The following is a 71,884-nucleotide window of genomic DNA, read 5'->3' as shown; positions in this document are numbered from 1 at the left end:
CCAGAATTCAAGTACCAGTGGATCCACAACGGCTTCCTCCTGAACTTCTCAGAGAAAAAATTACCCTCCTGAATCTGATCTGGGACCAGATGGGCAGATACAGATATCAGGAAGTCCAGCTCCAGGTGCCCTGGCACAGGACTGTTTTTAGTAAAGGTTTCACCATCTCAGGATCCTTGCTGATATTTCTCATCATGGTGACAGCAGTGGGTGGTGTCCTCTTCTGTGCATTCCTCATTCATACCCTGATCAGACATTACTCTACCAGGGCAAATTGGGCTACATGATCATCCACCTCAGACATAGAAGACAAGACCAGATGGGCAAGGAGGGTTCCAACTCCTCCACTTCCTTATCTGACACCATGGGACCATCAGATATGCCCCATCTCAACATTGCCAGGGGCAAAGAAATAGAACAACCTATACATGCCCAATAACCGGGAATTGCTTAAATGGGATGCAGCACATGTTGAGTGAATCTGTCATTGTTAGAAACCACGCTGGGGAAAGCCACTTACTGATGCAGAGGATGTTCACAACTTGTTGCCAGGTTAGAAATGCATAATGCAAACCTGCATCTGATAGGATCATATTGTGAAAAGTATAGATTAGTTAATTGATATAGTTGTAATATTACAGTGTGTATGTATGTATGTGTTTTCCAGTTTTATGTGTACACACACACACACATATATACACACATATATATGCACCTGTGCAAAAATTGTGGAAAATGTTACCTATCAACAGTGCTATCTCAATTTCCTTCTTTTCACTTTACTGTATATTCTGAAGTGGTTTTTTTTTTCTTCACAAAGTATATAAATTGTTCTTATTATTAGAAAAAAACCCCAATAATGGTAAAACAGCATGAAGTTAAAAAAAAGTTATTTTGGAAGGCGGGCGGGGAAGGAAGAAAAAAAAAAGTTATTTTGACAGAGATTAGGATGGTGGTCACGAGGAGCTGGCGGTGGCGGCACTGAGAAGATGCTGTTTAAGGGTACCAACTTACAACTAGTGGATAAATAAGTTCTGGAAATCTGATGCACAACATAGGGATTATAGTCAACAATACTGTATTACAACTTCAGAATTGCTAAGAGACTAAATCTTAACTATTCTCACTACAAAAAAAGAAATTATAAATATGTGCCATGATAAAGGTGTTAACTAGCACTACTGTAGTAACCCTATGGCAATATATAAATGAATCAAACCAACACATTGTACAACTTAAACTGTACAATGTTATATGTCAATTATATCTCCATAAAAAAGGAAAAATATATCTTGAACAACTTTTTAAAAAAGTTATTTTAGACTTATTTAGACATAGAAGCAATGATAATATGAATGGCTATGGCTGAATTCACTCATGTAAGTTGATAGCCACATCATAAACTGCTGCCTGGGTGATGGTTGATTGTAAGATGCACATGAAATTCAGAGATGCTGAAATGTGAAAAATGAAAAAGTACATCTTAAAGTTAATGAAAGGTATTCTGTTACCCTTCAACCAATCCTCTAGAATGTAGAAACTTCATTTTCTTCATTTAGTCACCTATCTTTGATACATGAAGTTTTGTAAAATAATTTTCCTTTATTCAAGACTTCAGGTGTTTAAATCTTCCTAGCTTTAAGAGAAAATACCTTGGCTGAGGCAAGTGTTTGTTGTTGATTATCATCTCAGACAATAGTAGAGGCTCTGTGATTGAGCTACTAATTTGGTCTTTTTCATTTTATTAGATGGAAAGCAGACTGGAAGTTATATCCCTCCTACAGAGATGTATGCTGTTTGATACTTAGCCGCAATTTCATAACACTTTAAATTTCATCTCAGTGTTGTATAAAGAACAACATTTTGGAGTCAAACAGACTTAGGTTTATATTCTGCTACTTACTAGTCATGTGACTAGGTACGTTACTTCACCTTCCTAGGCCTCAGTTGCCTTATCCGTAATCTCATCATAGATTAAATAAATAATGTATATAAAGTGCAAAATGTTTGCCTATAATAGCTGTCCAGTAAACCACTGTTTTGATGGAAATGATGTTCTACTGGAGAGCTGAGAATATGTTCTCTGGAAAGCTGGATGTCAAGCTTGGCAGCAGTGTTGCCAGAGCCTTGCCTGGAGTCAATCTGGCCTGGAAGCACTGTTTTCTTATAGGTCATTCCTGGAGAAATGGTGAGGTGACTTTACTTTTAGGCAAAGACAATTAGTACTAATAGATGCCTTATTGTTCAATGGCAACATTATATCAATCTGGGAGCAAAAGGAAATGTTGGGAATGCAAAAAGAATGGTTTTGATCATTTGAGAAGGATTTTGAAACAGGAATTCTTTACTAAAGGTTAGGAATGGATAAAATTATTCATTCACCCGTAAAATATGTATTGAGTACCTTCTCAATGCTAGGTGTTCTGCTAGGTCCTGGGAACACAGTGCCTATGTGTTCTAGTAAAGAATGCAGAAAAGGGCCTGTCCTTGTGAAGCTTATACTGAGGGGAGGAGTTAGGGATATGCAATCAAAAGTAAACAATTTTTAAGACAAGATAATTCCATAATGCTACTTAAGGTTTGGTGGTAAGGGAAGGCTTCTCTGAGATGGTGCCATTTTAGCTGAAACCTGAATGACAAGGAGTGATTTTTCTTATCCTTTGTGTTCATTGAGCTTCTTATATATGTGGATTTACAGTTTTTATCAAGTTTGGAAACTTTTGGCCATTATTTCTTTCCCTCTCCTTTGGAGACTAATTATACACATATTAGGCCTCCTGAAGTCCCATATCTCACTATTGCTCTCATCTTTTCTTTCTTTCTTTGCTTTTTTTAGAGTCTCTCTCTCTCTCTTTTTTTTTTTTTAATTTCTTTTTGGATAGTTTCCATTGCTTTGTCTTCAAGTTCACTAATCTTTTCTTCTGCAACATTTAACCTGCCTTTAATTCCATCCAGTGTATCTATCGTCTCAGATGTTGTAGTTTTTATTTCTAGAATTTCATTTTAAGACTTTTTAATATCTTCCATGTCTCTACTTAATACATTCTACTTTTTCTCTGGGTTTCTGGAAACTGGAGCAATCATGGGGTTCACCTTGTTTGTTCCCCATCTCTCATGCATCACTGTCCTTTATTGCCTGATGGCTAATGTCTTGAGAACTGTTCTTTCATATGCTTTGTCCAGATTTTTAGTTGTTTCAGATAGTAGGGTAGGGACTTCCCCGGTGGTCCAGTAGGTGGAACTTCATACTCCCATTGCAAGGGGCCCGGGTTTGATCCCCGGTTGGGGAACTAGATCCCACATGCATGCCACAACTAAGAAGTCCACATGCCACAACTAAGAGTCTGCATGCCGCAACTAAGAAGTCCGCATGCCTCAACTAAAGGATACCGCATGCCACAACTAAAATTAAAAAAAAAACTGATAGTAGAGTAAATCCAGTCCTTACTCCATCTTGGCTGAAAGTAGAAGTGTTCTGCCTCTACTATTTACCTCATAATTATTCTCAGGTTTTAAAATGTACAAAAAGGCCACGTATTGGTTTTAACCAGTTGCTATCAATAGAAAACACTTTAGAGTCTGATTATACATGTTTTCCTGATGTGTGATAAAGCACATGCCATCTCTTTGGTCTCTGAACTAATCTTTGTTCAGAATCTATTAACAACATAACCATCAAAAAGCTCTAATATTTTTCTTCTTTTTTTTTTAATGAAAAAATTCCATCTGTTTTAACCAGTAAGAGAAATCTGCTTCAGAGCCTTTTGGTATTTATTATGCTATTATGGTATCACATTCCTGGGCTGAGCTGCTTGCCAGATGTAGTTATCGAACATTTTTGTGGCATTATACTTGGCCCAAGGACTTTAGACGTCTTATTTTAGTTTTATGTGGGTTGAGGTGGATTTATGTTTTTTTAAAATTGTGGTTAAAGTCTACATAACAAAATTTACCATTTTAACCATTTTTAAGTGTATAATTCAGTGTCATAAAGTACATTCACAATCATGTATAACAATCACCACTATCTATTTCTGAAACTCTTTCATCATCCCAAAGAGACTCTGTACGCATCAAACAATAACTCCCCATTCTCTCCTCCCCCCACCTCCTGGTGATCTTTATTCTACTTTCTGTCTTTATGAATTTGCCTAGTCTAGGTACCTCATATAAGTGGAATCATACATTTGTCCTTTAGTATCCGGCTTATTTCACTTAGAATAATACTTAAGGTTCATATTGCAGCATGAATGAGAATTTTATTTCTTCTTAAGGCTGAATAATATTCCCTTGTATGTATATAACACATTTTGTTTATTCATCTGTTGATGGACACTTGGGTTGTTTCTACCTTTTGGCTATTGTGCATAATGCTGCTGGGAACATTAGTATACAAGTATCTACTTTCAGTTCTTTTGGGTATGTGCCTAGGAGTGGAATTGCTGGATCATATGGTAATTTTATGTTTAATTTTTGAGAAATCACCAAACTGTTTTACATAATGGCTGCACCATTTTACATTCCCACCAGCAATGCACAAAGGTGCCAATTTCTCCACATCCTTACCAACACTTGTTTTTCTTCTTTTCTTTCTCTCTTCCTTCCTCCTTCATTTTTTTAAAAAAATAGTACCCATTCTAATGGGTGTGAAGTGGTATCTCATTGTGGTTTTGATTTTTATTTCCCTAATGACTAGTGATATTGAACACTTTTTCATGTGCTTACTGGCTATTGTATATTTATTCACATCCTTTGCCCATTTTTGAATTGGGTTGTTTGGTTTTTGCGGGAGAGCTGTAAGCCCAAATCTATCTGTTCTTCAAAGATCTTCTGGGAGTTTAGATATTCATTTGGTATTTTATATCTAACATATCTAGAAAATGCTCCACAGAAAGTTTTTCCGTTTTTCTATGACAGTGGTGTGACATATGTGGCAGATCTTTCTTTGTAATAGATGAAGCAGACAGTGATTCCAAGTTGCTTCCCACGTATCTGGGCTGTTTTCAGTGTTCTCCTTTTGTTTCTATATGGCAAACGTCCAGAAAAGAATGGTTGACTAGACTAATTGGAAGTGATTTGTGTGTGAGACTCCCAAGGCTCCAGTTATAGACCTGTTAGACTTCACTTTTCTTTGGGTTGGAAAATTTTATCTCAGTGAAATACAAAACATAAACAAAACAAACAAAAACACCTTCACTCTTCGGTTGCTAATTAGACTTGCAGATGAGAAATTCACTTTCGAAATTTCACGCGTCATTATTGAGAGCATCTGCTTCTGCTCCAGCAAAGGCAGCTCTGACACAAGTTTGCCAGGCGCCTCTTTTAACTCAAAAGCTACAACCCGAGAGCTATATAAATTTGGTGCTAAATATATTGATAAATGTAACTAACTTCTGACCTTCATCAGGAAGCTCAGGGTTAAAAGTTTTAAGTGTGATTTTGAGGCTGTAGAAATAGAAAGCACACTTAAAAATGTCAAACATGTTTGTAACAAAAGAATCAGTTGAACACATCTGAGTACATTTGTTTATGTCTTTTATGGTAGTGCCAGCATTTGAGTGCAAATAAAAGGAACAATAGCAGAAACAATAGAAAAGAACTACCATTTATGGAGTACTCACTATGTCCCAGGCACCATGCCAAATGCTTTCCATGTATGATTGTGTTTAATAATTACAAATCAGGAAAATGAAGCTCAAAGATTCAAGAAAGTTGCTCAGGTCACATACTTGGGAAGTGGCAGAGACTGTATACAAAGCCAGGTCAGTGTGACTCCAACTTCATAACAGAAATACAACATCTTGTTGGATGGAGGAGAAACAGGGAAATACATTTCAAATAGCTTAATATTATTGCGACTGGCTGAAGGCAGCATAGACATCATCTAGAAAATAGTAGGAGATTTAAGTAGACAGAACTTGTTTTTTTTTAACTGTGTTGGGTATGTTACATAGAAATGTAGAAAGCCAGGCTTCCCTGGTGGCGCAGTGGTTAAGAATCTGCCTGCCATTGCAGGGGACACGGGTCCAAGCCCTGATCCAGGTAGATCCCACATGAAGCAACTAAGCCCATGCGCCACAACTACTGAGTCTGTGCTCTAGAGCCCGCAAGCCACAAATACTGAGCCCGTGTGCCTAGAGCCTGTGCTCCACAAGAAGAGAAGCCACCACAATGAGGAGGCCGCGCACCACAATGAAGAGTAGCCCCTGCTCGCCTCAACTAGAGAAAGCCCGCACACAGCAACGAAGACCCAACACAGCCAAAAAAAAAATTAAAACAAAAAATGCAGAAAGCTAAGTGCTCGTCTTAACCTTCCTGATTGATGCTGGTATCTTCTTTAAGTGTGTTGCAGTTTTTCTTTTCGTATTTAAATTTTGGATTAAAATATTTTGTTTACGTTTTGATTGGCTTTTATATTGACTATTATGCTCTCCTCATTGGCCTTACCACCTCTTTCTGAACAAAATGCTAATTCAAAAGTTTCCTTTCCTAAAAAAAAAAAAAAAAAAGTTTCCTTTCCTAAGAGTTCTTACCATGCCCCCATCTTTCAATTCTAAGCCTCGACTGTTTCCCTAACCCTGTCTAATGGATTCCGTTTCTTCATCTGAGGTTTGAAAGTCTCCAGTTAATCTACCTTTGCCTATATTGTAGTTCTTGGTTCTTGACAACCATACTTTTGAGACTCTTGTCTTATACTTTCTCACTTGTGGCCTTTTTTGGGTTTTTTTGGCTTTTTTCTTCCCTGTCTTTTTGAATTTATGGGAATTCATGGCCCTTCTCTGTAGGTTGAAACCTAAAGACTGTCTCCAGAATCTCTCTTACTAGACCAATTTTCAACTTTCTAGAATGGAAAAACCAGTTGTTTCGAATTGATCAGAAATCTACTCTTGGATCAGTCAGTCATGACCAGTTGAGTAGGGACCAGAATCCCATAGTACAGACATGGCTGCTGGGAGTCTACTGACTTCGTTAGGGGCTTTCCTGGAAAAGGCAGAATGTTTACTAGCCAGGTACTTATCCAAGAAGTACCTTCTTCACTCTGTAGACCAGGGCACTGGAAAAAGTTATGATATCCTTGTAAACAAGATGGAGAAACATGAGCTGAATCCTGGGGAATTGGGTGCAATTGTAAGTAACTGAACAATCACATCCAAAGAAGGTGTACTGATGTTAGCCTGAAGGCAGGTCATTAGTGATGAGCTGAAAGACTCTGCTCACCCTGCCCGGATTTTAACATTTCTTTCAGTGATTCAGATGAGCTATCCCTAGAATGCAAGTGCCCACAGGAACAGAAACTATGGCCCTGGCTTCCTTGGTGATATCAGGGCACATTAAGAAAGTGATAGCCATTTGCCATTTTCTGGCCACCCTCAACTCCCCTTCCTGAGCATACTACCCCTCAGTCGTGATGGGAATCCCATTAGAGCTCCCCGGGAAATGAGTGATGCAAAGATGGGAAAATGGCTGGAGTTCACTCATCCCTCCCCTCCCACTCCCAGCCTTTCCTCTATACTTTTCTCCTGGGACTCCATTTACTGAACCTTGGACTTTCGGATTTTATCTGTTCTTTCACATTTTCTCTCTTTTTATCCTATGCTCTAGGAGATTTCCTCTATTTTATGTTATGATTTGTGAACATTTTATTTCTGCTATCATATTTTAAATCCCTAATCGCTTCTCTGATTATTCTTTTTTCAAATCAACATCTTCTTCATAAAAATCTTTCTTAAATCTCTTTGAGTCAAGTTTTCTTCTATTCCCTGATTATTTTTGTTTTCACCAGAATTTGTTTTTCATGTTTATATATCTTGGTCTTTCCCTTTCAAGCTGCTGGATCTACTAATATCTTGGTGATCTTTGCTTATCTGGTCATATTTAAGAAAGAAGGTCCATGCAATTGGAGTGACATCTCTCCAGTGATAATTCTGACTAGGTGCTCTGGACATGAGTTGGGGGAGGTGAGTGGGAACTCATTTTTAGGCTGAGCCCACCTGATGGCCAGAATGAGAACTTTACTGTGAGACATGAAGTTGATGACTAAAAACCTTAGATTCTCCAATATGGAGAATTGTTTAATTTCTTTAAAGAAGAGCTATCAGGAACTTGTTTGTTTACTTTTGCCTGAGGATAAGTGCCAGCTGCCTGTACTTACTGGGTATGAGGGAGGGACTGGAGGGTGGAAGTGGGTGGTGGAGAAAAGCAGGTGGGTACAGTTGATCCACCTTTAGAGTTTGCCCAGTTCTCCAGGCTAACTGGCAGCCCTCCCCAGCAGCCCTCATAGCTTGTCCTGGGCTGGCTGTCTAAGGCATCCTTTACCTGTTAACCCTCTTCCATCAACTTTCTGGCTTCCAGATATATGCTATCTCATCCCCAAGTAATACCTCCTTACTCTGTTCTCCTTCAGGTATGGGTTTATTCCTTTTGTACTTCTGTTCCTTTAGTACAAAGAGTCAAGGCAGAGAGAGCATGTCTGGTTCACTAATAAAAAGCAACAATACACATTTACTGTTTATTACCCCACAAATAATATTTCTAGCAAAAGAACTATTAATTAATGTAATGGTTACATTAACATAAAATAAAAAATTAAAATATAAAAAAATAAAAAATTATTATTTTTTATTGCTTTATTTTAAAAATAAAAAATTATTTTTTATTGCTTAAAAAGTGTACAAGTAATATATAAAAACATGCTCCTTATAAAAATGCAAATAAAAAATCATGTAGACTATAACGGGAAATTGGCTGTTCCCTTCTTTTTTTCCCCAACGCAATTCTGCTCTTTTCCCAGGAAGTAACTGCTGTTAATAACTAGGTATATATCCTTGACTATTGCTAATGTATTTATATATCTGTATCTGTTTGGTTATCAGGCTGTTTGTCTTTTTTATTTAGATCGATCAAGTTTTATATATTGTTTTGTGAATTTTAACTTGACCATATGTCTTGGATAGCTTTTCATGGCAGTAGATGTAGAGCTATCATTCTTTCCCCTACCAGTTGACATCTAAGTAGTTTGTAGTTTTTCTTTTTCAGAGAGGCAAAATCTATTACTTTCCTGTTTCATTGTCCCTTAGCATGCTTTCCACTCAAATTGAGAAATCCTTGTCATATCTGTAAAGAACCCCAGTGGATTAAACTGAAAAAACCTGACTGAATGAAATATAGCAAGTTGAACAGATCATAATATATGATAATATTTAGAGGTACAGTACTAAAACTTCTTTTTTTTTTTTTTTTCTAAAACTTCTTTATTAAAATTCATATTATCCTACCCCAGTTAATGAATGGAACAGAATCAGATCACATTTATTTTGATCAGAGTTAAGGAGGCAAACCAGCTTGCGTGTCATCTCTCAAACATACTAATAACAAATGCCCAGGTTTAAAACGTTCTTGTTTTTTTCCTACTGTTCTTTTCCTACTCTTTCCTGCCATTTTTCTTAGTTTATTCACCATGCTCTAAGCTCTTGATTTATTGTTCATTCTTTTTGTTACAGGTCTTGAAACTGGAATCAGTTTAACCTCAAGAGAATCATCAGAGTGTTAATTTCCAAATGAATCCTCTTTCTAACAGTGGTAAGAATATCTATGACAAAAATACACATTTTGGGGACCCAGATCCACACCCGCCCTGGAGAAAGGTCACATTCTCCACTTTTGAAGAGCAGAAATCCTTCTGCATGGCCAGTTCTGGCAGGTCCTTATGTTGTTCCACACCAAAAGGTTTTGAGAGTTCTGTGCTTGCTTAGCACTGACTTTCTTGGCTCTGTGGCAGAATGACCGCCCCCCCCCCCCCCACCCTCACCCAGGTTTTCACATTTCTTCATCTATAGAAACCTGGTGTTCCCTGGCCTCCCCTCTGTAAGGTTGGATCAGAACTCCAGCTTACACTCTGCTTTTAACAAATTCACCAAGCACTAAACTATGTTTAGGCACTGTTGTATTAGTCATTTCACATTCATTATCTCATTTAATCCTCAAAACAATCCCACATATTAGCTTTAGAGAGGTTAAGGTACTTGCTTAAAGTCACACAGTAAGTGGTAGAGCTGGACTTCAAATCTGGGCCTGCCCAGCACCAAAGCTTGAGCTCTGACCTCTGTGCTACACATTCAGCACTCAGCCGATGAACCCTCATGAGCACGTGAGAAGAGAAACTTGAAGGCCCTACCTACTAGGTGAGTGGCTGGGAGGCTAGATGATGGCCCCCCAAAAGGTATTCACCTCCTCATCCCTGGAACCTGCGCATGTTACTTTATATGGTGAAAAAGGACTTTGCAAATGTGATTAAGTTAAGAACCTTGAGATGGGAAGATTATCCTGTACTATCCAGGTGGGATCTAAATACAGTCACATATATCATCATGAAAGGGAGGCAGGGGATCTGACACACACACAGAAGAGTTGGTAAGGCAGTGTGATCCCACGCTCACTGCAGGAGGAGACTGCAGTGATCGGCTGCAAACCAAGAAATGCCAGCTGCTACCAGAAGCTGGAAAAAACAAGGAATGATTTTCCCCTGGAGCCCCCGGAGAAAGCACAGCCCTGCTGACACCTGGTTTGGCCCAGTGATACTGGTTTCAGACTTCTGGCCGTCAGAACTGTGAGAGAATATGTTTCTGTTGTTTTAAGCCACTAAGTTTGTGGTAATTTGTTATGGCAATCACAGGTGACTTTGTGATTTCTCTAGGCCAGTTTCCTTATCTGTAAAATGAGGATATTAGTGGTAATACCTAGAATTAAAAAAAAAAAAAAGTAAAGTGCTAGCATTTACCTAGCACAAGGTAGATGCTCCAGAGAGCTATTGTCACTCGCAGGGTCTGAGAGGAATATGTACGGGGTGCTTCGGGAGCACATGGGAAGGAAGGGCATTTAACCCAGCCTCCAGTTCATAAATGCACACGACCATCCAGTAAGGTTAACAAAGAAGTTGAAATTAATTAAAAATGACAGTATATGGCATTTATTGACCAAATGACAGAGAGTTCACAAAACAATCTCCACCCTTAATTTCTAAGAGTGACTGCAGCCGCCAGAGAAACTTTTCAGGTGGTAACTCATTACCTCGTGGATGCCCCAGCGACTTTATTTTTCTGGAGGTGATTCTGAATGGTCATTCCAGGACACATTAATTAATGAACCATAAAAATAAACACTGCAGCTGGAAACTGGAAGTGTAAATTCAGTTGCCTGTTAGGAATGTAATCTGTGACCATCACACTTTGTCCATAGAAATAAGCAGAGGGAGTGCTGGACTTGTCTAGGGGCCTGGTTCCCAGGCATGTAAGGATTATTTCTCCCTGAGGGCTGGACTGAAGCCGGGCCAGAGAGTTTGCCTTTGAGCTGCTCCCATTTGTTCATCCAGCTCCTGGAGAGTCGTCATTGCCTTCATTATGGATTGCTCTGGGCTAGTGATGGAAGAGTTAGCAGGGTGGCCTGGAGTGGCTCTTAGCAGGCTGGTGCCAGCTGACACATGCCACTTAGGTTTCCAAAGAGCCAAGCTGTCCCCACTCACGCATGGCTGATGCACTTGTGGCTAAATGCGGTGCCACCAGGGCCCCGGGCCAGATTCAGGGCAGGAAATAGAATGCCACCTCCATCACCAGGGAAACAATGGCCTGCGTGCATGATTTAAACCAGGGCCAACAAGAAAGCTCAAAGGCAGGGTCAGAAGAGGAAGGGAGACCAGAGGGTGGCTTGCATGGATTTTGTCTTGGGTTATAACTGTTGACAAGCCACTTAGCTGCCCCCATGTTTAAGTTTATCTGCATATAAGATGGAGGTAACAATATTTACGCATCTCACTGGGGACTTATGAAAACAACATTTCTGACAGACCACTCAGGATCCATGGATGGAAGGTGGTATGTAAGTGCAGATGGTAAACTTACTGTGTGTGTGTGTTTTCAGCAGGTGCATTAGGGGCATGTAGACCCTCCGGAAAACACATTTAGAGTCTGACCACAAGCAAACAATAATAAAAACTAACAATTTTAAGTGCATGGATTTGTCTTTGGTTTTGTGCAGGTTTGGGGGAATTGCATGTGTAATTCAGACTTCAAGGCTGTTTTCATACATTGCTGTGATTAGTAATACTTCTGGCTCAAATCATTTGAGAATGCTGTGGTTGTTGATTGTTTCCAGATGTTTGCCAGCTTAGCTCTAAAAAATTCCCAAGTTAATTCTCCTGTATAGTTTATGAGTTGCACGTGGAGTCTGGAACTTTTGTTCCCAAGTTGGAAGGAGGCAAAAATCTATTTAAAAAACAAAGTGCAAAGAGGAATCGTTGCTCTATCCCCTGGAGGTCTGCTATTTCTGAGGAGTCCTGAGTCTGTTACCTATACATTTGTTCTGTTCATTTAAGGTTAAGCAATTGACCTCTGACCTCCCTATAAGGTTATTAAATGCTGCTTTCTGCTAGCTGGGTTCCTGAGGTAGTCTGTCACTCTGTTCTTGGTTAATTAAACCTTTCTCTGGTGCATATTGTCTGTCTAGAATAATTCCTGTGGGTCCAGGTGAATGGTGACTATTATAGAAAAACAAACTTGTTTAATAACACAAATAATACACTTAAAAATTAGAATAATTATATAAATGAAATATAGAAGAGAAAGATCATCTGCAATTCTCTCATGCAGAATTAACCATACTGGCATATATATATATATATATATTTTTTTTAAACAAATATGGGAGTCTAATGTATGTACTTGCTGTTTTGCGACCTGCTGTTGGGCTGAAGCCTTCACCTATTGGATCTGGGTGGAACACCGCAGATCCTTAGAGTGTCTGGCCTACACTGGGGAGGGGTCCTGCTTCGGTTGCGGGCATGGGGGTGGTGGAAGGAGGGCCTCAGAGCTTTAGTCAGCACTTGCGAAAGGAGTTTCAAAGACTTGTTCTCTCAGATGTCACTCCACTTCCTCAGCGCTCCCGTGTTTTGGCAACAGCATACATCCCAGAACTGGTAAACACTTGCTGATCTTAGCGTCTGTGCAGATGATGACCCTGTGCCCTCCTGATCTGTTTGCATTCTGCCATCACATCCATCGGTTCCCCCTTCCTCCCTTTTCTTCATACTAACAGAGCTTGATTAAGGCATGGTTTATATGCAGAGCACTGCACAAATCTTACAGCCTTTTGAATTGAACACTGCAGACCTGGATGCACATAGGCATGAACCAATGTAACCACCACCCGGGCTATAAAACACCTCCAACATCCCAGAAGTGGCTTTGTGTCGCCTCTGAGTCAATCCGTCCTACCCCTAGGTAATCATTCCGTCCATTCTTAGACACTAATTTTATCATGTTGTTTCCCACCTAAAAACATTCCACAGGATTGTTGTCCCTTTATCTTGCTCCTTTGGGTCTAAATGTCTCTGCTTGACTTTCCAGGTCCACTTTCTTTTTTTTTTTTTTTTTTTTAACCTTGGGTTTATTTATTTATTTATGGCCGTGTTGGGTCTTCATTTCTGTGTGAGGGCTTTCTCTAGTTGCGGCAAGCGGGGGCCACTCTTCATCGCGGTGCGCGGGCCTCTCACTATCGCGGCCTCTCTTGTTGCGGAGCACAGGCTCCAGACGCGCAGGCTCAGTAATTGTGGCTCACGGGCCCAGTTGCTCCGCGGCATGTGGGATCTTCCCAGACCAGGGCTCGAACCTGTGTCCCCTGCATTGGCACGCGGATTCTCAACCACTGCGCCACCAGGGAAGCCCCAGGTCCACTTTCTTAAGGGTCCTGCCTGCTGAATCATTTGGGCCTCCATTGACACTTCCTGGCCTGAGGCCAGTCTCTGCACTGTCAGTTCCATCTGCCAGGCTCCACCTGGAGCTTTGTTCACTCTGTGCCCTCACCTTTCCCTGGCCTCCCCGAATCTCACCCATCCTTCAAGGCTCAGCCCAAGTCCTGTTTCTGGCAAGAAGTCCTTTCACTTTGCCAAAACTTCTTCCAATTTCTTTACCTCCCTCTTACACCCTGTAAGATCTTACACCCTGTAACATCAAGTGACTGAGTTTCTGCAAAGACTTGGGGCCATGGAAGGTAGGCCACTCTGCCATTCCTACTTATGATTCCCCATGACCATCCACATGTGGCAGCACACAGTTTTCCAAACCCTCCGTTCTTTTCTCACCCATTCTCTCACATCATGGGGCTGCCCCAGGTCTGCAGCTCCCCAACCCCAGGCCCTGCTCCCTGTCTATCTCTCCCCGTCTTTTCTTCCCCTTCTTGGTACTTTGCTACCCAGCTCACTAAATTGTCTCCTCCAGACGTCAGATTCCACCCCTTCTTCAGATCTGACACCAAAAATCCTGAGACCAGGCTCTCCTCGGAGGGTAGGGATAAAATGCGGGGAGAGAATTTGAGCAGATGATGATGGAATTCTTTTTCTCAGATACAAGAAGGCTGGAAACACTGGTGCATCATATAATTTTGCCCCATCCCACCCACATCCTTTGCACCCAGCAGTTAGTGGCTGTGCCACCTTCTCTGTTGTTCCAGTGTGTTAACTTTGCTCCCGCCCAGACTTCCCGAGTTTGCCATGGCACAAGCAGAGTTCTGAGCTCGCAAGAGTCAGCACAATCAAGGGGTTTAAGTAAGATATTGCAGCTAAAGGGCTTAGCACAGGTCTGCCGTGGTCAGGCTCAGAGCTACTATCAAAAGCCTGCAACCTCTTCTCTGATTCCTATCAAGTCAGATGTGTTGGGGATCCTAAAGTGATTGTGATTGTGTGTGAGTGTGTGTGTGTGGTCAGAAACCCTACCTACTACAGTGAACACAGGCCCTGGGGCCAAGACCAGCTCTGCACTGCCTCTCCCTGGGACCCTCAGTCTCTTCATGAGTAAAATAAGATTCATAATCCATGCACCTCCGATGAGCGTAAGTGGAGCACACATCAAAGCACTTTGCAGGTGGGTCCACCCTGCCAGTGTGAGCCGGTAGAAGGACAGGCAATACAATGTGCTGGCAAGAAACTGGTTGGCCTAGTTCCAACTTGCAAATATAATTGTGTTTCTGAATTGGCAGTTGGCAAATGCAGCCCCCCAGAGACAAAGTCGGGTTCTAGACAAAATGTTTCAGTTCGACTCCTTCAGTGGTAAGCAGACTCAGGAGTTTGGCTGCCTGCATTGATATACAGGTCCTTACACTGACTTTGGAAAACGGCTTCGTCATTCCAAGCCTCAGTTGACTTGTCTGTGAAATGGGGATAATAGTCTCTTCCTCTTAGAATTGTTGTGAGGGGCAAAAGTAATTTATGTGAAGATATAGCACAGTGCCTGACACATAGAAACGCTCGATGAATATTAGTGCTTTTATTATTTCCTTATAAGTGTTGCTCTGTACATGTTTAATGAATGAATAGCTGCTGGTGTGGATTTGGCTTATGAGGGTGCTTTTTGTTCTTCTCTGGTATTTTCAGGCTGATTCCATCTGACCGTGCTTGGCTGGGAACAACTTTGACTAGGTATGTGGGAAAGAAAATGATGAAATAAAAAGGCTTCAACCAGGGGTAGGAATGCTGACTACAGAAGACCGTGAGATCCTGGGAACAAACCCACTAGCCACCTGAGAGCTAACAGGGGACTTCCCTGAGGCCCAGGCCAGTCATGCAGCTGTCATTTCCCTCTCTGCTTCTTCAGAGAGGCCAACTTGACTTTGGTTTTATTCCCAAGCACATTTCCTGGTTTCATCCTGGCAGGACTGTGGCTATCTTTCTGGGTAGCCAGATGAGATAAGCTGTAGACGTTTTTCTACGAAAGAATAAGCAACCAATATAGTATCTGAGGGTCCCTGCCCTGTGGCCCCCTCCTCATCTCCTCAGACAACTGTCAGAGCTGAGCCTGTGGGCAGAGGCCTATTTCATGACACACACACCCTTCTGAAACCCAGAGAGCAGGGTGGAGAGTTCCATGGTCACTCTGAGGGCAACAGTTTTGTTATTTGGTCCTGCCTTTGCCTTTGACTTACTATGTGACCTTCAGAAAGTCCCTTCCTCTCTCCAGGTCTCAGACTCTCCGTCTACAAAATGAGGGAGTTGACCCTTGCAGTCTCTGAAGTCCTCTCTGCCTCTGAGAGTGACAAAGTGCTGTGAGTTATCAACCTGGGTTGGAATTCTGGCTCCACTGTTTTCTGACTTCGTGGCCTTGGGTAGGCCACTTTAGTTCTTTAGATTGATCCCCCTCTGTAAAATGGGGATGGTAAATAGTAATCTGCCCTATAGGGTTGTAGCAAGGTTTAAATAAGACATGTGCGGCTGAAGTGCTTAGCGCAGGATCTGCCCATGGTCAGGTTCAGCAAAGCAAGCCAATATCAAGAGCCTGCAGCCCCTTCTCTGATTCCTGTCAGCCAGGCCAGGTGAGTTGGGGCCCTGGAGTGATATGCGCGTGTTTCCGTCTGTCTGTCTGTGGACATGTGCCAGTATATGTGGAGGGCTTGGCCTCCCCCAGGGCACTCTGGGAAGATCTGTCCAGGGAGCTTCCCTGAGGGCACCAGCTGAGTTGGAGCAGGTGTCTCATTCAGCAGAAGAGGCAGGTCACAGCCTTCCCCTCACTGCAGCATGCCGCAGCCTTTGGGGCTCTAGATATCTTCATTGTTTCCTGAGCAGTTTTCCTTGAAGAGGCAATAGCTGGTGCCCCCCAGCCTGGAGATAACTAACCAGGTTCCCAGCCAGGGTGCAAGCATCCCCGGAAGCAACCTGTTCTATTGCTGCTCAGGGCTTTGCTCTGTCTTGGAGGGCTGCCTGAAGGCAAGGAGCACCAGCTCTTCTCCTGGGCCCCTGGGTTTTGAACTCAGGTCAGCTCTGTCCTAGGACTCCCTCCCTTCTTTCTTCTCTCCTTGGACCACGTGGTGTTTGTTTCACACTGGACACTCCGCTAAGTGATGCAGGAAGTAGGCCCCCAGGGAGGCAGATACCGCCCAGCAAAGCAGATAACCAAGTGAAACCTCTGGATGCCTCTGGGGCCTGGGGCAGGCTCAGTGATAAGTGGAAATGCCAGGCTTATCGCTGTGGGCCGAGTTCTAGAGAAGCTATCCTGGCCGGCCCACGTCGTTCCCAGGCCTCCGGGCAGTCGGGCATCTCCAGGCAGAGTAAACACTGGGTTGGCACAGCCGCAGCAGCAGGACGGGACACTGTGCCCCACTCTGGCACTTCGCAGTCCCAGCGCCAGAGGCCAGTAGCGGGCGTCGGATTACACCCAGATATTTGCGGTAAGCAGGCCGGTCTGCTTTGAAGTAGGAACCCGAGGAAGCATTGTTAGGTTCATGGGACTAAGGGAGTCTCGGTGACAATTGTCCCCCCGATCTGGGTCCTCTTGGACCAAGAAGCTCCATCAGCAGGAAGCTTTGGTTGATGGGTGCAGCCCAGGGACGCTCGGCGCAGGCCTTTCCCGACTAACGTGCCGTATAGCGGGCAGAGGAGGCTGAGGGGCCGCTAACCCCCAAGTCGTCCACGTTGAAGCCTGCGAGACTTTCTGAGGTTCTGTTTCAGCTCTGGTTTCCTTCCAGGAGTAAGCGCAGCTTCGTGGAGGACGCGTTTGCCCTTTCTGAGCGCACATCAGCTGATGGTGCATGCGGGGAGGTGGCCTGGGCCAGGCCAGGTGGCTGGGGGAGCTGATTTAGGACTGGGAAGACACCCCCTCGTCCTCCTGCCCCCACCGCACAATGAGGGGACTGAGTACACTGCCATCCTTGTTGGCTGACCTTCTGGGGTGGGATGGGTGTGGTGAGGGGTGGTGAGTTCCAAGCTCTACGTTTTCATGTACTTTACCATGTGCCAGGTGCCGTGCTAAGTGTTTTACTTATCCGAATACTCAAATAGCCCTGAGGTTATTGCGCTGTTATGAGCCCCTTTTACAAATGAGGAAAGCTGTGTTCGGGGAGATTAAGTTCCAGGTATGCAGCTGGCCCCTATGGGCACTTAGGTATGAAAGTAGGTAAGCACCCCTTTCCTCAAGATACGTGGCCTCTGTCTCTCAGAAAACTGTCATGATGTTTGATTTTCTTAGAACAAGACCTTTCACTGCCTTGTGCTGCCACACTTGTTATAAATCCACAAACCTACACAGTCTACCGCATGTCCGTCTCCCCCTCAGATGTTGTGCCCTTGAGCTTTGCAAAACCTGCTTCCCATCCTGCTCCCCAGCCGCAAACACGCTGAAGTCTTCGAGCTGTTTTTCCTGGTGTTCGCCTCCAATTCTCTCCTCATCAATTTTGTTCATTATCTATGGACTTCCTCTTAAGAGAGACGAAGATTTAGCTCTCCCCATTTATCCCTTCACAACTCTTGTAATACATATATCACTGTTTTAACTTAATAAAGTATTTACTTTATTATGGCATAAAATTATATAATATATATAAGGTAATATTATATTATATAAATATTATTCACTGAAAATTCAATCATGTACTTAATTTCATTCTTTCCTGATCTCTGATTTTCTCGGAGTCTCTGATTCCTTTTGTTCCCCTTTTGCCCTGTTGCCGGCATCATACTGATGGCTAACATTTGAGCACTCACTGTGTGCCAAGCTCTGTTCCAGGTGCCTTGCAAGCATTCTCAAGTGACCCTCCTGGCAACTCCATGAAGTGCGTGCATTGTTATTATGTCACAGCCCAGGAAGTACAGACTCAGAGAGGTTAAATAAACTGGCTCATGATTCTGTCTAAAAGCTGGCAGAGGCAGGAGTTAAATCCAGATGGTCTGACCCTAGGCCCCATGCTCTTAATATTTTACTACATGTCTTTAATTATATTATATTGTATACTGTTTTTTTCCCCCCTGAAGTCCTCCCTTTTGGGGACCCTCCATCTTCCTGCTTCAACTTTGGGCCTAGGTAGAAGCTGTTGTTTCCTGGAGCTCTGTTTTTTTTGTTTGTTTGTTTAGTCCCTGGTTTTGCTGGTGTTTATCCTCCAAGCAGCTTCCTTAGAAAGGGGGCATACATTTTTTTACATCTTGGAAAGTCTTAAAACTCTTTATTCTGTCCTCTGACAATGGTGCAATGTCTTCAAAATTCTAATTCTCTCTCATCTAGAATTTTACATACAACCTAACTGTCTTGCCACATCCGGCTGTTTTTAGGATGAGAAGTCTGATGTCATTCTGATTCCAGTTCTCTGATATGTGATTTTTTTTTTCTTTTAAATTTCAGGGAGCTTTTATAATCTTCTCTTTAATCCTCTGTTCTAAAATTGCATAATGTCTGTAGTATTTCTTTAATAAATTCCTTCCCTCTTTCTTTCATTTCTCCTCCTGAACTCCAGTTAATTAGATGTAGGACCAGCTGGATCCACTGTCCCTCTTTCTTATCTTTTCTCTCCTAATGTATACATCTCCATCTTTCAGTTCTGTTTTCTGGAATATTATCTTAACCTTGTTTTCTAATCCCTATATTGGATTTTTAAATGTTAACATTCGTATTTGTAAAAGACCTCTCTTTTATTCTATGTTTGTTCTTTTTCCATAACACCCTCTTCTTTTTTAATGGATGGAACAGTCTTTCACACTTTTCTGTGGTTACTAATGAGAACCTTTTTTTAAAACTTTCCTCTGTTTCTTGTTTTCTCTGTTTCTGCCACAATTATATTTCTGTTTATTTGTTCTGAGCTCCCCTTTTCATCTTGGGGGCTTTCTTTGAATACCTGGTGATCCTTTATTTCTGTGCATATTTCAGAATAAGGCACAAAAACCTGGGTGGGTGGTTGAGGCTTGTTGACTGCTTGGCTTTGTGGAGGATCAGATGGGGAGCTCCCCAGGGACCCCAAAGCCAGTGCATAGAACTGTTGTATTGTGGACTGCTCCATCTCTCCAGAAACAGATCTCTGATCTGCAGGGAGGGTGGGGAGGGAGGAGAGCCACAGCTTTGGATGGACTCCTCAGCCTTGCATTTCTGCTCCCCTCTTCCTCCACCTAGGGTCTCAGGGTCCACAGGCCTCTCTGGGGTTTTTCAGGGAAAGCTGGCTGTCACCAGAAAGACAAGGGAAGAGTCTTGGGGTTCAGCACACACTGACCGCAGCCTACGGCAAACAGAGGTCAGCCTGTGTTTTTCCGGGAGTGGATCAGCTCAGTCCTCACCCAGGAAGGATGAGGAGTCATTGCACTTGCTGCTCTGTGTCCATCCAGCTTGGCTGCCTCTTCTCTGGTCTGCATTCTCTTGACTTGGTGGGTGGAATGCCTCCCCCGTCCTCTGGGCAGGCGGCATGGCCCAAAAGGAATTGCCCATGGCTCTCGCTGTGCCCTCTAAATCGGGGAGTTGGAGAGAAGCCATGCACCAGCCCTCAGAGAACCCGTGTGCTCATAAACTCATGTCTTCTGGAGGCTGAGAAATGAAAGGGGTTCAAAGCTGGTTTTCCTGGCTGCTCCTTTTCATCAAAGAGGCCTAAGGACTTGTCCTGTCGGCATATTCTGAGCTTTCTCCCAGAGGGTCCCCGAGCTTACTTCTGGGAATTGTCAGGGCTTCCTGCCCTCTGCTCATTTGATTGTTCTGGGAAATCTGGGCTGCAGCCTCCTCCTTCCACAATTCTCCCGGTGGCCAGCCCAGCCTCCGGCTCCTGCTGGAGCCTCCTTTATTCATTCCTTCCATATAGTTGCTTTGAATACCTATGTGCCAGGCACGTTGGTGTGCTGGGGATCAAGGCAAGCCAAAGGGGCACTGTTCTGGCCTCAGGGGCCTTCAAGGTGGTTCTGTAACAGTGGATGACGCAGCAGACATGTTTGCAGTAAACCAGCTGCCTTGCAATTACTTGTCGCTTAAGGGAGACCTGGGGCAAATACTTTTGTAGTTTAAATAATTAGCTTTTGATATAAATAGGTGTCTGGGACATTTATTTGTGTCCTTTGTGTTCATCTAGACTTTCAGGATGTCTTTCCAGGCTTTATTAACCCAGGACTTGCCTGGATGCAGGCTGTTCTGAAACTCTCTAGAGCAGCGGTCATAGTGAAGCCAAGGATTGGTGGGAACTGTCTCCCAGAGACAGCATCTGTCTCTTTAGACTGTGGGGACTTCCTTTCACAAAGATTATCGGCACCTATTGTAGGACAGACATTGTGCTGGGTGTTAGACTTCCAGAGATTTCTCTAGGAGGACACTTCCCAAAGTTTGATCCAGGGAACAGTACTTCCACAGGGAAGTATTAAGCAGGAATTACGGGGGAAGAAGTAAGTCCCTACCCAGGTGCTGGTTTCTTTCTGTGACAGCTGAGATCCTGCTGAGGGAGAATCCCCAGGAGGGACTGGAGCCTGGTGTGTCCCAAATTTCTTTTTCCAAGGAGAGTTTATCTGTGTGTTTTAAATCACAGTAAATGTAACAGACCAGTGCCCTTTTGAGCATGCTCTGGGCCGTTCCATCAGTGACACCCAGTCTGTGCTCCCAGAAATGGGTCTGGATTTCTACATGGGCTGCTAAGGGCAGCTGTCCTGACAGAGGGTGAGTGGCGAGGGGTTTGTGGTCAAGCTGCACACTGTGTTTACCACTCACCTACAGCTTAAAACAGCAAAACGATCCCAAGGTGTTTTTAGATGTCAGAGTTCCAGGTCAAATTTATTCTCATAATTGCTTTTATTCAGAAGGAGGGCGTTTAGGGGTACGCTAACACTTGCTTCCCTGGTGCCAGCCTTCACCAGAGCTGCGCTATCCTCAGGTGGTCGTGTGCCGGGGCCACCTTGCACAGAGTCCCTCTCTGGCCTTGTTTTCTCTCTCTGAGGGCCTGGATGCAAGAGCTGTCAGTGGACTGTTCCGCGGCAACCTTGGGCTCTGTGGTGCCCCATCACACCCTACCTTAGTGTCAGCCTGAGCGTGTCCTTTTGTCTGGTATATTTATTGTGGCTTCTGTAAAAGTTTCATTTGAACCAAGTGTTTCTGAGGCTAAAATATTTGGAAACCACAGGAAACGCAGGCCCCCTTGCTCTCTAGGGCCTTACTGTGCCTGTTTCAGTTTAGAGGCTGGGTGCCTGATGTCTGTGTAGTCATCCTTGGGGGAGAAGGGGGTCACTGGCAAATGGTCCCCAGAGGGATCTGCAAGGAACATGACCTGCGGGGACGATACTTGGTGAGTAACCTAGGCCACTGTTCCTCACTTCTATTTTTAGGGATAAGTGACTAGTGACTGTTGGCCCCATGTGGGGAGGGACCTGCTGATTCACCCCAGAGCAGACTAAACACCTTTGGGGCATCAGCAAAGTAGGGGAACCAAAATTTTGTTTTTAATTTGCAGAAGCGTCAAATTTTTTCATCATGGCAAAATCCGAACTTTGTTGAATGGCCTCACATTTCTTTCTGTTTTGGTCTAGCTTCTTACTGTGAATTGGATGTGTATGTGATGGGTGGGACCCATCTGCTTCTCAGTGCTTTGGACCTCTAAAGCCCTTACTCTGCCCTGGTATCCCGGAGGCCCCCTTGTAGAGTCCAGCTATCAGGACGTTACCTAAAGGATCCCTTTTCTTCTAACCTTTAGTTTCAGCTACACGAACTCTGCCTGCCCTGGGCAGATTCTTAAAATATTTGCCCATCAGCAGCCTCTCAGAGAGGAATGTTAAATGCTGCCGTGATGTCAAAGGGGCCCCCAAGGGGAAGGGCCTGGGCCAAGCCCAGCCTGTCACTCATGGCCATGGCAGAGTGGGAGATAAGCAAAGGCAACGGCTCGGAGAGAGTCTGGTCCTCTGGGCGCCCTGAACAACCCAGGTGAGCCTTAGCTAAAGAACAATGAACTTCCAGACACCACTGCCCAAGTGAAAGCCAGAGGTCTGCGGCTCTTCCGATTCCTCACCCTTGGCGATCTTCATCAGGATGTCAGGAGCCCCCAAGGAGAGTTTGCCGGGGCTGCCGGGGCTGGGCAAGGCCTGCTTAACCACCATGGACCAAAAGCTTAACATGCTGGATGAGAAGGTTGACAAACTCTTAAATTTCCAAGAAGACGTCATGGAGAAACTGCAAAGCGTGTACCAAGGCATGGGCCACCTGGAGCAAGGCCTGCACCGGCTGGAGGCCTCCCGTATTCTGGGCCCAGCTGGGGCCGACCGCACTCCCCCCGCTGACATGCAGGCTGGGTGGCCGGAGGTCCTGGAGCTGGTGAGGGCCGGGCGGCAGGATGTCGCCCAGCAGGGCGCCAGGCTAGAAGCCCTCTTCCGGATGGTGGTGGCTGTGGACAAAGCCATAGCTTTGTTGGGGGCCGTGCTCCAGAACTCGAAGGTGGTGGATTTCATCATGCAAGGCAGTGTCCCCTGGAGGAAGGGAAGTCTGGCCGACGGCCCTGCGGAGGTTGGTTCCTGCTGCCCTGCCCCGGTGCCCTTCTGGCTGGAAGGGAGGCTCGGGGCCCTGGTGGGGAGACCAGACAGGAAGCTAGTCTTAGGAGAGCTGGAGGGCTGTTGTCCCCCTGCGTGACCTGTTGATGGGAACAAGGAGAGATGGAAGCTTAAAGACCATAGGTGGATTTCCAGACAGGGCAGGACAGGTGGATTTCTCCCAGGGAAAGGGAGAGTCAGTGCCTCTGTGGGGCCCTGGGCTGTGCAGGGAACCTAGAAGTGGGGGACAAATGAGCCATTAGGGAGAGGAGGGCAGTTACACTTCTTTGACATCCCAGGAACTTCTTTTCTCCTTACACCTGGGGTGGGAGAGAGGTGGGGAGCGCTCAGTTTACCCTGACAGAGCCCCCTTCAGAAACCCAAACCCCCCTCCCTTCCTGTCCCCAGCCGTGTGCTCTGTCCCCGAGTGGGCGGAGTGCGCAGCTGCCTGTGGGGCGATGAGTGTTGACAGTGACCCACGGGGGACACAGGTGGGAGCCGGAGCCTGGGGGTGGAGTGTGGCATTTCTGGGAGCGGCTGTTCCCAAGGGTTGCATAATCGGATCCACTGGCTAATGGAAGCTTGGCTGGGGCGTGGGTGTGTGTGTGTGTGTGTGTGTGTGTGTGTGTGTGTGTGCAGAGGCAACACTGGGAACAGTGAGGGTAAGCCACCTAGCAACACTCAGATGGCCTGGAGCCACCCTTTCAGATCTCTGCAGCTTCCCCCCAGCATGGAGTCTGTGCTTAAACTCTGTCAGCGACTGAGGCTTTCAGGAGCAAGGCTGCAGGAGTTTGCCTTCCCTCCCCCTCCCCAGCCAGGCCAGAACTCCCTCTGCCGATCCCTTCCCCTCCCCGCCCAGCTGCTTCTCCAGAGCCGGCCCCTCCCACCGCAGCTCCCTGCTTTCTGCACCTCCCCTGAGAGTCAGGCCTGCAAGGGAGATGTGACCTTCTGCTCTTGACAATGATAACCAACCTCAGCTTTAAAACAGAAAATAAATCTAATTTATGCACATGGTAAAAAAACATTCTCCCTCCTACTGCATCCCCCCAGTCCCCGGGACAACCCTCCACCCCAGACGATCATAGGAACCAGTCTCCTGTGAAGCCTTCCAGATAGAGTCTGTTTATCTACAAGCACGTTGGTATACACACCACCCTCTTTGTTTTGTTTTGTTTTAACTCAAATATTATTCACATTGTACTGGCCTGGATTTTTTTTTAACTTAATATATTTGGGGCATTGTTTCATATTTATAGCTAGAAAGCTTCCTCATTCTTGTTCTTTAAGTTGCAGAGAGCTCTATTTTTGAGGATGTGTCTTAATTTGTTAATCAGTCCCATATCATTGTTTGTTTATATTGTTTCTCATTCTTAGCTATTATAAATAATGATGTAGTGACTAACCATGGAAGTGTGAGTTTATCTATATGACACACTCCTAGAAGTGGCAATGCTAAGCCAAAGGGTAAATTTATACAATAAATGAAGCCAAACCAACCTTCAAAGAAGTTATTCTAATTCGATAATGTATGGGAATGCTTGTTGCCCCATTTTTGCTAACAAAGCATATTATCCAGTTTTTGACTCTTTGCCTGTCTGGTGGATGGAAACATCTTATTATGCATGTGTTTTTTAAAAAACATTTTAGTATAAAAAATGTCAAACATTTATAAAAATAGAGATTAGTACAGTGAACCCTGTGAGCCCATAACTGGACTGATGCTTCCCACCCACTTCCCTCTTTCCAGATTATTTTGAGGAAAATCTGAGATAATGGATTATTTCTTCCATAAGCATTTCAGCATATATATCTAAAACATAAGGGCTTTTTAAAAATTTTAATTAATCAACTAATTAATTTTTTTAGAGTAATCTTTTATTTATTTATTTTTATATTAAAAAATTTTTGGCTGTGTTGGGTCTTCGTTTCTGTGCGAGGGCTTTCTCTAATTGTGGCAAGCGGGGGCCACTCTTCATCGCGGTGCGCGGGCCTCTCACCATCGCGGCCTCTCTTGTTGCGGAGCACAGGCACCAGACGCGCAGGCTCAGTAATTGTGGCTCACGGGCCTAGTTGCTCCGTGGCATGTGGGATCTTCCCAGACCAGGGCTCGAACCCGTGTCCCCTGCATTGGCAGGCAGATTCTCAACCACTGCACCACCAGGGAAGCCCAACATAAGGGCTCTTTTAAAAAACATTATCATGATCTAAAATGTGAATGGTAACTTGATATTACCAGTCAGTGTTCAAATGTCCCTTATTTATTTATTTTTATAATTTGTTTATTTGAGTTAAAATCCAAATAAGGCAATTGGTCATATGCCTCTAAAAGCTAACTTTTTTTTTTTAATTCTTAAAATTAAAAAAAAAAAAACTTTTTATTTTGAAAAATTTCAAACATAACCAAAAGTAGACAGAATGATTTATCTCATTGTAGTTTTAATTTGCTCATGCCCTTTTCCCTCTATTTCTTTTTTTGCCTTTTTCTTGATTTGTAAGAATTCTTCATATATTAGTGAAATTAGCTGTCATACGTGTTGCAGATATTTAGGCATTTCTGGATAGGGTGAAGTCATGGAACTTTCTGTTTTCTGAGTTCTTGCCATAGTTCTTGCCTGTGATTGATCTGGCACGTGATTGATCTCTCTTCCGGTCTTTGTGTTTAATACACATGTCAGTAACTATGTGCAGGGCTAGATCTAGTCTCCCAGTCAGGCTGTCAGCTCCCTGCTGACTGTGAGGGCTCTGCTTCCCTCTGTGTGCTGGCAGGGCTGGCCATTAGACAGCTGTGACCGAGCCCCAGCTATTTAACACACTGTCCACGCTGAAAGCAGTGCATTGTGGAGACTTTCTGGAGATCCTCTTTGTATTTCCTAGGAGAGTAGGGGCATAGCAATCTGTGGAATTGAATTCAGTCTTAGCACTGGCTGCCAGGACCTCGGGAAGCTCCTCCTCAGGTCTGGAGTGCCCAGTGGCACTTCGTTTGGTTGTAACAATGAATCAGATTATTACTGGAAGCCCCGTGCTCTCTCATGGACAGGGAAGGGCTCAGCCAGGATGTGCAGAATCACAGTCAAGCTGCTCAGAAGGCATCAGTCCTCCAGATGCCTAGGCGTTCGGGGTCTAGCCTTTTTCTTCTGGATGCATCGGACCCTTGGCAGGAACCAAAAGTTTGAGCCTTGAAGTCAAAACCCAGCTCTGCATGTGTGTGTGTTTGTGTGTGTGTGTGCGCGCGCACGCCTCTCTCCACCAAAGACAAAGGGTGGGAGAGGACAGTCTGAGCCCCACAAGGTCTACCAAAGGACAATCTGTTCAAGTCTTTCTCTACTGGTGGGTGAAACAGGAGGCAGCCGTGATAATGCTTCCAGTTCCCCCGACTACGGGGGTGGCAGGACAGAGTCTGAAAAGAGACCAAAGGAGAGGTCTCTGCAGAGCAGGACATCCGGGTCACATTGATGATGCTGGTGATAATCATGATGACAGCAGCTAGCAGTTATTTATTAAGTGTTTCCATGTGTTATGTTGTTACCATTAAGAGGGCAAAGCTTGCTGTCCTGGAATCCCAAAGACATGAGCAGGAAACAGGACTGAGAGAAGTGGGCACAGCATAGGAAAACTGGTTCCAGTGGAACCAACCTGGAACCAAGCAGAACCCTGTGGCACCCCCCACCCCCACTCCAGTACAAAGGCCCCTCCACGTCCCCTGCCTCTTGTTTGTAGAAAAGCTGAATTCTCCCAGGCCTCCCTGAGTCACAAAAGAGCAGGCCAAAGCAGCTAATGATTAGGACAATAGAGTCACAGACTTAGTGTCTGATGCACATTCCTGAGTTGTTTTACAGACACTGTAACTGCCACCAGAGGGAAAAAGCTAACTACATGATGACCAGACTGTATCCGTGACATAAGCTCCATCTTGAGCAGCACTGACTCTGTGGCTAACAAAGTTTCAAGAACTGGCCTCAAGAGAATGGGATACCATTGCTCATAATTATCTATATCTTTGTGGGCATCAACATAATTGTAGCTTCTTCTGCCCGTATATGTAAATGGGCAACTACACTTGACAGCAAAGTGATGCTAGAGACCCATGCCGACATCTTCCACTCTAAGAATACGGCGCCCTACGTCAGCACGAAGTAGTTACAGAAGATGGACTTTTGCCCATAATCCCATAGAAATGGAATGATGTTCTGACAAGTGGGGGTTTGTAAGCAGCTTCTGGCAGGAAAGAGCTCTCTGCAGGAGGCCCCTTTTGTCTTGTCACTAACCTTATACCAGGCTCCCCCATGCTCTACTCATCTCTGGCCCAAGCGCAACTTTCAAATCTTTTGATCACACAATACCTTGCCTAACATGTCAGTTCTTTCTGTAGATCGAAGAAGTAGAGATGAAGAATAAGTAACTAACAGAACACCAGATCTCTTCCTTAGCTTCCCCTTCAGTAATCTCACAAACTGTGTGAACAAACTGTGAATAAGATAGCATCGACAAGCCTGCATACCCTGGGGGATGGCGATAACTCTGATTAACTGAGATTACTTCCCTCTTTCCCTTTAAAAACTTTCATGGCTGAGCAGATTCTTTGGAGGTGGTTTTTGGGGGACGCTGAGTCCACCATCTCCCCAGATTGCCAGCATTCTGATTAAAAGCAACTTTCCTTTCCACCAACATTTGCCTCTCTCAAGTATTGCATTTTGAGCAAAAAGCAGCTGGACCTGATTTGGTAACAAACATAACCTCCATCCTTAGTGTCAGGGAGACATGCAAGAGAGGTGAGCACTATGGTGGGAATTGCTCCAGCTGATTTTTGCCACATGGGCCTGGAATTCCCAGATCTTCTGATTTTCCTTTTCAAGAGAAGCTGGGAACCTAGAATTTTTTCTAATCAGTTTTATTAAGGTATAATTTACATACAATAAACTGCACATACACACACTAAGTATGCAAATTTTAAGTATACAGTTCAACAAATGTATACACCCTAATAACCACCACCACAATCAAAATGTAGAACAATTCTATAACCCCAAAATGGAACTTAGAATTTTGATGTAAAAATCTCCAAGATTTAAAATGGTGATAACAAATTTAAAAATTTTAAATTCTATGCAAGCCAAAAATAATGTGAGCTCTTTTTGGACTCTGGGCTCCCAGTTAGGGCCTCTGTGGCCAAGGCAGGAGAAAGGGCCTTCAGTCTCTGGCCTGAGACCAGACCCACTTCTGTGACAAGTGCCAGGAGGAATCTTAGGGGCCATATCAGTCAAAGGCTCAGAAATACCAGGGGGACCCAGCAAGGGTCAGGCCACCTAGAAATATTTGCATTTGGAAATACTGAGTGCTCTGGACGATTTCAGGGGCATGAGCATATGCACTGGACTGGTGTGGACCATTCAGTTCAGGAAGAGCTGCTGAGAGCCTCACTGGGTGGGCTCCGAGTGTCCTTACATGATCTGCTTGCTCTGTCTGTCTCAGACAGCACAAAATCATCCGAGCTATTGAGCACTTACCATGTGCTGGGAGCACTTCTCAGGAAATTCCACAAATTAACTCCCCCAATCCTCCTGCTAGCTCTACGAGTAGATAATATTATTCTCCCCATTTTACAGATGAGGAAAGTGAGATGCAGAGAAGTTAAGGATCTTGGCCAAGTGGTGAAGGTGGGGTTTAAACCCAGCAAGTCTGGTTCAAGGGTCCGGTACTGCAAAGAGGCAACCTTGGGATCCACCCACCTAGCTCCCAAGCAGACATTATTAATTGATAGTGGCACTCTCCCTCTGCAAGCATGGATTTATCTGACCTCAGTATCCAACTCAAGCCAACACTGTAATAGCCATGACCGATTGATCTAAATTGACACCTTAAATTTATTTTCCACGCCTTGTCTAGTATTTTCAGGTCCGGTCTGTTTAGATCACCCTGTCAAGGGCTAGGTCTGCCCCTTACCTGCACTACGGTGACCCATTAGAAAGGACTTGGTGACCTTGGGAAAGCCTCAGCATCCTTATCTCTAAAATGACAATAGTAATATGTACCCTCTAGTCTTACTCTGAGACTATGAGAAATAACCTAAGTTCTTCTATTTCAAGCACAAGGTAGGTGCTCAACAAATGTTTGTGGCCTGAATGATGAATTTGATGATGATGCTAGTTTTTATGGTTATTCTTTTAGAACAAAGAGCGAGTGGAAGAGAAAGGAGCAAAACCAAAGCACGCGCTGAGCACCAGAGGGGTGCAAGCCGAGCTCAGGGGGCCTTGGGAAGGTGAGTGGGGCCCCGTTGTCTTTATCCCACATGCACACCTAATTTCAGAATAAAAATACCACCGCCACCACCACCACCACCACCAACATGATTACTGAAAAACTGTTGAAACTTGTTCTTCTTCCTCTTTTTTTTTTGCAGTTCTTTTTGTGCTTTATGCTTATTCCATTCTGTATTGCTGTTTATTTCACTTTGCTTTAAATTTTTATGGATTGCTTTTTTTAAAGTTTAATTTTCTTTTATAATCTTGCATAATATTTTCATGGTTCCAAAGCCAAATTGACAAAATAAGGTATATTAAGAGAAGTCTAGCTTCTATGCATGTTCCCTACATCCTATTTTCTCCCCTGCATATGTAACTATGCAAAAAAGTTTTTGTCTTATCTTTCCTTTGAGGTCCAGTCTCTTTAGACTACATTATAAGTGGTTATACACACATGTATGTGCTCATGTACACACACATGTGCGTGCTCACATACATACAGACTTCCTTCTTAGACAAACAGAAGCATACCACACACTTCTCCTCCTTGCTTTTCTCCACCGTATATCCTGAGATCACTCCATAGCCGCATATGGAGATATTCGTTTCTCCTTTTTTATGCCTGAGCGGCCCTGGTGTAGTCAACCAATCCCCTCCTGATGGTCACTTGCGTTATTTCCAGTCTGCCTATTATAAACATGGTGCACTGAATGGCCTTCTACATATTTTTCAGGATACCTTTGGGATAAGTTCTTCTAAATAAGAGAGCATTTTTATCCCACTTATTTTCCTATAGAGAGCCAGAAGGTGGACCTGCCAGAGGGGACAGTGGAGAGGTTGCCCCCCATCAGTGCTTCGGGGATAGGAGCTGACCTCCTTACCCAGGCAGGGGCCTCACCAGGGCAGGGAGACGGAGTTCCTGGCCCAGCCCAGGTACGTCCAGAGGTGGAAGCCAAAGCTCCTGCAGCATCCAGCGAGAACCCCAGGACGGGCCTGGAATTGTCTGTGGTGTCTGAAAGGGTCAGTGAGGCTCCCACCGGCCAGGAGGCTGCATCGGGTGCAGGACAAGGAACATCATCCAGTAGGCCTGACCCCCGGCCCTCGGAGGAGGGCATGAGGCTGACTCCAGCGCTGCCAGCCCAGGCCAAGGCAGCTCACGGTGGTGGAGAAACACCTCCAAGGTAAGGGATGTGCCTCCAAGCTGGGCAAGGGAAGGACTTAACTGCAGCTCCTGGGCTGGAGCCTGCCAAGGGGCCAGCTGCTCCTGTTTGAGTGTCCACTGTGTGTGCAGCTCTGGCTAGCCTCGAGACGAGAAGACAGGAGAAGGCCGAGGCCCTGTTTTCGGGAGCTTAGAGCACTGGTTCTTACCTGGTACCCATTAGAATTACTGGAAGGAACTTTTTAGATACAAATGCCCAGAGATTCTGATGTATTCAGTCTGGAGTGAGGCTCAAGCATCGTTTTTTTGTTTATTTGTTTGTTTTTAAAGCTCCCCAGGTGAGTCCCATGCGGAACAAGACTGAGAGCAATAGTAGTAGCTATAATTATACTTAAAAGTGTTCACTGAACACATCCCAGGTGCCAGTCATTGGCTGAGCATTTCACAGACATCATCTCATTTTATTCTCACAACCTCCCCAGGAGGCAAGTGTGGTTGGTGTCCCCGGTTTACTCATGATGAAACAGGGTCAGGTTGCCCAGGGCCACACAGCTAGGGATTCATAGAGTTGGAACCTGAATCCAGGTGTTTGTTCATTTATTACGGAAGTATAGTTGATCTACAATATTATATTAGTTTCAGGTATACAGCATAGGGATCAGAAGTTTTATAGTTTATACTCCATTAAAAGTTATTATAAGATAATGACTATAATTCCCTGGGTTATACAATATATCCTTGTTGTTGATCTAGTTTATACATGGTAGGTGTACCCTAATGAGCAACTCCCCGCTTCACTCTCCCCACTGGTAACCAGTAGTTTGTTCTCTGTATCTATGAGTCTGTTTCTGTTTTGCTATATACCTTCATTTGTATTATTTTTTAGATTTCACATATAAGTGATATCATACAGTAATTCTTTCTCTGTCTGACTTATTTCACTGAGCATAATATTCTCTAGTTGTATCCATGTTGCTGCAAATGGCAGAATTTCATTCTTTTTTATGGCTGAGTAATATTCCATTATCTGTATATACCATGTCTTCTTTATCCATTCATCTGTTGATGGACACTTGGGTGGCTTCCATGTCTTGGCTATTGTAAATAGTGCTGCTATGAACATTGGGGCACATGTATCTTTTTAAATAAATGATTTTGTTTTTTTCTGGATATATACCCAAGATTGGAATTGCTGAGTCATATGGTAGTTCTGTTTTTAGTTTTTTGAGGCACCCCAATACTGTTTTTCATAGTAACTGCACCAATTTACATTCCCACCAACAGTGTACTAAGGTTCCTTTTTCTCCACATCCTTGCCAACATTTGTTATTTGTGGTCTTTTTTATTTTTTTTGGCTGTGTTGGGTCTTTGTTGCTGCATGCAGGCTTTCTCTAGTTGTGGCGAGCGAGGGCTACTCTTTGTTGCAGTGTGCAGGCTTCTCATTGTGGTGGCTTCTCTTGTTGTGGAGCACGGACGCTAGGCTTGCGGGCTTCAGTAGTTGCAACATGGGGGCTCAATAGTTGCGGCATGTGGGCCCTAGAGCACGTGGGCTTCGGTAGTTGCAGTGCATGGGCTCAGTAGTTGTGGCTCATGGGATCTAGAGTGCAGGCTCAGTAGTGTGGTGCACAGGCTTAGTTGCTCCGCAGCATGTGGGATCTTCCCAGACCAGGGATCGAACCCGTGTCCCTGGCATTGGCAGGTGGATTCTTAACCACTGTGCCACTGGGGAAGTCCCTATTTGTAGTCTTTTTGATGATAGCTGTTCTGACAAGTGTGAGGTGATATCTCACTGTTGTTTTGATTTGCATTTCTCTAATAATTAGCAATGTTGAGCATCTTTTCATGTGCTTTTTGGCCATCTGTATGTCTTTGGAGAAATGTCTATTCAGGTCTTCTGCCCATTTTTTCATTGGGTTGTTTGTGTTTTTCATATTGAACTATATGGGCTGTTTATATATTTTGGATGTTAACCCCTTGTTGGTCATGTCATCTGCAAATATTTTCTCCCATTCAGTAGGTTGTCTTTTTATTTTTTCAATGTCTTTTCATTTTTTCATTTTTCTTTTGCTGTGCAAAAGCTTTTAAGTTTAATTAGGCCTTGTTTGTTTGTTTGCTTTTATTTCTTTTGACTTAGGAGACAGACACACAAAAAAAAGTTGCTATGATTTACCTCATAGGCTGTTCTGACTGAACATTCTTTTCCAGAAGTTTTATGGTTTGGGGTCTTATATTTAGGTCTTTAATCCATTTTGGGTTTTTTTTTTAATATTGTGTGAGAAAGTAGTCCAGTTTGATTCTTTTGCATGTAGCTGTTCAGTTTTCCCAACAGTGTTTATCAAAGAGGCTGTCTTTTCTCCACTGTATATTCTTGCCTCCTTTGTCATAGATTAATTGACCATAGGTGCATGCATTTATTTCTGGACTCTCTGTTCTGTTCCATTGATCTATGTGTCTGTTTTTTGTGCCAGTGCCATTATGTTTTGATTACTGTAGCTTTGTAATATAGCCTGAAGTCTGGGAGGGTGATACCTCCAGCTTTGTTCTTTTTTATCAAGATTGCTTTGGCACTTTGAGGTCTTTTGTGGTTCCGTATGAACTTTAGGATTATTTGTTCTCATTCTGTACAAAATGTCATGGGTATTTTTATAAAGATTGCATTAAATCTGTAGATTGCTTTGGGTAGTATGGCCATTTTAACAATATTAATTCTTCCAATCCAAGAGCATGGGATATCTTTCCATTTCTTTGTATCATCTTCAATTTCCTTCATCAATGTTTTATAATTTTCAGTATATAGGTCTTTCACCTCCTTTGTTAAGTTCCTTCCTAGGCATTTTTAAAATGTGATTTTAAAAGGGATTGTTTTTTACTTTCTCTTTCTGATAGTTCAACATTAGTGTATAGAAAAGCAACAGATTTCTGTATACTAATCTAGTGTCTTGCAATTTCATTTAATTTGTTTATTAGTTTTTATAGTTTACTTGCTTTATAGTTTTATATGTTTTATTGTTTGTTTATTTGTTTTATAGTTTTCAGGTGGAGACTTTAGGGTTTTCTATTTAAAGTATCATGTCATCTGCAAATAGTGACAGTTTTACATCTTTCCTTCCAATCTGGATGCCTTTTATTTCTTTTTCTTGTCTGATTGCTGTGGGTAGGTCTTCCAATATTATGTTAAATACAAGTAGAAAGAGTGGGATCCTTGTCTTTTTCCTGAATTTAGAGGAAAGCCTTTTAGCTTTTCACCATTAAGTGTGATGTTAGCTGTGAGTTTGTCATAAATGGCCTTTATTATGTTGAGATGTGTTCTCTCTATACCCACTTTGATGATAGTTTTTTATAATGAGTGGATGTTGAAGTTTGTCAAATGTTTTTTAGGCATCTATTGAGATGATCATGTGATTTTTATCCTTCCCTTTGTTAGTATGATGTATCACATTGATTGATTTGCGAATATTGAACCATCCTTGGGTCCCTGGAATAAATCCCACTTGATCATGGTGTACGATCCTTTTTATATATTGTTGGATTTAGTTTGCTAATATTTTGTTGAGGATTTTTGCATCTATTTTCATCAAAGATACTGGCCTATAATTTGCTTTTGTTGTAGTGTCTTTTTCTGATTTTGGTATCAGGGTAATGGTGGCCTCATAGAATGCATTTGGGAGTGTTCCATCCTCTTCAAGTTTTTGGACTAGTTTGAGAAGGATAAGCACTAGTTCTTTTTTATAGAACACAAAAGAGAATTACCCTGTGAAGCTGTCCAACCCTGGACTTTTGTTTGCTGGGAGTTTTTTTTTTATTTACAAATTCAGTTTCACTACTAGTGATCAGTCTGTTCAAATTGTCTGTTTATTCTTGATTCAGTCTTGGCAGGTTGTATGTTTCTAGAAATTTGTTCTAGGTTGTCCAATTTGTTCACGTATAACTGTTCATAGTATTCTTTTATGATTTTTTGTAGTTCTGTGGTATTGGTTGTTATTTACCCTCTTTCATTTCTTTTCTTGTTTGTTTTTTTAATTGAAGTATAGTTGATTTACAGTGTTGTGTTACTTTCTGCTGTACAGCAAAGTGATTCAGTTATGCATATATATGCAGCAAAGTGATTCAGTTATACATATATATACATTCTTTTTAAAAAAATTCTTTTCCACTATGGTTTATCATAGGATAGTGAATATAGTTCTCTGTGGTCTACAGTAGGACCTTGTCCTCTTTCATTTCTTATTTTGTTTATTTGGGTCCTCTCTCCTTTCTTCTTGATGAGTGTGGTTAAAGGTTTATCAATTCTGCTTGTCTTTTCAAAAAACCAGCTCTTGGTTTCATTGATCTTTTCTACTGTGTTTTGATCTCTATTTTATTTATTTCCTCTTTAATATTTATTTTTTTTCTTTCCTTCTGCTGACTTTGGGCCTTCTTTGTTCTTCTTTTACTAATTCCTTTAGGTGGTAGTTTAGGTTGCTTGATGTTTTTCTTGTTTCTTGAGGAAAGCCTGTATTGCTATCAGCTTCCCTCTTAGAACTGCTTTTGCTGCATCCTGTAGGTTTTGGAGTGTTGTGTTTCCATTTTCATTTGTCTCAAGGTATTTTCTGATTTCCTCTTTGATTTCATCATTGACCCATTGGTTTTTTAGTAGCATGTTGTTTAGTCTCCACGTGTCTGTTCTTGTTCCATTTTTCTTTCTGTAATTGATTTCTGATTTCATACCACTGTAGCTGGAAAAAATGCTTGATATAAGAATACACATTCAGGACTTCTCTGGTGGTGCAGTGGTTAAGAATCTGCCTGCCAATGCAGGGGACATGGGTTCGAGCCCTGGTCCGGGAAGATCCCACATGCCACTATGCCCATGTGCCACAACTACTGAGCTTGTGCTCTAGAGCCCGTGAGCCACAACTATTGAAACCCACACACCTAGAGCCTGTGCTCCACAACAAGTGAAGCCACCACAATAAGAGAAGCCAGCGCAATGAGAAGCTTGCGCACTGCCATGAAGAGTAGCCCCCACTCACTGCAACTAGAGAAAGCCTGCACACAGCAATGAAGACCCAACACAGCCATAAATAAATAAATAAATAAATAAATAAATACACATTCTTTTCAAGTACACATGGAATGTTCTCCAGGATAGATCACATGCTAGGCCACAAAACAATTCTCAAAAAATTTAAGAGGATGGATCTAGGTTTTTGGACTCCAGAATCTGTGCCCCTAACCACTGCACCATCCTGTTTCTTCAGGTCAGCATTTAGTTAAGTTCTAAATACTATGATGGGGAGAGAATGATGGGTGTTCAGAGGTGGGAGGTTGGTGTAGGATGAATCAATCCAAGGGCTTTCAGGAAGATTATGCTTGGAGCTATGGAAGTGGGACTGTGTCCTAACTCTCAGGACTCAGTCTCAGGACCTGCCTCAGCAGACATGGTGCAGGAGAATGAAGAGCCAGAACTGCTGACTGTCAGGTCCTACCTAGCCCTGTGTTTTCCAGCAGTGTTCTCCAGGGGCAATGCATCCTGACCCCAGGCAGCCCACTGAAGGGCACTCTGCTTCCTGGGCCTTTCTCTAAGGGGACTGGTGCCCTTCTGCACCTGCCCTTGGCTGTCCTGATCTATAACTGAGTCCCCCAAGGCCTGGCTCAGGGAGAGGAGCTGGAGTCTGTGTATGCTGTGGTGGCTGGCAGGGAAGCCCAGTCCTTTTTCTGCCTTTGTTCTGGAAGGAAATATGAGTCCCCAGGAGACCTAAACAGCTGGAGGGAGGGATTCCTGGCAGGCATCCTTGGATCCTGGCCAAGGCTCTAAATGTGGAATCTAGGGTGGGGATGAACTTTCCATGAACTTGTTAGGGGCCCTAAAAGGATTCTGGGTGAGGGGGAAATGTCTGTATGTCAGTTTCAACCCTGAGCTGAATTTCAGACACACCAGACTGGGCTCAGGAAGTGGGGCGATCACTGCCTACCCTCCCTCACCTAGCACATGGGTATATCTTGAGGAAAATGGATTTGAACTCGAGCGTTGGCTGTGATTGGCAGTGGCTGCCTGTGTAGAGGATCCTCGGGCCCTTGCTGGACTTGGTGGAACAGAGTGCTGCAATCAATTAGCAATGCCTGCCCTGGGTGTGCTGTGCAGGAAGTGGGGAAGGCTTAGACACTCAGAGTGGCATGGGAATGCATGGCAGTGCCTTGGGGTCATCCCATGCCCCCAGGTATGAAGACCAAGGGGAACTCAATGACTGTTGCCCTTCTTAGCTGGCTACCTGGCTACCTGGATATTCTTCCAGAAACTGGCTTCCTGCAGTTTCCCATGTCCCTTGGTTAAGACAAGGGCTGAGCTGGGCTTGGATGCCACCCTTCCCATCCTACCCTGTCATCACCAACCCGTACTCGCTCCTGAGGGAGGGTCGGGGGACTTTTGCTGCCTCCCACCCAAGGCTTAGCTGTGAACAGGCTGCTGAACCAGGTGCATTCAGAAGTAGGCACTGCTCTCAGAGGACCTGCAGCAGCTCAGAGAAGGGGCCTGGGCCTCCAGCTGCTAGGGAAAGCCTTAATTTTTTAAAAAATATGGTTAAAAACTCATAACATAAAATTTACCATCTTAACCATTTTTAAGTGTGTAGTGTAGTAGTGTTAAGTATATTCATATTGCTGTGACACAGATCTCCAGAACTTTTTTGTCTTGTAAATCTGAAACTCTGTTACCATCAAACACCTCCCCCTGCAGATCATGGTAACCACCTTTCTACTTTCTGTCTCTATGAATTTGACTATTGTAGGTCCTTCATATAATTCATTCATTCATATATGTGGAATCAGTCTTTCTGTCACTGGCTTATTTCACTTAGCATAAAGTCCTCGAGGTTCATCCAGGTCAGAACTTCCTTCCTTTTTAAGGATGAATGATATTCCATTGTATGTATATGCTACATTTTTTTTATCCATTCATCCATCACTGGACACTTGGGTTGCTTCCACATTTGGCTGTTGTGAATAATGCTGCTGTGAACATGGCTGTGCAAACCTCTTTGAGATTCTGCTTTCAATTCTTTTGGATATATTTCCAGAAGTGGGACTGCTGGATCATATGGTAGTTCTAGTTTTACATTTTTTAGGAACCGCCATACTGATTTCCACAGTGGCTGCACCATTTTAGGCTTCACTGTTAGGACCTCCTGCATTTGTACTTTCATTTCTTAGTCAACTCTCAGTACATCGGTGAGGTGTTACCGTCCTCGTTTGACAGAAGAAGTTGCTGAGGCTAGACTTGCCCAAACCCAGCCCTGTCCAGCAACCTGTGGCAGAACTACGGCCAGGATGGAGGCTGCCTGGCTCCCTCCTGAGACTCAGTCCACCCCAGACACTCACCCCCTCACCCCTGCACCAACACTCATAGACCTCGGCAGTGGGGTTGTGAAGGGCAGCCAGAGGGCAACTCTGAGAGGGAGGGTCTGAAGCTCCCAGGATCAGGGTCCTTCCCTCTGAATGTCAGGGCTTAGAAGGCCTTCCTGACCTCCAGCTGGCTTCCCAAACCACAGTGCTGCTTGGTCTGGGTAACAAACATGGATGCAGTAGGCCCAGTGGCATGGCCCAGTGACATTGCCCAGTGGCGCAGGGGGGCCTGTAGGGAGGCAGAGAGTTTCCTCAGCTGTGTAAGCACGCAGGCCCAGCACAGCCAGGACTGTTTTATTCAGGAGAAACAGAAAGTCCAGACTCTTATGAGCAATTCCCTGATTTTACTAAAGTGTGTCTGATCTGAAGCTTCAGTGTGATGTTTGACTTGGTTCACCCTTCTCTTCATTTAATGGAAGGGAAACTGAGGCCCAAAGAAGGGAGGGAAGAGCCCAGGTCTCCTGCCTCCCGGCCACATTCCTCCTGGGGCAGAAGCACATTTCCAAGGGGCCACAGAGACAGCTGGTGCCCACCTCCCCACTCCTCCCAACCCCCAGCCACCACAGGTTGCTTCAAGTCTTTCCTGGATGCTGATCCAGTGGAATCCTGAGAGCTGGTGGCACCGTATGTCACTGAAGCCAGCCTCTCCCCTGGTGTCCTGTCTGGGCAGAGAGGGACAGGGGATGGAATCTGCTGGTTTCAACCGCAGGCTAACTCTCACTGTTATAACAACCCAAAGGGCCCTCTTTAACAGATGAGAAAACTGAGGCTAAGCGGCCATGGTCAGTGAATGGCAGCAGCAGGCATTTGAACCCAGGTCTGTTCTGACTCAAGTTCTTGCTTTTAACCTCAGGGCCACATTTCTCTCTGCCCCAGGATCTCCATCCATGTGCAGGAGACAGACACCCCTGGGGAGCTGCTTGTGACACGAGGCGGCAGCCTCAGAACCACGCCCCCTGCAGAGGCTCCAGCAGCTGCCCATACAGGTGAGCAGGACTCACCTGGGCCCAGGTGCTGCCCCCAGGCCCCTGGGACTGAGTCAGGAAAACATATCCCAAAAGGAGCCGGGGTGTTTTCCCCACTGTGGAAGCGGAGCAGCGATTGCGGAGCAAAGGCCAAAGAGAAGCAGGGGTCTGGGCCCGAGCCCGCCATGGCACCAAGCAGGGCCTGGAGGGACAAGGGAGCCGATGCCAGGACCCCGGGCCCGCAGCAGGACACAGGCCCAGGAGCAGGGAGCCCTGAGCCTGGAAAAGACTGCACAGCCAGGGGCACGAGCAGAGCCGAAGCAGGAAGGAGGACACCCCCGGGAGCTGAGGCGGGCAGCCTGGTTCTGGGTAAGTGAGGGCATTGCTGTGTGCCCTGAGGTGAGTGAGTTTGAAAGGCCTACTCTGCGGGGCCTCCCTGAAGCTTCCAGGGAGAGAGAATGTGGGTCTTGGGGAGTCCAAGACAGGGAACAGCCTGCCAGCACATCCCAGGGCTGGACACCAAGGCATGGAGATGTAGCAGGCTGAGCTCATGTTGGCTCTAGCCATTGGAGAGGAGGGAACCCATGGGGCTCAACTCGGATTTCTCAAAGCCACCTGTCTGCCCGATACTATTGGTATCATTCTGGATTGAGACAGGGAAGGCTCCTGTTAAAAAGCAAATCCATTAACTGGTATATATAACCCACTATCAGCCATTTGCACCCAGTGGGCTGACTGTCATCCAGGATCGGGAAGGGGCTGCTGACCTGCTTTCTGTCCCAATGGTGGTGGGAGGCGTCCTTGTGTTCCTGTGACCCAAAGGGCCTCAACTCCTCCAGCCCTTAGGGCCACACCCTCGTTGGTCTGAGCCCTCATCCCATATGGCTGCTGGAAGGCCACCATTTGCTGACTCCCTGTCCCAGAATTTCTGGAGGTCCCTGAGGAAGGGCTGAGGATTCTGCAGGGTCCTGGTGCCCCTTGCCAGTTCCGGGCTCCACAGTTGCCCTGTGCTGTGCTCTGACTTCTCTGGTTGCTTCCTCTCCCCTTGTATGACCTGGTCCAGATGTGGACACAGGCCTCCCTTAATTCCTGAAACACAGCTGAGAGCAGGCTGTGACTTTAGAGTCTTTTCTGAGACTTGAGATGGTGATAAAGCCAACGTTAGCTGAGGACTCCCTGTGAGCCGAGCCTCGGGCATTTGTGGTGGCGTTTACCCTCACAGGCCTGTGGAGTGGGGACACGTGAAACACAGGAGGGGCTGAGAAGCACGTTTAAGGTCACAAGGTCAGTGCTGACAGAGCCAGGATCCGACGGTTGGGCTCCGGAACAGAAGGCAGTTACTTTGCAGCGAAGGAGACTTCAGACTGGAATTCTAGATGTGGATTCCCTGCGACACACCCAGAATCCAGGCTTTCCAGGGGCCCAGGAAACAACACAACCGTGCAAATGTTACCCCCTTGTAGTCTAGGGCTTGGGCTCACCTTTGCAGACACAAAAAAGATACACAATATGCTCTCAAAGCAAATTCAGTCTTCTACTTTGGGGAGCAGAAAGTTGCTCATAAGACAAACTAAGAGAAAATAGAAGTATTTCCCCTGCTCTGGGTCCAGGGTTGCGGAGGTCATGGAGTTGTCCCTGGAACACTCTGAGTGCTCCCTCGATAAGCCCCCAACAAACTGGCAGAAGCCGTTTTTGAACCAAGTGGGTCTGGGACTGGGGGTGGGGGGAGCTGAGAGGTGGGGACGGCACGAAGGAGGCTCACAGGCTGCTGTCTCCCGAACAGACGACAGTCCAGCCCCGCCAGCCCCCTTCGAGCATCGGGTGGTGAGTGTCAGGGAGACCTCGACCTCAGCGGGCTACACAGTGTGCCAGCACGAAGTCCTGGGAGGGTAAGCTGGCCTTCTGCCTTGATGAGGGGCGGGGCAACTGGACAGCTGGGTGCCGCTGATGGTTCTCGGGAACCGACTGATGGAGCCCCCGCCAGGAGGGGGATGCCCTGCACTGCATGAGAGTGAGCGCAGAGCTCACAAAGAGTGGGTGAGGAGATATCCGCGGAGCGCAGGAGGGCCCGCATGGTGTGAGCGAGATGAAGCGTAGGGTGCAGGAGGGCCCACAGTGCGGGCTGGGGACCCGTGTACTGGAGGTGGCACGGGAGCCGACATGGGGTGGGTAGGAGGGATGTCCTCTAGGGTGCAGGACGGCCCGGGTGGTGTGGGTGGAGAGAACACCCCCTGGGGTGCAGGGTGGCCTAGGTGGTGTGGGTGACAGGGACACCCTCTGGGGTTCAGGATGGCCCACACATATGGGGTGAAGAAGCTCTTTTCCAGGTTCAGAGCCCGTGTGGTGTGGGGGTGGTGACTGATAACTCTGGGGTGCAGCGTAATCGCTGTGGTGTGTGCGGAGCAGAGGTAGGACCAGAAAGCCCAGGGTCCAGGATGGGGCTGGCCCATCACGTGCGGGGTGTGCTTCTGGGGCTCTGAGACTGCTCTGTCATCATATCTCTGCAGGGGCCGGTTTGGCCAGGTCCACAGATGCACGGAGAAGGCCACGGGCCTCTCGCTGGCGGCCAAGATCATCAAAGTGAAGAGTGCCAAGGACCGGGTGAGGTTTTTGCCCCACGCCGGTGGGTGTCCTGGGCCAAGCTCAGGATTCCTTCACTTCCCCCTGGGCCACCCTGGGCCCCACACTGCCCCAGACCCCTCCACTCTGAGCAGGAAACCCAGCCACCTTTCCTGCCTCTTTTCCATGACTCCCACACTCCAGTTAGCAGGTCACCTTGCACCCTGGGCAACAGGTCCTCCTGGACCTCCAGGGTTCCTTTTTGGGCCTCAGGTTTCCTATCTGTGAAATGGGTGGGCCCTTGCTGTTGTAAGAAACTGGTGTGGGTGGTGAGTTGAGGAAAGCTGGTGTGAGAACAGAAAATGAGGATGCAGGGTGGGGGGGTGTGTGTCTTGGGAAGGGCAGCTGACTTCTCTTCCTGACCCTTTTCTTGGAAACTCCTCTCCCCTTTGGCTCCACAAGGAGGATGTGAAGAACGAGATCAACATCATGAACCAGCTCAGCCATGTGAACCTGATCCAGCTCTACGATGCCTTTGAGAGCAAGAACAGCTTTACCCTTGTCATGGAGTAGTGAGCATGGGAGGCGGGGCCGGGGCTCGGGGTGGGGCTGGGAGCTGAGATTCCAGCAAAACTCTCCCTTTCCTTCCCCTCTCAGTGACACCCAGGGAAAGGCATCACCTCCTCTGCCTGACCTCCAACATAGAGCACAGAGGACAAAGCCATTTGTCACAAACCAGCAGCCAGTGAGGCTGATTTGACCTGCAGATATTGTTTTGGCCTACACAAGTTTTAGTAATTTTGATTTAGTTGTTAACTAAATTTAGTTGTTAGTCGGAAATTGGGAAATTTCACATTAAAACCTAGATGTCTAGCTTTTCTTGCAAATATAAAAGATCTAGTAATGCTGGATCTACATTTCCAGTTGGAAATGGTGTGATGGAGCTCATAGTAACTGACCTTTGTAGACGGGGCAACCAAACTGCCATTTGCTACAGTCCCTACCACTTCCAACTACCCATGACGTTGAGACCAGGGGCTCAGGGGACATTTATTATTGTGCTTGTGTTGCTATCTTCCTTCTGGTAAGACTGAGGAGGGTGAAATATTTGTCATGTCAGTTCTCTATAAAAAGTGGAAAAAGAAGTTAGACTAAGGGCTATGTGTTCTAAGAAAAGTTTTGTCTTACATCTGGTCTGATTTGTCCACTTAGGGTTCTTGCCATGTAGGTACTAATTGGCCCCTGTAGGCCAATGAGTTTACAACCTTGGCCTAGAGTATCAAGAATGAGTATCCGGAGTGAGCCTGGATGATCAACACTGCAGATAAGCCCCAGTCTCCCATTTGGCCCATCACTTCCTTTTTACCACCCATACTCTGAGCTGGGAATGGACCAGAGCAAGGGTCCCCGTAAAACCCCAGATGGCAGTGGCACCCTTGGGCTCACCTGGTGATGAGTGGACCAGTCTTCTGAGAGCCTTGCTCAGTCAGTGCCTGCCTCTTCCTTTGCCCTGGCAGTGTGGATGGGGGTGAGCTCTTTGACCGGATCACAGAAGAGAAGTACCACCTGACTGAACTGGATGTGGTGGTGTTCACCAAGCAGATCTGCGAGGGTGTGCAATACCTCCATCAGCAGTACGTCCTGCACTTGGACCTCAAGGTCAGGCTCCGCCCTGAGCATGTGGCGGGTGGGTGCCCCGGTTCCTGAGCCTCTGCTGCTCTCTCATCTTTGAGAGCTCTGTCAGCACCCAATCCTGGCTTCCATTCCTTGCTCTGCCATTGCCTACTTCTGGAGTCTAGGGCAGGCCAAGTTTCTGAGCCTTGGTTCCTTCATCTGTGACATGTGGAAAATAGGTACCTCATTAAGTGTTCTTTGAAGATCAAATGATACAGTGACTTTTTCTATAAAAAAAAAATCTCTAAGATTAGTTTTTAAAAATTAAAATAGAAACATATGCATGTGGTAACAAATATAGACAATATAGAATTGTATGAAATGCACAGTGAAAGTTATTCCCACTCAGTCTCTGTGCTGAGAGGTCTTCTTTATTAGCAATTTGGCATGACAAACGCACACACACAAAAGGGATTATACTATACATCTCGTTTTTAAACGTGCCCTTTTTAGTTAACAGTACACTGTAGACATCTTTTCTCATTCTTTTTAAGGGCCATGGTATAGTCCATTGAATGAATGCATTACAGCTTCTTTTGTCTACTTGACAAAAAGTAAGCACGTGGTAGCCATTCTTTTCTTTCTTTTTTGTACATGGGTTTATTTCTGGGATGTCTATTCTGTTCCACTGATCTACATGTCTGCCTTTTTATGCCGATATTATACTATTTTGATTAGTGTAGCTTAGTTATAGTTTGAAATCAGGAAGTGTGATGCCTCCAAGTTTTTAGATTCTACTTATAACTGAGATCATACAGTAAGTGTCTTTCTCTGTCTGACTTATTTCACTTTGCATAATGCCGTCAAGTTCCATTTTGTGACAAATGGCAGAATTTCCTTCTTTTTATGGCTGAATAATATTCCACTGTGTGTGTATGTATATATATATGTGTGTGTGTGTGTGTATATATATATATACATATATATATATATATGTATATATATATATATATATACACACATATATATATATATATATATATATACACACATACACACACACACACATATATATATATACCACATTTTAAAAATCCATTCATCTGTTCATGGACACTTAAGTTGTATCCATGTCTTGACTACTGTAAATAATTCTGCAATGAATATGGGGGTACAAATATCTCTTCAAAATAGTGATTTGGTTTCCTTTGGATACATACCCAGAAGTGGAATTGTTAGATCACATTGTAGTTCTATTTTTAATTTTTTGAGGAACCTCCACAATGTTTCCATAATGACTGCACCAATTTATTAATACATTCCCACCAACAGTGCACAATGTTTCCCTTTTCTCTACATCCTCACCAACACTTGTTATCTCTTGTTTTTTTTTGATGACATACATTCTAACAGGTTTAAAATGATATCTCATTGTGGTTTTGATTTGCATGGTGGCCATTGCTGTGGTTTTTCTACTCCATTGGCACAACAGGAAGATATTTCTCTACTACCCCTGTCAGGAATTTCAGTGGCTCCCTACAGAAGATGGGAAGTGTGTTGTCTGGACCTACATGTGTACACATTGCTCCTTCTGACCATCTTTCCTGATAAAGTTGTGGTACTATGAAAAATGGTGGAGATGGTGGGGAATTGGCCTCAAGCTTCCCTGCTTACTAGAGCTAATTCCAGAGCCTCTGGACCAGCTGCTTGTGGGATGAGCAGTTAGGAGAAGCTAGGATTCTGCTCTGTGATTCAGGGTCAATGAACAGCTTTTGGGGCAACGCCTGTGACACTACAGCAGGAGACAATTATTGCCAAGGTCTGTTTCCCATCCAGAAGCAGGGCTTGTGTTACTTCAGCCTCTTCCTGGCCATGAAATCTTGCATAAGTTTCTTGATCTTATTGATTGATTTTGCATAAGCTCATCAATTGAAAAGTGGGGAATGATAATACCTATCTACTAGGAATGTTGGTTGATTTAAAATATGGAGAAAGAGCTCAGAGCTGCACTGTCCAATATAATAGACACTAACCACATTTGCCTTTTTCTTTCTTTCTTTCTTTTTTCTTTTCTTTGTTTTTTTTTTTTTTTTTTTTGACTGTGCCGTGTGGCATCTTCGTTCCCCAACCAGGGATCAAACTCGTGCCCCCTGAAGTGAAAGTGTGGAGTCTTAATCATTGGACTGCCAGGGAAGCCCCACATTTGACTATTAAGCCCTTGAAATATAACTAGTGTGAGTGAGGAACTGAATTTTAAATTTTATTAATTTAAATCTAAAAATTGACACGATTAAATTATTGAAAAACATTAAGTATATTTGGAACAATTTCAATATGTTAATTTGCTTTTCAAAAGCTATAAATTTCATGAAATCTAAATACAAATAATTCATGAGATCTAAATACATCTAAAGTATTTCTGATGAAAATTTAGTGTCTGATTTGATATGTGCTATAAATGTAAAATGCACACTGGACTTCAAAGGCAATATAATAAAAATAATGGAAAATGTTTCATCAATATTTTTTATTTTGATAACCTATTGAAATGATAGTGTTTTTGATATATCAGGCCAAATAAAATTATTATTAAAATTAAGTTTTAGAAAATACTTTGAGACGAATGAAAATGAGAATACAACATGCCAAGACTTATGGGGGTGCATCTAAACTAGGAATGAAATTTGTAGCTGCAAACACTTATATATTGAAAAGAAGATCTCAAACCAATAATCTAACATTCCATCTTAAGAAACTAGAAAAAGAAGAGCAAGCTAAACTCAAAGCAAGCAGAGGATACAAATAAGAAAGATCAGAGCAGAAATAATTGAAACAGAGAACAGAGAAACAGTAGAGAAAATCAATGAAACCAAAAGTTGGTTCTTTGAAAAGATCAATAAATTGACAAATCTTTAGCTATATTGAACTAGAGAGAAGACTCAAATTACTAAAATGAATGGAATGAAAGAGGGGACACCACTACCAGCCTTACAGAAAAAAAAAAAAGATTATGGGCTTCCCTGGTGGCGCAGTGGTTGAGAATCTGCCTGCCAATGCAGGGGACATGGGTTCGAGCCCTGGTCTGGGAAGATCCCACGTGCCGCGGAGCAACTAGGCCCGTGAGCCACAACTACTGAGCCTGTGCGTCTGGAGCCTGTGCTCCGCAACAAGAGAGGCCACAATAGTGAGAGGCCTGCGCATCGCGATGAAGAGTGGCCCCCACTTGCCACAACTAGAGAAAGCCCTCGCACAGAAACGAAGACCCAACACAGCCAAAAATAATAAAATAATAAATAAATAATAAATAAATTAAAAAAAAAGATTATAAGGGAATGTTATGAAAAATTGTATGCCAGTAAATTAGATAATGTAGATGGAATGGATGAATTCCCCAAAAAGACATAAACTTCTGAAAACTCACTCAAAAGGAATAGAAAACCTGAATAGACTTATAACAAGTAAAACAATCAAATTAGTGTAAAAAACTACCCACAAAGAAAAGCCTAAGCCCATATGGCTTCATTGGTGAATTCTACCAAATGTTTAAAGAATTAATACCAATCCTTCACAAACTGTTCCAAAAATTAGAAGAGAATAAAGCACTTCCTCACTCATTTTATGAGACCAGACTCATCCTGATTCCAAAACCAGGCAGACATCACTTCTTGTGATGAAACTGCAGACAAATATCCCTTATGAATATAGATGTAAAAATTCTCAATAAAATATTAGTAAACTGAATACAGCAACATATAAAAAGGATTATACACATCACAAAGTGGGATTTGTCCCAAGAATGCAAGGTTGGTTTAATATATGAAAAATCAATCAATGTAATATGCCATATTAAAAGAATAAAGGACAACATCACATGATCATTTTAGTAGCTGCAGAAAAATCACTTGACAAAATAAACAACTTTTCATTATGAAAACACTAAACAAATTAGGTATAGAAGAGAACTCCTTAACCTGATAAAGGCCATCTATGAAAAACGCACAGCTAATATTAAACTTAATGGTAAAATGTTGAATGTTTTCCTCTTAACATCAGGAACAAGACATGGATGTATATTCTTGCCATTTCTATTAAACATTGTACTTGTGGTTCTAACCAGGGCAATTAGGCAAGAGAATAAATAAAAGACATCCAGATTGGAGAGGAAGAAGTAAAATTCTATTCACAGATGACATGATTTTGTATATAGAAAATCCTAAGGAGGGTGGAGGGAAACTATTAGAACTAATAAATGAGTTCAGCAATGTTGTAGGATGTAAGATGTAAAAATCAATTGTATTTCCATACATTAGCAGTCGACATTCTGTAAATATAATTAAGAAAACTATTTCATTTACAGTAGCATCAGAAAGAATAAAATACTTAGAAATGAATTTGACCAAAGATGTATAAGCCTTATATTCTGAAAACTATGAAACATTGTTGAAAGAAATTAAAGATGGCATAAGTAAATGGAAAGACATCCTATATTCATAGATCAGAAAACTTAATATTGTTAAGATGGCAATACTCTCCAAAATGATCTGTATGTTCAGTGCAATCTTATCAAAATCTCAGCTGGCTTCTTTGCAGAAATTAATGATCTAATCCTAAAATTCAGATGGAAATTTATGGGACCCAGAATAGCAAAAACAATCTTGAAAAAGAAGGACAAAGTTGGACGACTCACATTTCCCAACTTCAAAACTTACTACTAAGCTACAGAAATCAAAACTGTGTTATGATGTAAGGACAGACAGACAGATCAATGGAATACAATTGAGAGTCCAGAATTAAACCCTTATATTTTTGGTCAATAGATTTTTGAAAAAAGTGCCATGACAATTCAATGGGCAAAGAATAGTCTTTTCAACAAATGGTGCTGGGACACCATGCTTGATATCCACATGAAAGTTGAACCACTACCTCATAATATATACAAAAATTAACTCAAAATGGATATAGACCTAAATGTAAGAGCTAAAACTATAAAGTTCTTAGAAGAAAGCATAGGAGTATATTATATATGAGTCAAAGGCTCAAGCTAGAAGAGCAAAGTTGATAAATTAGACTTCATCAAAATTAAAAACCTTTATGTTTCGAAGGACACCATAATGAAAATGAAATAACAGCCCACAGAATGGGAGAAAATATTTTCAAATCATATATCTGATAAAGGACTTGCATCTAGGGTATATAAAGAACTCTTACAACTCAATGAGAAAGACAAATTTGAAAATGGGCAAAGAATTAGAATAGACATTTATCCAATGAGGATATAAAAATGGCCAATAAGCACATGAAAAGATTTTTAACATCATTAGTCAAAAGAGAAATGTAAATCAAAACTACAATGAGATACTATTTCACACCCATTGGATTAGCTAAAATAAAAAATAAAAATGGCAGACAAGAAGTGTTAGCTAGGATTTGGAGAAATTGGAACTCTCATACATTGCTGGTGGGATTGTAAAGTTGTGCATCCACTTTAGAAAACAATTTGGCAGTTCCTATAATGTTAAACAAAGAGTTATCATCATATGACCCAGCAATTTCACTTCTAGGCATATACTCAAGAACTGAAAACACAAGTCAACACAAAAACTTGTACACAAATGTCCTTAGCAGCATTATGCATAATAGCCAAAAAGTAGAAACAACCCCAATGTTTACTAACTAATGAATAGATAAACAAAATGTGTTAGGTACTGTCCTTACAATGAATATTATTCAGCCATGAAAAGGAATCAAGTATTGGTACATGGATGAACCTTGAAAATATTATGCTGACTGAAAGAAATCAGATGCAAAAGGTCACATATTTATGATTCATACGATTCCATTTATATGAAATGACCAGAATAGGCAAATCTACAGCGATAGAAAATATATTAGTGGTTGCCAGGAGTTGTGGGTGAGGAGGATGGAGAGTGACTGCTAATGAATATGGTGTTTTTTTATTTGAAGTGATGAAAATGTTCTAAAATTAGATAGTGGTGAACTATCTACTGAAAACCACTGAATTGTACACTTTAAAATGGTAATTTTTTATGATCTAATGTTTTATTATTTATTTATTATTTATGTTTATTATTTATATTTCAATAATGCTTTTAGGAAAATTAAGTTCACCTATTTCTTTTTACTTATTTAATGTGGCTATTAGAAAATTTTGAATTATATATGTAGCTCACATTATATTTCTATTGGACAGTGTTGTTCTAGACCTTATAAAGAAGACATGAACATTTTTTTTTTTAGTTTTATTTATTTATTAGAATTTTAAAATTAATTAATTTATTTTTGGCTGCGTTGGGTCTTCGTTGCTGCGTGCGGGCTTTCTCTGGTTGTGGCGAGTGGGGGCTACTCTTCCTTGTGGTGTGCAGGCTTCTCATTGCAGTGGCTTCTCCTGCTGCGGAGCATGGGCTCTAGGTGCGCGGGCTTCAGTAGTTGTGGCAGGCGGTCTCAGTAGTTGTGGCTCTCGCGCTCTAGAGCACAGGCTCAGTAGTTGTGGCGCACAGGCCCAGTTGCTCTGCGGCATGTGGGATCTTCCCGGACCAGGGCTCGAACCTGTGTCCCCTGCATTGGCAGGCGGATTCTTAACCACTGCTCCACCAGGGAAGTCCCAAGACATGAAGATTTTTAATCATCAATTTCCTGAACCTATCTGAGGAATTTCACAACTGCTTTGTAACGTAAATAGCAATAAAACCTTCTGTTAGGAGAAATAGTACCTGGCATTTGCTTCATAAGCTAGAAAGTTTTTAATGCATATTATGTCATTTGATCTTCACACCCTCCCAGGAGGAAAGCAGGAAGAGGTTATTATTCCAGTTTTACAGATGGAGACACTGAGTTTCCGGAATGGGAAAGTACTCATCTAGGGCTAGGGACCCTGGTAACGGACCCCTGGACCTCAGGCACTGGCCTTAGGTCTCTAGGTCCTTTATACCATAAGCCCTCCATCTGCCCTCCACCCCTACCCCATCCAAATTTGTCTGGCACAAGCAACGAGAATCGTTCCAGTCTCCCTCAGGGCCTCCAAGCTAATCTGAAACACTTAAGAGAAGTATGTCAAGTCCAGCACCTCCATCCCAAGGGTCACAGCTGTCACCACAAAATGGCAGGTTGACATTTTGCAGCTCTGATCTCCTTGACCAAACTACTGCAGATTTGGTCCCACCCCGGAGATTCTGATGTAATCAGGTCAGGGTTGGGGCCTGGGTGTTGGGACTTTTGAGGACTTCCCTGATGATTCTAGTGTGCAGCCAGGGTTTGGAACCGCCACCCCAAGCCAATGGTCACAAACAATCAGCTCGTGGGCCAAATCCGCATCCCAGACATGTCGTGTTTGATTCCTATACGTGATGAATGCATGTTTAAATTGGATTAAGTTGTCAACATTGAAAAGCATGGAATTTTTACTTAAACCTGGATTTCTGGCTTCCCTTGAGGACTGAGGAACTCTGGCGACTGGGCCTGCGTTCCTGTGTGGTGGCCAGTGGCTGGAGCTGAGCAGTGGCAGCTCCTTTACACAGGGCAGGAGTTCTCCAGTTCCCCACCGTCCATACCACTCCTTATTGTCTCACACTAGCCCACATCATTTATTTTCAGTATCTATCCATCCCTATAGGGCTGCCCTCTAGGGCTTTCCCTTGCGGGCTGGGAAACTGAGGCCTACTGACAAATAAGTGTGGGAACTCAAACCTTCTTAGCTGTTGATTAAGCTATGCAAACTTCTCTTTCTTTCCCAGCCTGAGAACATACTGTGTGTCAATCAGACGGGACACCAAATTAAGATAATTGACTTCGGGCTGGCCAGAAGGTAAGGGAGTTTTATTTCGGTACTTTGACAGAACTTCTTGGAAACTCTTGGTGGCTCTCTTGGACATGGTTACCCACAACTCAGCCAATTTTTGAGTTTTGGGACTGGTATGAGAAAGCTCTCTCACTGAGGCTGGTGGCCTTCACAAAGACTGCGTAGAGAGGCCTCGTTACTACTGCAGGGGGCGACTTTGTGCTGCGGGCTCTGCTTCTCCTTGAAAGGCTGTGGGATTAACAGTATTTCAAACCACCTGTGTGAACAGAGAGGGGAGTGACAGTTAAAGGGGGTCACTGAATGGGGGTGCTGGGCAGCTCCTTCTATTCATTCCCCAGGCCTCCTGGGCCAAGATGTACTGGGCTGTGTGATGCATTCATCACCTACCCTGCCCTCCAGAAAATGACTAGGTTAAATAGGATGGTGCCATGGGTAAGTGGTTCTGGGCACTCAGGACTGGGTTAGATCTTGGTAAAATGGTGATACAATGCAGTGCCTGCTGATATGGGCAATTATGAAGTTTAAATGAGATAATACATCAACAGGGAAGACCCATTCTATGAGAGTGTTTAGGTTCTCAAGTTTCAGTGCATAAAGTGAACATCATATATAATTTAAAAAACATCTTAAAGTCCCTTAAAACACCTAAAGCCTAGTGACATATAGTTTTACTGTTGGATCCTGTCCAGAGTCATGCTTGATGAACACTATGTCTCTGCAGGGCTCTTGCCCATGGCGTGCACACCCAGTGGTGTGGCTGTAGCAGACCCTTGGCACTGGGAGGGCATCCACAGTCTGTGAAGATGGCAATAAATGTATGTTCATCCTCCAGGCTTCCTCCAGAATTCTATTTCCACCAAGAATGACATTTCTCTGAGAATCACATACTTCCTAGATAGGTCTTCACACCATGGCTTCAAATCTTGAAATTTTCTCTTACTCTAATGGTAATTCTCCACACAGAAGTTGTTTTTGTCTCTTTCTGAGCCTTGCAGCATCTACCACTCCATCTACAAGGGGAGAAAGGAGCACTTCATCCCCGTGGAGGCAGAGCCATGCCTGAGCTCAGCCTCTGGTGTCCAGCACTGGCCTCCCAGAGGGGGCATTCAAACCCACAATGGTGGTCTTCCTAGGTCACTTCCCCACTGGTTGGAGAGGTAAATGTCACCTCTTTGCAGGTGTGAAAGGTGCATTTTCAGGGCCCCACATGATGGATGGGAGGCCAAGTGTGGTATTGGAGCAACAGCAGAGGGAAGTTCTTATCACCCCGCTGTACCTTCAGGGTCCGCACTACACAGCGTACTGCATTTCATGAACAGTCCCAAATCCCCCAACCCAGATGCCTAAAAATCACACTCAATCCATAATGTAAAAAATTGCTTAATATTTTCCCAAATAATGTTGTATAAAATTGGGATGCATCCTATACACTTGCACACCTTATGCACCAGGGCGTGTTTCTCAACCTATTTTTCATGTCTCCACCTGCCCCACAAAGAGCCTTTTTAACCATTCCTTTCCTAATCCCTCGGTCCCCTCCTCATGAAATGTAATGCCACAGGTGTATTGTGTATCTGTTTATGTACTGTGGCCCTTTGGAGAGCCGCAGACCGTTGTAATAGCTAAGATATTTTTGCCCTCCCCCCAAGAACCACTGTTCCCTCACTGTGGGGCAATATATTCTTCATCACACACTAGTGTATGCAGGACCCTACCAAATGCCAGGTGACCAATCGCCAAATGAGGATTTACAGTGACACACTGTGAATTCAGAGCAAGAAGTTACCACCTGAGGTTCCTGGAGTCTGGGACGTCTCCGAGCAGCCAGAAGAGATGAATGGACAAGGTTTTGTTACCTGCAGGCAGTAGTGTTCTGGTAAATGTTTAGCAACCCGCTGCGTCTGGGGAGTGAGAGGAGGTGGGGTTGATTTGTAACCTTTGCTAACTTTGGCTGATTTCAAGCTACCGACGTGACGTCACTGAGTGCAGAGTTGGGAGGAGACGTGCACCATGGGCTCTCGTGCACCCGTGAGAACCGGCTCCAGCACGACTCTGCGTGGAGCGGGGCAGGAGGGATAGTGTCAGTGGGACCAAGAATAGGGTGCGCACTGCGCATGAGCAGGCTGGCCTGGGGAAGGCAGGAGCTGTGGGTGGGACTGGGGGAGGAAGACACAGTAGAAGATGAGGGCACTAACGGGGCATCCTGAGTAGGGAGGCTTAGAGGTTGGAATGGTATCCAATAGGCCATTGAGTCTCTGGTGGGAGGTGAAAAGGGTTGTAGGCCAATTTACCGAAAATCGATTAGTCAAAATCTATCCCCAATACACACTACTATATATAAAATAGGTAACCAACAAGGGCCAACTGTATAGCACAGGGAACTATAGTCAATATTTTGTAACAACCTATAATGGAAAAGAATCTAAAAAGGAATATATATATATATATATATATATATATATATATATAAAACTGAATCACTTTGCTTTACACCTGAAACAAGCACAACATTGTAAATCTCCTATATTTCAATAAAAAATTTAAAAAATCTATTCCAAACTGTCAGTCAAATTTGTTAATCTGGTTAAGGGCATTAATGGCAGTAATTTTGCCAGTGGGACCAGAGGTAGAGGGCAAGTTCAAGAAAATAAACACAGGGAGCCATATTTTTAATTTTAATTTTAATTTTTTAATTTTTTAATTTTTTGGCCACATGGCATGTGGGATCTTAGTTCCCTGACCAGGGATCGAACCTGCACCCCCTGCATTAGGAGCACGGAGTCTTACCTACTGGACCACCAGGGAACTCCCAGGGAGCCATATTTAAGAGAAAGCCACCCACGAAAAACTGCTGGGCACTGGAGAAGTGCAGGTGTCAGAAAACGTGGTACTCAGGAAATTGCACTTAGTGGAACTGGGCTGACAAGTTCACAGGTTCTGGCTGTGAGATGAAAGGAAAACATCAAAAGCATCCTCAATAGTCTGGCAAACTGGTCATTCAGCACAAAGATTCTTTGGCAAATTGGTTTTTGACAAATTGGCCTGCTTCCTGGGAAGTGTGTCCTTCTAAAAGGAGGGACCTGTGGGGGGAATGTGCAGGTTGAGAGAGCATGCTTTATGCTCCAGAGTAGTTAAATGTTTGTAAAGAGGGAGGAAATGACAAATTTTCCCCATAACACGAACTATAGAAAGTGCAGTTGTATTTCTGGGTGGGGCTGTGAGAAGGTGCTGAGATTGTGAGTGGAGGTATGACCCCCAGTAGAGGGGGGCCATACAAATCTTCAGAGACTCTGACATCCAGCAAGAGGAACCAGTTTTACACCAGGCTGGGTGGTGAGAGTCATCAGTGGGTCTGAGTAGGGACATGTCAAGGGGTCGAGAATGGAGACAGAGTGGGAAGTATCTTGTTTAATTATCTTGGTCTCCAGAATGTTGGGTGCAGGGATGAGCCTCCTGACTCCCAGTGCAGTGCTCAGACTGGAATCTAAGCCCATTTCATCAGATCCTTTGGCAGGGCGAGGAGGTGCCTATCTCAGACCTTATGAGGCTGCAACCTCATATGTGACCTTATGGTCACAGAGGGCCTCGTGCTGGGAATCTGGAGAGGGGTGTCTTAGTAGATATTTTGACACAGCTTTGGGGTGGATGGATCAGTTAACTATTGCTACAGTACTGTTATATAACAAATCACCCCCAAATGCAGTGACTTAAAACACCAATTGTTTATTTTCCTCCACACATTTTCGAGTCAGCTGGGGAGTTAGTATGCTGGACCCAACTTATACTAGCTCATGATAAGGAATCTTGTAAGGCAGTTGTTAAACATGGCCATTATTAAAAATTAAATTGTATAAGCTTACAATTAAAGAAATTATTTAAAAACAAAGATATTACATTTTGAAAAGTTAACACTTCCTAATTATTTCACTACATTTCACAATTATTTATGCTCATGAGTTTATTTACGCCGATTGTTATCTATATGGTGGAAAGACTATAGAATAGTGTGCTATTGCCGATCTCTTCCCAACTCTTCATTCAGTGACATGGTGATGGTACTTTTAAATCAGACACGGTGAAATCAGTATTTACACAATTGGCAAATGCTACAAATCAAAACTTAAAAGAAAATCAGATAGCTGGTTGTTAAACTTTTACCCACACACCACTGGTTGGGAGTCACTGATCTAGGCTGAGTTGAACTGGGCTTGGATGCAGGTCAGTGAGGACAGGTCTGTTCCAGGGTGTCTCTCATTCTCTTCTCATGGTGATGGCCGAGGAGCAAGAGGGCACGCTCCTACAGCCTAGCTTGGAATTGGCCCACCGTCATGTCCACCCACATTCCACTGGCCAAAGCAGCTCATGTGGCCAAGCTCAACATCAATGAATGGGATGGGGCAATATATGCCATCTCTAGTGGAAGGAACTACAAAGTCACATGATACAGGATGTGGCTGTGGGGCAGATGAAGCGGTGGAAACAAGAATGCATCCTGGGAAATGGATGTCCAGGGCCTGAGAGCCTGGACCTTCTCTCCTCAAGGGGAAGCCTGTTCCTCTCAGTTTAGCTCCTTGGCCCCGAGGCTCCAGTCAGGTGCCAGTGCAGGGGGGGAACAGGCTGCCAGAGGAAGGCTCTAGCTCTCCTACCCTCCCTGGCTTCCCGCCACAACTCAGCCACCAAGGTGATCTTTGTTGCTCTTTCACTGGATGAGTATGGTCTGTGTTGGCTCAGGGTCTGCATTTGCCTGACTCTCAGCAAATTTGGAAAAGAAGAGACTGTATTTTGAAAACTCACATCCCTGATTTAAGGGAATCAGGGCACATTGGCAGGATATTTATTTTATTCTTCTCTATTTCTCAATTGCCTCATCTGTAAAATTGGGACAATAAACTTACCTACTTCATAGGGTTGTTGTGAGGATGAAAAGTTTATATAAGTAAAACTTTTAGCATGGTATCTGGTGAATAAGAAGTGCCCATTAATTTTTTTAAATTAACACTTCATTTTTTAGAGGAGTTTTAGGTGCACATCAAAACTGGGGGGAAGGAACAGGGATTTCCCATTTATCCCCTGTCCCCACACATGCAAAGCCTCCCCCATCATCACCATTGATAAGCCTACATTGACACATCATAATCACCCAAAGTCCATAGTTTAAATTTAGGTTCACTCTTGGTGTTGTACATTCTGTGGGTTTGGACAAATGTATGATGACATGTATTCATCATTATAGTATCATACAAAGTATTTTCACTGCCCTAAAAATCCTCTGTGCTTCACCTGTTTATCTCTCCCTCCTCCCTAATCCCTGGCAACCACCGATCTTTTTACTGTCTCCACAGTTTTGCCTTCTCCAGAATGTCATATATTTGGAATCATACAGTATGTAGCCTTTTCAGACTGGCTTCTTTCACTTAGTAATATGCTTTTTTTTTTAAACGTTTTATTTTATATTGGAGTATAGTTGATTAACAATGTTGTGTTAGTTTTAGGTGTACAGCAAACTGATTCAGTTATACATATACATGTATCTAGTCTTTTTCAAATTCTTTTCCCATTTAGGTTGTTACGTAATATAGAGCAGAGTTCCCTGTGCTATACAGCAGACCCTTGTTGGTTATCCATTTTATTTATTTATTTTTATTGGAGTATAATTGCTTTACAATGTTGTGTTAGTTTCTGCTGTACAGTGCAGTGAATCAGCTATATGTATACATATATCCCCTCCCTCTTGGACCTCCCTCCCCCCACCCCATCCCACCCATCTAGGTCAACACAGAGCACCAAGCCTGAGCTCCCTGTGCTATACAGCAGGTTCCCACTAGCTATCTATTTTACACATGGTAGTGTATTTATGTCAAACCTAATCTCCCAATTCATCCCACCCTCCCCTTCCCCCCCCCCGTGTCCACGCATCCGTTCTCTACGTCTGCCTTTCTATTCCCGCCCTGCAAATAGGCTCATCTGTACCATTTTTCTAGATTCCACATATATGCATTAATATACGATATTTGTTTTTCTCCTTCTGACTTACTTCACTCTGTATGACAGTCTTTAGGTCCATCCACATCTCTACAAATGACCCAATTTCATTTCTTTCTGTGGCTGAGTAATATTCCATTATATATATGCTCCACATCTTCTTTATCCACTCCTCTGTTGATGGACATTTAGGTTGCTTCCATGTCCTGGCTATTGTAAATAGTGCTACAATGAACATTGGGATACATGTGTCTTTTTGAATTATGGTTTTCTCAGGGTATATGCCCAGTAGTGGGATTGCTGCGTCGAATGGTAGTTCTAGTTTTAGTTTTTTAAGGAACCTCCATACGGTTCTCCACAGTGGCTGTATCAATTTACATTCCCACCAACAGTGCAAGAGGGTTCCCTTTTCTCTGCACCCTCTCCAGCATTTACTGTTTGTAGATTTTAAAAGTTCTTCCATGTCTTTTCATGGATTGATGATTTTTTTTTATCACTAAATTTATTTATTTATTTAAAATTTATTTTATTTTATTTATTTTTTTATACAGCAGGTTCTTATTAGTCATCCATTTTATACACGTCAGTGTATACATGTCAATCTCAATCTCCCAGTTCATCACACCACAACCCACACACCCCACCGCTTTCCCCGCTTGGTGTCCATATGTCTTTTCTCTACTTCTGTGTCTCAATTTCTGCCCTGCAAACTGGTATATCTGTACCATTTTCTAGGTTCCACATATATGCGTTAATATACGATATTTGTTTTTCTCTTTCTGACTTAACTTCACTCTGTATGACAGTCTCTAGATGCATCCACATCTCTACAAATGACCCATTTTAATTACTTTTTATGGCTGACTAATATTCCATTGTATATATGTACCACATCTTCTTTATCCATTCGTCTGTCGATGGGCATTTAGATTGCTTCCATGACCTGGCTATTGTAAATAGTGCTGCAATGAACATTGGGATGCAGGTGTCTTTTTGAATTATGGTTTTCTCTGGGTATATGCCCAGCAGTGGTATCACTGGGCCATGTGGTAATTCTATTTTTAGTTTTTTAAGGAACCTCCACATTGTTCTCCATATTGGCTGTATCAATTTACATTCCCACCAACAGTGCAAGAGGGTTCCCTTTTCTCCACACCCTCTCCAGCATTTGTTGTTTGTAGATTTTCTGATGATGCCCATTCTAACTGCTGTGAGGTGATACCTCATTGTAGTTTTGATTTGCATTTCTCTAATAATTAGTGAGGTTGAGGATCTTTTCATGTGCTTCTTGGTCATCTGCATGTCTTCTTTGGAGAAATGTCTATTTAGGTCTTCTGCTCATTGTTGGATTGGGTTGATTTTTTTTTAATATTGAGCTGCATGAGCTGTTTATATATTTTGGAGATTAATCCTTTGTCCGGTGATTCATTTGCAGATATTTTCTCCCATTCTGAGGGTTGTCTTTTCGTCTTGTTTATGGTTTCCTTTGCTATGCAAAAGCTTTTAAGTTTCATTAGGTTCCATTTGTTTATTTTTGTTTTTATTTCCATTACTCTAGGAAGTGGATCAAAAAAGATCTTGCTGTGATTTATGTCAAAGAGTGTTCTTCCTATGTCTTCCTCTAAGAGTTTTATACTGTCCTGTCTTACATTTAGGTCTCTAATCCATTTTGAGTTTATTTTTGTGTATGGTGTTAGGGAGTGTTCTAATTTCATTCTTTTACATGTACCTGTCCAGTTTTCCCAGCACCACTTATTGAAGAGACTGTCTTTTCTCCATTGTATATCCTTGCCTCCTTTGTCATAGATTAGTTGACCATAGATGCGTAGGTTTATCTCTGGGCTTTCTATCTTGTTCCACTGATCTATATTTCTGTTTTTGTGCCAGTACCATATTGTCTTGATTACTGTAGCTTTGTAGTATAGTCTGAAGTCAGGGAACCTGATTTCTCCAGCTCCGTTTTTTTCCTTCAAGACTGCTTTGGCTATTTGGGGTCTTTTGTGTCTCCATACAAATTTTAAGATTTTTTGTTCTAGTTCTGTAAAAAATGCCATTGGTAATTTGATAGGGATTGCATTGAATCTGTAGATTGATTTGGGTAGTATAGTCATTTTCATAATATTGATTCTTCTAATCCAAGAACATGGTATATCTCTCCATCTGTTGGTATCATCTTTAATTTCTTTCATCAGTGTCTTGTAGTTTTCTGCATACAGGTCTTTTGTCTCCCTCGGTAGGTTTATTCCTAGGTATTCTATTCTTTTTCTTGCAATGGTAAATGGGAGTGTTTCCTTAATTTCTCTTTCAGATTTTTCATCATTAGTGTATAGGAATGCAAGAGATTTCTGTCCATTAATTTTGTATCCTGCAACTTTACCAAATTCACTGATTAGCTCTAGTAGTTTCCTGGTAGTATCTTTAGGATTCTCTATGTATAGTATCATGTCATCTGCAAACAGTGACAGTTTTACTTCTTTTTTTCCAATTTGTAGTCCTTTTATTTCTTTTTCTTCTCTGATTGCTGTGCCCAGGACTTCCAAAACTATGTGGAAAAATAGTGGTGAGAGTGCACATCCTTGTTTTGTTCCTGATCTTAGAGGAAATGCTTTCAGTTTTTCAACATTGAGAATGATGTTAGCTGTGGGTTTGTCATATATGGCCTTTATTATGTTGAAGTAGGTTCCCTCTATGCCCACTTTCTGGAGAGTTTTTATCATAAATGGGTATTGAATATTGTCAAAAGCTATTTCTGCATCTATTGAGATGATCATATGGTTTTTATTCTTCAATTTGTTAATATGGTGTATCACATTGATTGATTTGCGTATATTGAAGAATCCTTGCATCTCTGGGATAAATCCCACTTGATCATGGTGTATGATCCTTTTAATGTGTCTTTGGATTCTGTTTGCTAGTATTTTGTTGAGGATTTTTGCATCTATGTTCATCAGTGATATTGGTCTGTAATTTTCTTTTTTTAGTATCTTTGTCTGGTTTTGGTATCAGGGTGATGGTGGCCTCATAGAATGAGTTTGGGAGTGTTCTTTCCTCTGCAATTTTTTGGAAGAGTTTGAGATGGCTGGGTGTTAGCGCTTCTCTAAATGTTTCATAGAAGTCACCTGTGAAGCCATCTGGTCCTGGAATTTTGTTTGTTGGGAGATTTTTTATCACAGTTTCAATTTCATTACTTGTGATTGGTCTGTTCATATTTTCTATTGCTTCCTGGTTCTGTCTTGGAAGGTTATACCTCTCTAAGAATTTGTCCATTTCTTCCAGGTTATCCATTTCATTGGCATAAAGTTGCTTGTAGTAGTCTCTTAGGATGCTTTGTATTTTGGCGGTGTCTGTTGTAACCTCCCTTTTTCATTTCTAATTTTCTTGATTTGAGTCCCCTCCCTCTTTTTCTTGATGAGTCTGGCTAATGGTTTATCAATTTTGTTTATCTTCTCAAAGAACCAGCTTTTAGTTTTATTGATTTTTGCTATTGTTTTCTTTGTTTCTATTTCATTTATTTCTGCTCTGATCTTTATGATTTCCTTCCTTCTGCTAACTTTGGGTTTTGTTTGTTCTTTCTCTAGTTCCTTTAGGTGTAACATTAGATTGTTTATTTGAGATTTTTCTTGTTTCTTGAGGTAGGCTTGTATAGCTATAAAATTCCCTCTTAGGACTGCTTTTGCTGCATCCCATAGGTTTTCATTGTCGTTTGTCTCTAGGTATTTTTTGATTTCCTCTTTGATTTCTTCAGTGATCTCTTGGTTATTTAGTAACATATTGTTTAGCTTCCATGTTTTTGTGTTTTTCACGTTCTTTTCCCTGTAATTGATTTCTAATCTCATAGTGTTGTGGTCAGAAATGATGCTTGGTATGATTTCAGTTTTCTTAAATTTACTGAGCCTTGATTTGTGACCCAAGTTGTGATATATCCTGGTTATGTTCCATGCACACTTGAGAAGAAAGTGGAATCTGCTGTTTTTGGATGGAATGTCCTATAAATATCAATTAAATTTATCTGGTCTATTATGGCATTTAAAGCTTGTGTTTCATATTAATTTTCTGTTAGGATGATCTGTCTACTGGTGTAAATGAGGTGTTAAAGTTGCCCACTATTATTGTGTTACTGTCGATTTCCTCTTTTATAGCTGTTAGCAGTTGCCTTATGTATTGAGGTGCTCCTATGTTGGGTGCATATATATTTATAATTGTTATATCTTCTTCTTGGATTGATCCCTTGATCATTATGTAGTGTTCTTCCTTATCTCTTGTAACAGTCTTTATTTTACAATCTATTTTATCTGATATGAGTATTGTTACTCCAGCTTTCTTTTGATTTCCATTTGCATGGAATATCTTTTTCCATCCCCTCACTTTCAGTCTGTATGTGTCCCTAGGTCTGAAGTGGGTCTCTTGTAGACAGCATATATATGGGTCTTGTTTTTGTATCCATTCAGTGAGCCTGTGTCTTTTGGTTGGAGCATTTAATCCATTCACGTTTAAGGTAATTATTGATACGTATGTTCCTATTACCATTTTCTCAATCGTTTTGGGTTTGTTTTTGTAGGTTCTTTTCTTCTCTTGTGTTTCCCACTTAGAGAAGTTCCTTTAGCATTTGTTGTAGAGCTGGTTTGGTGGTGCTGAATTCTCTTAGCTTTTGCTTGTCTGTAAACCTTTTGATTTCTCCATCAAATCTGAATGAGATCCTTGCCGGGTAGAGTAATCTTGGTTGTAGGTTCTTCCCTTTCATCACTTTAAGTATATCATGCCACTCCCTTCTGGCTTGTAGAGTTTCTGCTGAGAAATCAGCTGTTAACCTTATGGGAGTTCCCTTGTATGTTATTTGTCATTTTTCCCTTGCTGGTTTCAATAATTTTTCTTTGTCTTTAACTTTTGCCAATTTGATTACTATGTGTCTTGGCGTGTTTCTCCTTGGGTTTATCCTGTATGGGACTCTCTGAGCTTCCTGGTCTTGGGTGGCTATTTCCTCTCCCATGTTAGGGAAGTTTTTGACTGTAATCTCTTCAAATATTTTCTTGGGTCCTTTCTCTCTCTCTTCTCCTTCTGGCACCCCTATAATGCGATTGTTGTTGTGTTTAATATTGTCCCAGATGTCTCTTAGGCTGTCTTCATTTGTTTTCATTCTTTTTTCTTTATTCTGTTCCGCAGCAGTGAATTCCACCATTCTGTCTTCCAGGTCAATTATTCATTCTTCTGCCTCAGTTATTCTGCTACTGATTCCTTCTAGTGTAGTTTTCATTTCAGTTATTGTATTGTTCATCTCTGTTTGTTTGTTCTTTAATTCTTCTAGATGTTTGTTAAACATATCTTGCATCTTCTCGATCTTTGCCTCCATTCTTTTTCCGAGGTCCTGGATCATCTTCACTATCATTATTCTGAATTCTTTTTCTGGCAGATTTCCTATCTCCACTTCATTTAGTTGTTTTTCTCGGGTTTTATTTTGTTCCTTCATCTGGTACATAGCCCTCTGCCTCTTCATCTTGTCTATCTTTCTGTGATTCTCTTTTTTATTTTTTTAAGTGTTGAATACTATTCCATTGTCTAGATGTACTATACTTTATATTATCCATTCTCCAACTGAAGGACTTTTTTGCTGCCCATTAAATTTCAGCTAGAGGTTTTCTTCCTTTTCAAGACTGATTCTAAAAACCAACTTTCTCCAACCCCTTCCCCATACAGCCATCAATTCTCTTCCTAGCCTTCCTTAAACTTCATATACAGAATACTTTTTCTAGTTCTTTTTCTTTTTGTAATTGTATAAAATACACATAACATAAAATTTACCGTGTTAGCAATTTTCAAGATTAGTTACAGTAGTCTTTAAATATGTTCATATTATTGTGCAACCAATCTCCAGAGCTTTTTTTACCTTGCAAAACTGAAACTCTGTACCCATTAAACAACTACCCCTCATTTTCCTCCTGCCTTCAGCCCCTGGAGACTAGCATCCTACTTTATGTCTCTGAATTGACTACACTGGGAACCTCATATAAGTGGAATCATACAGTATTTGCCTTTTTGTGACTGGCTTATTTCACTTATTGTAATGTCTTCAAAGTTCATCCATACTACAGCATGTGTCAGAATTTCCTTTCTTTTTAAGGCTGAATAATATCATATTGTATGTATATACCACATTTTGTTTATCCATTCATCTGCTGATGGACACTTGCATTGCTTCCACCTTTTTGCTATTCTGAATAATGCTGCTATGAACATGGGTGTATAAATATCTCTTCAAGACTCTGCTTTTAATTCTTTTGGATATAACCCAGAAGTAGGATTCCTGGATCATATGGTAGCTCTTTAAAAATGTTTTTGAAGAACTGCCATACTGTTTTCCTTAGCAGCTGCTCCCTTTTACATTCCTACTGACAAGGTTCTAATTTCTTCACATCCTAGCCAACACTTGCAATTTTCTATTTTTTTCTGATGGTGTGAGGTAATATCTCATTGTGGTTTTGATTTGCATTTTCCTGATGATCAGTGATGTTGAGCATTTTGCCTCTTTCTATAACTCCTATCGTCTTCCCTTTAACCATGATGCACAATAGAGCAGTCCTCCCCACACAGCTTCTACGCAGGTTGTTTGTGTTCATCCATGTGACTGCAGGCCAGTCACATAAGATATATTGATCTTCCCTCTTTTTCATTAAGATATATTGATCTTCCCTCTTTTTCAGATTGTAAATACCTGGAGGAGGAGGAGCACTGTAGTTTTCTTATTCTCCGCAGTGACTTAGGAAAGTCTGCATTTAGGGCCTGGGTGTGTGATGATTTCCCAGTAAACCACATGTGGTGGGATGTGATGTCCAGAAAACATGGCTGACAGCAAGGGTTGGGGAGTGTTTAGCACCCCCCCAGGAATTAGCCAGGCATCCACATCTTCTCTCGGGGCTCACTCCCATTGTCCTCTGCACCCCTCCTCCCCAGGTACAAGCCTCGGGAGAAGCTGAAGGTGAACTTTGGCACTCCCGAGTTCCTGGCCCCGGAAGTCGTCAATTACGAGTTTGTCTCGTTCCCAACAGACATGTGGAGTGTGGGAGTCATCACCTACATGCTGTGAGTGCCCAGGGGCCTGACGCCCCACTGGGAATGGGGGCCATTTGTCTTAGTTTGGGTATCCTTAGAAGCAGCAAAAATTTGAGGGCAAGGAGTTTATTGGGGAGGCATCCCCAAGAAAAGCCAACAGAGAAGTGGGGAAGTGAAATGGGGAAGTCAGTAACCCATTGGAGTCAGTAACCACTGTGGGCACCTGGAGTTTAATCCTGCAGGGAACTGGGGCCCACTGTGGGACACCCACTCAGAGCTAGGCCAGCTGGTGGGGGAGGGAGTTGGGGTATTAATACACTGACTCTAATCAGTTGTTGCTAGTGGGCTGGTCCCAGAGTTATTAATTCCCTGAAACTTCTGGGTGGATAAATCAGCCTCCACTGGAGAGAAAGCCCTCTGGCAAAGAAATGCAGGTGCTGTGGTGCAAGTGGGGCTGGAGTGCACTGAAGTGGTAAGGAGAGGGGAGGGCAGGGCAGGGCACAGCTCCTGCATCTTCTAACTTTGTCCCTCTGCTCTGCGCTCCCTGTTTTCTGTGGGCTGAGGAAGCAGAGTTAGGATGGGCTGAGAGGAGATCTGTGCACAGACTAAATGTCCTCCTCTCTCTCCAACTGTGGACATCCCTCAGCTATTTCCTCAGAGGCCCAACAAAATCAAGCTTTGCTCCCAGTCTTATTATTACAGTTTAACTGTTTCCCCACACTTTGTGTGTGTGCTACACCAGGTTGGGGAATATTGTGGCCCAAGGCCAGCCAGTGAAGTTGTCTCATCTCTCTGCCCTCCTCTAGAGGAGCCTAATAAAGCCAGTTTTCCTTTGGCCCCTGAGGCCTGGGTAGTCTCAGAGACATGTCAAGCTATCTTAATATTCAGTCAAATGTACCTGATAAATGGGCATATTGGGTTGGACCCCAATTTACTCTTTACTTCAGGGTAAGGGGGAATGTGCTGAGCATGATAGGGGACTTATTCCACCACTCTTCCTGCCGTCAATTTTTCAGTGCTTCCACTTCCTTTATCGAGTGCACTGGACTTCTCCTGTGGAGAGGCAATGGGGGTGCTTTTCTTTTGAACCCTCTTGGTTCTGGTTAGTTCTGCTTGGCCTTGTAAGAGTCTTCTCTATCTTGTCGATGTGTGTTGGCAGGTATAGCTTCCACATACTGACAGTCCTTTCTCTCCTCTGTAGGCTCAGTGGTTTGTCCCCATTTCTAGGGGAAACAGATGCAGAGACCATGAATTTCATTGTGAACTGTAGCTGGGATTTTGATGCCGACACCTTTGAAGGGCTGTCAGAGGAGGCCAAGGACTTTGTCGCCCGGTTGCTGGTCAAAGAGAAGAGGTACCCTTTATTGCTTGTCACCCATGATCCATCCTGATGGTGACCATTCATCTGGGTGCTGTGGAAATCAGGCTGGTCCCGAGCAGGGCTGCTGAAGCGAATGGTCCTTTCTTCCTGTAGACCGATTCTGTGCAGGATTTCTTGGTCTGCTACTTCTTTGGGGAAAAAAAAGAAAAGGTAGCAGGGAAAGGGACAAAGGAAGTCAGTTAAGAAACAAGCAACTAGGAGCATAAAATCTAGACAAGAGTTTTAGAAAGGACCATATTTACAAGTTAGGCCTATTTCCAAGTTATTGCTTTTCATAGGCTAATGTTGAAAAAAAGTTGAGATATGCAGCTGTTATTCCCCAGAATAAAAGACAGAAAACCTTATTTCCTGGTGATGAAGACCTACTTAGTTTTCAGTAGCTATATCAAGGTTATGGGTTGGGCCACTGAGTTTTCCGATACACAGACATATGGGAATAACTACAAGTGGTGGGGAGACAGCTCTCGTTCCCTAGCCTTGACTGTTTTGTTTCTTCCTTATTGTGAAAAGTTATGTGAGAGGAAATACATTTCTAATTCAGATGAACAAGTTGACATTATTCTCTGTGAAGAAAGATGAGCTTCTTTCAAGGCTCATGTTCTTTTACTTCTTAAGAGCAATTCCAGACACAGCTGGCCCTCCTACTGTCCTGCCTTGATTCCCCAGCTCTCTCTGGGAGGTGGTGATTAATCACTAGGACACATCCCCTCAATAGAGGGCAGGGAACATTTTGCTGACGACATTCTTGCACTTTTAAGGATGGGAATTTTAGGTAGTAGGAGGTCTTTTTTTAGCAAGTGGCATGAATCTGCCTATATGATTAATCTGTTCCACTGACTCAGCTTCCTACCAATTAAACAGATTTTGGATAGCCAGAAAAATGCAACCCCAACTAAAAGTCTCACCTGCTGTTTGATTTCACAGCTGCAGAATGAGTGCCACACAGTGCCTGAAACATGAGTGGTTGAATAACTTGCCTGCCAAAGCTTCTAAATCGAAAGTTCGTCTCAAATCCCAACTATTGCTGCAGAAATACATGGCTCAGAGGAAATGGAAGGTATCTGTTTTTCTTTTAGTAAAAGCAGCATTTGTTTTCTTAAAATGTCCTTTGAAAGAAGTGTACTAAGTTTTCACTTATGTTTTGATTCTAAATAGATTATTTAGGGGGAAAAAAGTCTCATGTCAAAAACCTGTTACCTTGATTAAAAAATGCCACAGACCAAAAGTGACTGGCATAAAAATAGCATTTAATTCATACTTATGTGAACACTTGAAGTGACAGAATGAAATTTGAGCATGTGTTCTCAATGAACATCGCAGTGCAGTGCTCAGAACTAACTGCCTGTAGCTTGAGGACGATTCCTCCACATTTTAGAAAAAGGGCCTAGGAAAGCCCTATTAGGCTTTAAAAGCTTTATAATTTTGTTTACAACAGAACTCTTTGGAACCATGGACATAGAATGTATCTTAAAAACAATTGTCCTCCAGGGAAGTGACTTTCCAACATTTTGATATTGGCTTAGATCTTCAATAAAAAACAAAACCAAAATGCTTTACCCAGAGAGCCAGTATACAAGTGCACGTATACTCGCACACATGTGAAACAAAAATACTGTGACATTTGCTCCACAGAGTGTGATGCACTCTGATATTTTCTATTCTATGATATTTAGTTTCATTAAAAAAAAGTTGTTAGTCATGCCCCACCAATTTGATTTCATGACCCACTGGTGGGTTGTGAGTTACAATTTGAAAAATACCATTCTAGGGTGCTCCATTTTTCACATGAAAAGGGTAGGATATCATATTTTCTCACTTCAAACTTGCTCTAAACACGCCCCTGAAAGTCATGTGACTGTTTTACTATAATTTTGCTAGAATCTTCTTTTCCCCTTTAGTTATCGATTTTAAACAAACCCAAGTGGCTAAACTTAAGCAAGTCCTTTTATTGTTTCTTCTTAAAGTAATTGATCTAAAAATATGCCTTTTTCCCTCTTTTCTCTCCTTACCTTAAGAAACACTTCTACGTGGTGACTGCTGCCAACAGGTTAAGGAAATTTCCACCTTGTCCCTAATCCTCAACTCAGCTGCTCCCATGGGCCCAGAAATTACTGAGACTGGTGGTGAAGTCATGACTGAAGATTTTTAATAATCTGGCCTTCTACTTATTTTGTAAAAAAAGGTTATGGCTGTTGCCTTCCTTGTGGACAAAAAGTGGCTGTAAAGAGACTGACCTAAGAACTTTTTTCTGCCTTATAAGATCAGTTGAAATGCTGTGATTACTTTTCAAGTGTACCTACTTTTGGTGATAAGTGTAGGCATGCTTTAGGTAGGTAGGAAAGCTTCTACTTTGCATATGTCAAATTTAAAGTCTAAGCTTACTCTGATTAAAGAACCCAGCGGACTATCACACAGGGCATGTTAGTCAGTGTTACCTCCTCCAGTGCAAAGAGTTCCTAGCATTTTGACTTGCTCAAGTGTGAGCTGACATTTTGTATTACATTTGTTGCTCTAGAGTGAAGCAATGTGGATTTAGGGCAGAGATCCTCAAACTTGTTTTAACTTGTACTCTTGAGAATCAAAACATGCATCCTTTAATATTCTTTGAAATTTCAAAATGTACTGTCATGGCTATATCAGAGCAATGATAGTTTTGAATATGCTTTTAAAATCTGTACATACCTCTACCCTCTTATTCTGCCCTGTCCTGACACTGGCAGTCTCCCTCCTGATCTCGCTTCCGCACTTATGAATCTATGGTCTAGTAAGTCTGGGAACTGATATGTAATATGTGAAAGAGAGATAAGAATGTAATGATGTTCAGCTTTCTGAGAGAAACACAGAAATGATGCATCAAGAGAAAACAAATGAAAACTGCTCTCCTACTGTTTTATCAGGTATATACCCATCACTTAACTAACTTCAAGAAATGATTAACAAGGAGTACTTTATTATTCAAAAGGAAACAATCCTTTTAATTTCCTTAGCTGTAAGGAAGTTTTTGTGCTGTTCTCATGACCTTCTTGGGTCAGAAGTTTTTAGTTACTTTTAATTTTTAATTAGCCATGCAACAGTTTCACAGCCTTTCAGGACTTTTGTCCCATAATAGACTTTTTTTATTGTGGGGAGAGAGGCAGAAGATGGAGACATTAATCCTCCTGCTGCATTTCTTCGGTTATAGCTTTTCTCTGGAACACTAACCCCTGTTGGGAAGCTAAGATTTTCAGTATCAGCACATCTAGGTCTGCTCCAAGCTTGTCGGCTTGTGGATGAATATCAGAAGAGATGGCTGTTGGAAACCTCCCTTTCATGGGCCAGTAACAGTGATTTGGTAAAATGCTTTATTTTTAAGGTGTTTTGAAGGCAGCCTCCAGAAGGAGCTATAGAGGATATCTATAGTTCTATCTATAGTATGGTGATTCTTCCCTTCCATGGGACTTCACATTCTTGGAGGAATGCTATGAAGCTTCTCCCCAGAAAAATGTACAGTTAGTTATCCTGATCTAGAGCACCACTCCCTCATAGAAATATAATATGAGCCATATACAGTTTAAAATTTTCTGATAGCTTCTCTAAAAAACCCCAGTAAAATTAATGTTAATAATTTATTTAACATATCAAAACCTATTTCAATATGTAATTAATATAAAAATTATTGATTTTTTTTCATACTAAGTCTCCAAAATCTGGTGTGTATTTTACACTTAAAATACATGCCAGTTCAGATTCTAGGCTTTTATCAGACATACAATTTGTATTTAGATTTCATAAAATTTACTGTGGAAAAATATAGTCACATATTCAAGTTGTTCAAGTATCTTAAATATTTTCTAGTACTTTTACGTTTAATTAAAATGAAATAAAATTAGAAATACAGTTCTACTGTTGCATTAGCCACGTTTTAAGTGCTTAATAGCCACATACGGTTAGTGGCTTCTATATAAGACAGGGCAGATCCAGAGAAAATCCGATAGCTATCAAATTTTAATTTTTCCCCCTATATGCTGTTATTCTCTACCTAGAGAAACTTTTCAAAAAAGTTCCTTTGACGGATTTGTTTAGGCCAGGCCCACACAAGTGAGAGGTACTGCATAAGTTAGCCTCCCTTATTTGAAAGGCGAGGGAGCTTTTATGAAACTTTAATTTTCTGGATAGTTTTAGTTCTCTGCTGGTGTGTACTTGAAAACTTTTTAGATTGCAACTTTGCTAGTATTAACTATTTCAAACGGGACTTTTTAATTTGAATGAAGTCATTGAAAACTTCTGGGAAATCAACGATACTCCAATATAAAATAAAAATTAAATTTAAAAAAATGAAAGAAAACTGCTGGGCAGAGGAACTCTGAAAGGTAGTCAGGACCCACTTTTTTCACCTATCAGATTTGGTGAGGGTGTGGGGAAAATGGAATTTTTCACTTTTGATGAATATGTATCCAAATAAAAGTCATGCCCATACTTTCACCCGGCAATTCCATTTCTAGAAATTTATCCCTCAGCAATACTTGAAGAAGCGGGCAGAGATGTATGCAAAATGACCTTTACTGTAGCAAAATGGCCCGTATAGGTTGAAAACAACCTATATGTGCCTATCAGCAAGGGTTTAAATTTTGCCACATACATATGGGAGGTTACCTTGTAGCCAGTAAAGATAGATCTTGATGTACTGATTTTTATTAAGAAAAAAATTAGGGCTTCCCTGGTGGCGCAGTGGTTGAGAATCTGCCTGCCAATGCAGGGGACACGGGTTCGAGCCCTGGTCTGGGAAGATCCCACATGCCGCGGAGCAGCTGGGCCCGTGAGCCACAACTACTGAGCCTGCGCGTCTGGAGCCTGTGCTCCGCAACAAGAGGCCGCGATAGTGAGAGGCCCGTGCACCGCGATGGAGTGGCCCCCGCTTGCCGCAACTAGAGAAGGCCCTCGCACAGAAACGAAGACACAAGACAGCCAAAAATAAATACATAAATAAATAAAATTAAAAAAAAATTATAGAACATACGTATGGTATTATCCCATTTATGGAGAGACATGCTTATATGTGCATTAAAATTTTCTAGGTTATGCAAGAAAGTTAACAGTGCGGTGTAGAAAGTGGCTTATGGGGAGAGAGGGAATTCTACTTTTCACTTTATTACTTTCTAAATCATTTGAATTCTTTTTTTTTTTAACAATGAGCATGTATTTCTTTTAAAATTAAAAATTAGCAACCCATTGTCAAGTGTGGACCTTGTCTTGACCCTGATTTGAGCAAATAAACAATAAAAAGACATTTCAGAGACATCCAGGGAAATTTAATTCTAAATTGCATATTTGGGCTTCTTTGGTGGTGCAGTGGTTAAGAATCTGCTTGACAATGCAGGGGACACGGGTTCGAGTCCTGATCTGGGAAGATCCCACATGCTGCGGAGCAACTAAGCCCGTGCACCACAACTAACTGAGCCTGTGCTCTAGAGCCCGCGAGCCACAACTACTGAAGCCCGTGTGCCTAGAGCCCGTGCTCCGCAACAAGAGAAGCCACCGCAATGAGAAGCCCGCGCACCGCAATGACGAGTAGCCCCCGCTTGCCACAACTAGAGAAAGCCCATGCGCAGCAACGAAGACCCGATGCAGCCAAACATAAATAAATAAAAATTTTTAAAAAATTGCATATTTGATGATAGAATTTCTATTAATATTGTGACATATGATAATGGTAATGTGGCTATAATGTGGGTTAAATGACTTCAGGAAAAGGGGAGATACAGTTAAGCACGTGTGGCAAAATCTTAACTGTTGGGCTTGGGTAGTCAGTATGGGGTATCATAATATTGTCCTCTAGTAAAGAGGTATATATTTGTTGTATACATTTGAAAACTTTCATGATAAAACATTTTTTGATCAGTTAAATAAGCCAAGAGGAGCTGTTAAAGAAATGAGCTTCCGAAAAGTCCTTACAACAGTACTGAAATATATGGACCCACTAAGTAGTAAGCTTCTATCGCTGGGGTATGAATGTGTTGGAAAATTGTGAAGGATTCCTGCCCTAGGAGGGCATTTGGACAAGATTGCTTTAAGGCAATTCCCCTACCCCACAACTAGTTTAAAAAATAACGAAGTACCTACTACATTCCAGATAATCAAAATATATTACCATCACCTGCTTTCAGGGCATAGAAGAAAAAGTCACAAACAGTACTTATATTTATTCTCATGAAATCAACAGTGAAAAGGCAACCTTAGGAATGGGAGAAAATATTTACAATCATTTTTTTTTTTTACAATCATTTTTTAATAGGGGGTTAATATTTACACTATATAAAGAACTCAACAACAAAAAACCTATTAAAAAATGGGTGAAGGACTTGAACAGACATTTTCCCAAATAGCCAACAAACACATGAAAAAGTGCTCACTAATCATTAGAGGAATGCAAATCAAAACCACAATGAGATACCACCTCACACCCATTTAGGATGGCTACTAACAAAAAAAAC

General features: G+C 42.8%; 2 protein-coding genes across 4 annotated transcripts in view; both read left to right on the top strand.

The window, feature by feature from the left end:
• Positions 1–287, top strand: part of CEACAM18 (CEA cell adhesion molecule 18) — a 3,291-nt gene extending 3,004 nt beyond the window's left edge. Inside the window, 2 exon segments of the mRNA XM_036832320.1 lie at positions 1–52; positions 55–287. The exon segment at positions 1–52 is cut by the window's left edge and continues 336 nt beyond it. Coding sequence (XP_036688215.1) covers positions 1–52; positions 55–287 — 285 coding nt within the window.
• Positions 288–11,678: 11,391 nt separating this feature from the next.
• On the top strand, positions 11,679–69,032 carry MYLK3 (myosin light chain kinase 3). Of its 3 annotated transcripts, none has more exons than XM_036835100.1 (13): positions 11,679–11,871; positions 29,441–29,531; positions 30,311–30,695; positions 38,930–39,387; positions 40,802–40,907; positions 41,526–41,619; positions 42,040–42,149; positions 43,095–43,236; positions 50,943–51,013; positions 63,935–64,063; positions 65,235–65,387; positions 66,339–66,471; positions 67,430–69,032. In XM_036835100.1, the coding sequence occupies exons 1-13, from the start codon at positions 11,818–11,820 to the stop codon at positions 67,487–67,489; spliced, it is 1,986 nt and encodes a 661-aa protein (XP_036690995.1). In that variant the 5' UTR covers positions 11,679–11,817; the 3' UTR covers positions 67,490–69,032. The 3 variants fall into 3 exon arrangements, with proteins under 3 accessions (XP_036690995.1, XP_036690997.1, XP_036690994.1); XM_036835102.1 differs by having other exon boundaries at positions 11,799–11,867; XM_036835099.1 differs by lacking the exon at positions 11,679–11,871 and adding an exon at positions 22,592–23,252.
• Positions 69,033–71,884: the final 2,852 nt, after the last annotated feature.

Source organism: Balaenoptera musculus, chromosome 19 (genome assembly GCF_009873245.2).
Source record: "Balaenoptera musculus isolate JJ_BM4_2016_0621 chromosome 19, mBalMus1.pri.v3, whole genome shotgun sequence".
In the NCBI taxonomy this organism is placed as follows: domain Eukaryota; kingdom Metazoa; phylum Chordata; class Mammalia; order Artiodactyla; family Balaenopteridae; genus Balaenoptera; species Balaenoptera musculus.
Note: the sequence above shows the minus strand (reverse complement) of the source record. Positions and strands in the feature narration are given on the sequence as shown.

Coding starts and splice junctions, on each gene's coding strand:
- MYLK3 (XM_036835099.1), top strand. CDS start 22,782: ATGTCAGGAGCCCCCAAGGAGAGTTTGCCGGGGCTGCCGGGGCTGGGC. Junction 40,908..41,525: donor CAGCACGAAGTCCTGGGAGG/GTAAGCTGGCCT, acceptor ATATCTCTGCAG/GGGCCGGTTTGGCCAGGTCC. Junction 43,237..50,942: donor TCCTGCACTTGGACCTCAAG/GTCAGGCTCCGC, acceptor TTTCTTTCCCAG/CCTGAGAACATACTGTGTGT.